General features: G+C 44.4%; 1 protein-coding gene across 3 annotated transcripts; it reads right to left on the bottom strand.

Annotated features, from left to right (window-relative positions):
• Positions 1-927: 927 nt before the first annotated feature.
• Positions 928-45,434, bottom strand: CASS4 (Cas scaffold protein family member 4). 3 transcript variants are annotated; one of them, XM_036824319.1, is made up of 7 exons: positions 45,239-45,434; positions 23,409-23,831; positions 19,014-19,115; positions 8,948-9,031; positions 7,594-7,713; positions 5,116-5,193; positions 928-2,101 (listed from the first exon to the last, which is right to left on the bottom strand). In XM_036824319.1, the coding sequence occupies exons 1-7, from the start codon at positions 45,272-45,274 to the stop codon at positions 1,691-1,693; spliced, it is 1,254 nt and encodes a 417-aa protein (XP_036680214.1). In that variant the 5' UTR covers positions 45,275-45,434; the 3' UTR covers positions 928-1,690. The 3 variants fall into 3 exon arrangements, with proteins under 3 accessions (XP_036680214.1, XP_036680212.1, XP_036680213.1); XM_036824317.1 differs by having other exon boundaries at positions 6,406-7,713; XM_036824318.1 differs by lacking the exon at positions 19,014-19,115 and having other exon boundaries at positions 6,406-7,713.
• Positions 45,435-51,367: the final 5,933 nt, after the last annotated feature.

Raw genomic sequence — 51,367 nt, forward strand, 5'->3', positions numbered from 1 at the left:
CGTTTAGGTTGCTTCCATGACCTGGCTATTGTAAATAGGGCTCCAATGAACATTGCGGTGGATGTGTCTTTTTGAATTATGGTTTTCTCTGGGTATATGCCCAGTAGTGGGATTGCTAAAACCAGCTGTTCTTGAAGCCAGCTTGCCCCTGGATTATTTTAATATACTTGAGTCAATAAATTCCCTTTATTGCTTAAGAGAGTGTGGATATGGTTTTTGATCCCTTGTAACAGAAGGAGTCCTAGCTGATGCAGATCACAGCTGCTCCCAGAATGTGGATCTCTCCATTCTAGTGTAGGCAACCAAGCCTCACAAAGATGGGATCCTTCTTTAGGGACCCTGAGACTAACTCAATGAAAATAATTAGTCTTTTGGCAGTCAACAATTTAACAGCGCTTACTAAGTAGCAGATAGGAACCGGAGCTGGTACCATTTCAGGTGATTTCCAGCCTGGAGACGCTTAGTGGCTTAGGTGCACGTAGGAGACTTGAAGACTTGAAGTGATGATGTAACCATAGCAATGTAAGCTAAAGCCCCAGCTGCAAGGAGAGGAAGAGGAGGTGGTTTGACTTGCAGGGGTGGCGGGGGGAGCTCTGGGCCACTCTCAGATCTGTGCCCGGTGATAGGGATCCTGTTTATACCACACTTCCTGGCTTTGTTTTTCCTGAGCTAGCCTTGCGCATGCAAACTTGGCCTCTTCTGTAGCTCCTTGAACACTTTGGGGAGAAGCGTTTAAATGACACAAGTAAACATGTTGCTTTGGTACCAGAACCCAAGTGACACGGATCAAAGACTTTTCCAAAGAAAAGATTGCTACAAAGGATGTTGCAATTCATGACTGTATTTACATAATATTATAAATGATAACACATTTGAGACCGCTGAGGTATAAACCTTTTATGATCCAACATACTGAATTTATCAACACAGAACCTATAATGTACAAAATAAATTAATAGGGAACCCAACAGAACATGTTATGTTGCAAATTTACTGCTACTTATAACATGCCTGTTTTACTAGGTTCAGATAAAATAGCGCTATATATATTTTTTTTTTTTTTTTTGGTGTAAGATGCAGATACATAATTTGTACCAATCTCACAGAATTAGTTTAATCCAAAATGAAAAACTTATTACATTTTCTAGCAGATGCAACAGAAATTAATTGTTTGAAAATAATCTCTCGCCGCTTCTCCTACTTATTTTCTCCCTAGCACCTAATACATTGTGTATGTATTTCTTCATCATTTGTCTGTCTCCCCATTCGATTGTAAGCTCCTTGAGGGCAAAGCCTCAGTCTGATTCAGTGCTATATGCCCAGCACCTAGAATTTGACATATAATAGGTACCCAATAAGTAAGTACTGAATGAATGAGTTTAAAACAGGCACACATTTAGCCCATATAAAAATTGATTTCTATAACTTCATTTCACACACTGGCCCTACATGATAGGCTAAAAACTTTGGTCCTTAGTTCACACCTGATTCTCTTCCCTGACTCTCTGTGGGATAAGCCAATGTCCTGGGGTTGCTCAGCCACTTGGTAATACCGGGTTTGGGCACCACGGCTGTTGCCACCCCTTGGTGTATCCCCAGGCTGGCTTTTCCCAGAGCACAGACTTGCACAGGCTGTGGGTGTGAAGCTGAAGCGAAGAGGTTAACAGGGAGAAGGAGGGAGGAAGGAGGCTCATTCCAACGTCCCCCTGAATTGCTGCGTGTGCCGCTCCAGCTTCTTGGCCTCGGCCTGGAGGTGCCCCAGGGCGGTGGGGCTGGGATGCTGGAGTACGGCGTGCTTGGTGGCCAGCGCCAGGTCCTTGAGCAGGCTGCAGAGGCGGCTGCTGCCACGCAAGATCTCGTTGCGCACGTCCCTCTCCTGGGTCTCCTGGCACAGCGTGTCCACCAGCTTCTGCCCGACCATGATGACCAGCTTGCTCTGCGTGATGAAGATCTCGGGGGGCTGGCTGTTGCCGAGACTGCTGTTCAACACGCCGATGGCTTTGAAGAGCGCCCCGAAATAGAGGCGGCCATGTTCAGAAAGGCGGATTTTCTTCTCAGGGTTCTGCTGACTCAAAGGTCGGGTGCTAAGGGAGCTAGGATTCTAGAGAAGGTAAAGGAAACGATGGATGAGAGAGAGATTCGATCGACAGGCTGTGGTTGTCTCTCTTTTCCTGTTTTTGCTCAATTTGCTAGACGTTTTGTAAGAAAAAGGACAGTTTTGTTTGGGAAGCCCCACAGTATAACATTTGCCTAATAAATTAATGTTAAGGTTTTCAAAGCACTGTTACATATAAATTATCTCTCAGGTATATAATTTTATATATTGCATTATATATATAAAATCATTCATATTAGATACATATAAAATCGTATTCAATCCTCTCAACAAACTGTTAGAAACCCATTCTAAGAAACTCGTTGACAATGACTAAATTTATAACCTTAAAAAAAAATGCAGAAAACTTGATGGTGAGATTTAAAAACTTACTTAAAGAACAGGTTTTAAAGCATTTTAAAAACCCTTCCTAGTTCCAGTATCAGAGGTAAATCTGAATCCCCCAAATTTCCAGAAGAAATAAAAATATACTGACTTATCTGCTTTAAGATTAAAATATTTATCTTACTTGCTAATTAAAGTTTTATTTAGAATTTTACTTTCGTGAACTTTATTTTCTGGAATGTGGAACCAAAGCCTATTCACTGCTGAAAGATTCTCAGCATCAAACTTAGTGGAAATCCTATTCCAGGTAACAATCAAACACACTGCTATATTTAAATTGGATAACCAACAAGGACCTACTGTACAGCACGGGGAACTCTGCTCAATATTATATAACAACCTAAACGGGAAAAGAATTTGAAAAAGAATAGATACATGTATATGTCTAACTGAATCACTCTGTGTACACCTGAAACTAACACAACATTGTTAATCAACTATACTCTAATATAAAATAAAAAGTTTAAAAAACAAAAGCCCCTTTGTTAGGTTATAGGTGAGGAGACTGAGGCTTCCAGAAGAGAAGAGGCTGCCTAGGGTCACTATATTAGCAAAATAAAGATCTGAAGCTCTTAGCCTAGTCAGCAAGCCTGAAACTCTCATTCTTTCTATTAAACTGTGCACTTTTATCAACCTATGATCTTAAAACGCCCAGCTCAGAAGCACTCAGACAGTGTTATAGTCTGACTGTGTCTCCCCAAAATTCATATCATGAAACTCTACCCCTCAGTGTGAAGTTATTGGGAGATGGGACCTTTGGGAGGTGACCAGCATTAGATAAGGTCATGTGGATGGGGCCCCCAGGAATGGGGTTAGTGCTCTTACAAGAGTTGCCCGAGAGCTTGCTTCCACCCTCTGCTCTCTGCCAGGTGAGGATACAATGAGAAGTGGGCAGTCTGCAGCCTGGAAGAGGGCCCTCACCAGAATCTGACCCTGCTAGCACCCTGATCTTGGATTCCTAGCCTCTAGGACTGTGAGAAATAAATTTCTGTTGTTTATAAGCCACCCAGCCTATGGTACTTTGTTGTAGCAGCACAAACAGATTAAGATAGACAGGTAAAGGGAAGAAAAGACTGGAGTGTTGGTTGAGATGGACTCTCGGGGGGCAGGGAGCATGAGAAGAATGCATCAGAGGCTAGAAATGAGGAGCAATCTTCTGGACATTGGAATGCTGGCATCTTAGCTTGGGAGTATTACCTGTAGGTAAACAAAAATGTACTATGATTTTTATTCTGGGCTGTTGGAAATCTCTGGAGGTATTTTTGGTTGTCACGTTGACCAGGGAACACTACAGGCTACCAGTGGACAGGGGGCTAGGGATGCTGAACAGTCCATCGCACGCAATGAAGAACTGTCCACCTGACGGTCAGTGGTCCTCCTGCCACCCCCACTGAGAAGCAGTCAGTCTAAAGCAGGGTTTTTCCAAGGGTGATCCTTGGACCTCCAGCACCTGGGAACTTGTTAGAAAAGAAAATTCTCAGGCCCTTCCCTAGACCCACTGAATCAGAAACGCTGGGGTGGGGTCCAGCCCTCTGGGTTTTATCAAGCCCTATAGGAAACTATGACACACTCTCAGGTTTTAGAACCACTGGTCCAAGGCATACTTCATGTTGAACAAAATAGCATGACTTTTAGCCATCTGACAGGCCCCAAGTTTTGGGTTTGGGGTTTGCAGAACGAAGCATCAGGACGCCTGGGTTATTACCTTAGTTGGCCTCTGAGAAGGCAAACAATCTTTTCCACATCATTGGATATCTCTGTCCCTTCTCTCCCACGCTGCTCTCCCCACCCCCACATCAGCCAGGAAGTTGAATGGGTTCACTGGTTCCCAGGCTTCAGTTATTCAAAGAAAACCTTCACACATTATGCCCTTTCTACCTTCCTCTTAACTTCAATCAGCTTCATCTTTGTCTTTAAGTGATCAGCTGTTTTTACTTAAGTTAAAACTTTTAAAATTTGTAAATGGAAAACTACTATCATTTGCCAATAATAGGAGGTAACCAATGAAAAATAAGTACGATGATAACATTTTTGATTTTAAAAAAAAAAGGAAGAATATCAAATGTCTAAGAGGTGTTGAAGATACACAGGTCCCAAACCAAAATGGTTTTTCTGTTGTAATCAGAAATATTAAAAGGGAATGTCAAACAGATACACGCACAGAGGGAAGATCAAGTGAAGACACAGGGAGAAGACAACCATGTACAAGCCAAGGAAAGACACGTCAGAAGAAACGAACCCTGATCTTGGATTTCTAGCCTCCAGAATTGTGAGAAAATAAATTTCTATTGTTTAAGCCAAAGGGGGAAAAATGTCAACAAGAATGTGAGTCCGTGTGACTTCATGCCATATCAGTATCTCCTGTGATAAACTTGCAGAGCACCTAGAATTATTTCACTGATGGTTAAAGGACCATGATCCACATTTTGGGGCTCATTGGACTTGCTCATCTCCAGGGTTCCTTCTACTGCAAAAAAGGAAGAACTGTCACAAAACCAAGTCTCCTCCCATGTGGGTCAGGGCTGTAATGCTGAATTATTCACAGCAGGAAACATCTCTGGGGATAAAGCCTATCCGTCAATCAGAAGTATTGGAGAGTCAGCATCATCACTTACCTGTGTTTCTAAGTCTTTGTTTTCATCCAACCTTTGTTCCAAGATGGGTTTTTCTTTCTCTTCTAGGCTAGGCAACTCCTGAAACATAAAATCCCTTCAAGTTACCAACTAGAATGGTCTTTATACTATTATATAGCTGTTTAAGTCCACTTTAAAACTTGAGCATTCCTCTTTATGTTTTTGTTGATGGTTCTACCTAGTGATGACTTTTTCCAACAAAGGAGACTTCAGCAGCCTGAGGGCTGAATTTTGCCTACCAACATGGCCTAATATAATGACACACAATTTTATTGGGAAATGAAAAATATCCAAATTTCCAGCTTCTCTAGAGTGTGTTAAAGCTCTTGCACCTCCAGGCATGTCAGCAGAAAACCAAGACTGGGGCTGAAAGCACTGAGTTATCTCCCTGACACAGGCCCCAGGTTACCTGCTGCATTTCTTGCAACTTGCAATTCTTTTTTTTTTTTGGCTGCGTTGGGTCTTCCTTGCCACACGTGGGCTTTCTCTAGTTGCGGCGAGTGGGGGGCTACTCTTCGCTGCAGTGCACAGGCTTCTCATTGCAGTGGCTTGTTGCGGAGCATGGGCTCTTGGTGCGTGGGCTCTAGAGGGCAGGCTCAGTAGTTGTGGCTCGTGGGCTCTAGAGCGCAGGTTCAGTAGTTGTGGCGCACGGACTTAGTTGCTCTGAGGCATGTGGGATCTTCCCGGATCAGGGCTCGAACCCGTGTCTCCTGCACTGGCAGGCTGATTCTTAACCGCTGCGCCACCAGGGAAGCCCTGCAACTTGCAATTCTTGAACTAAAGGTCTCTTTCTATAGTGTCTAGACTCATGGAGCAAAGTACTCCTAAGAGTAACTAGAGTCTGGAGGCTGCTAGGACCATGCACAATTTGGAAGAGTGTTTACAGTTCCTCTTCTGTTTCTAAGAAACACACTGACAATGACTAAATTTATAACTTTCAAAAATGCAAAGAAACTTGATGGTGAGATGAAAAATTTTGTTCAAAGAACAGGTTTCACAAGGTTTTCAAAATCCTTTCTAATCCTAGCATCAGAGGTAAGCCCGAAACCCCCAAATTTCCAGAAGACATCCTGTCTGCCTTAATATTAAGATACGTATCTTACTTCTTACTAAGAGCTCATCTAGAATTTTACTTCCATGAATTTTATTTTCTGGAAAACGGAACCCTTGTCTCCCCAAAGACGATAAAACAGATTCTCATCATCTAACTTACTGGTGACCACTCCAGATAAAAATAGAAAGTCCCCTTATAGTATACCACTCTGAACTCACCTGTTCACAAACATTTGTCCTATTTTTCTTTAATAGTTCAGGAGGGTGTTCGCTTTCCCTTTGTTTCTGAAAAGGAGCATTCCTTTGGTATGATTCAATATCCTTTTGGGGAAGCTGGACGGATTTTGCAAGCTTAAATTCTGCATTTAGGGTCAATTGCACGGGGTCGTCCTTTTCACAGTTCGGCTTGAAAAGGAGCCTCCCATTGGCAATGACGAGGGAGGCGAACCTCTTGATGTCTTCTGGAACCATCCGCGCCGTCAGGACAAATCTCTCCAGGTCATCCAGGCTGTTCTGGACTTTGTTGGTCACAAGGACTTCCAGGGACCAATCGCAGCTCTCCAGACTTTCCTTTGTTTCAAGCAGGATTTGGTAGGAGTTGGAGATTGTCTGTAGCTGATCCCTAATTTTGGCCTGAAGTTTACTGTCGGTGAGGTTACAGGCAGTCGCACGGACGCCGCAGGCGAAATCCAGAAATTCTCTCAAGGATTCTTCTATGCAGTCGGCAGCCCTGCGGATCGCGTGGATATTGGCCTCCAGGTAGTCTCTGAACCTCCACCGCCTGCTGACGAAGAGCATCAGGCCCGCGACAGAGCAGTCCACCTTGTGCTGCAGAGCTGTGGCTGTCTCTTTGGCCGAGTCCGGGTCCAAGGGGAGCTCTCTGGCTGACTCCTCCGAGAAGGAGCTAGAAGAGTGGCTGGACGTGGAGGAGGAGGAGGAAAGGACGCTGGCTCTGCTGCCAGAGCTGGAAACGGATAAGCCGTCGGGTTCGGGAGACAGAGACGCTGCCCGTCCGGAGAACCACGAGGAATTACGGTCCATGGAATTCTCTGAAGGCCCATCGGCTTTTGCCAGCTCTTTCCCAGCCTGGGGGACACTTGGCATCACTTTAGGGACGTCGTAAATGTTCAGCTTGGTGTTCTGCTCTTCCACTCGGGAGATCAGAAAGCTTGAAGGGACCTGGTAGCTGGCACCTTCATCCAAAGGGAATGCAACCCTGGGTAGTGGAAAGCTATAAGAAGGAATCTCTGGAAGGCTGAGTTTTTTCTGCATGGGCACATTTTTCCGCGGGTGTGGACTGAGGGTCGTTGCTCTGCTGTTCTGAGGGCTGTGAAAACCGGACATGTACCTGGGGAGAGTACGGTGCCCCGAGTTTTCCACAAAGCTGCTTAGAGATGCGTTTCTTACATCAGCCTTTTCCGGAGACACTGGCGTGTCATAAATCCATTCGGATTTCTGAGGGCTTGGGAGCGTGTTGCAGCTGCCTCTCCTTAAGGCAATGCTTGACATCAGAGGAACACTCTGCCCCTGTGAAAAACCACACAAAGTCACCCAGTTTAGGAGCAATAAAAAGACAGTATGAGCGACGCAGGTGACACATGTGTATTATACTGAGGACCCACCAAGTGCTGGGCACTGTGCTTCTTAAAAATCGGATCGACACTCCCCTACTCAAGCTTCTTCTGTGGCTCCCCGCTGCTGTTATCACTCAAGCCCTTCACAGTCGGGCTCCAAGCTCCTTTTGAGCCTCCTTGCTCTCTGCTTCTGCCACCACCCTCCTTAAAGGTCCAGCTACTCTTGCTGTTTACCTTCCCCTGAACACAGAATGCTCTCTTGAACCACTATATTTAACTTTGCCCAAACTGGTTCCTCTGCTCTAAATGTCCTCCCAAGCCCTTGCTTTCCGTCTAACAAACTCCTATGCATCCCTCGTGACACTGCTGAGTTGCCACCTTGGGCACAGGTATATTTACTTCTACATGTGACAGAATCCAATGATGAACATGGATTACAGATTTCAAATTAAGGCACCTCCCCTTTATACAAATAAAAACCTACCTTGATGCAACATGTCTCCAAGGTATACAATAAGAAGAAGCATTTATCTAAAGTCTACTGAGCTCATGGGACTTCCCTGGTGGCGCAGTGGTTAAGGATTCGCCTGCCAATGCAGGGGACACAGGTTTGAGCCCTGGTCCGGGAAGATCCCACATGCCGCGGAGCAACTAAGCCCGTGCGCCACAACTACTGAGCCTGCGCTCTAGAGCCCGCGAGCCACAACTACTGAGCCCGCACGCCTAGAGCCCGTGCTCCACAACAAGAGAAGCCACCGCAGTGAGAAGCCCGCTCACCGCAGCGAAGAGTAGCCCCCGCTCAGCACAATTAGAGAAAGCCCGCCTGCAGCAATAACGACCCAACGTAGCCATTAATTAATTAATTAATTAAAATAAATAAATAAAATAAAATAAAGTCTACTGAGCTCTTGCTCTGTGCCAAGCACTGTACTAGGCCCTTTGCAGGGATTATGTCAATTCTCACATAAGTTTGTGATAAGAAACGGAGGCATATGGAAGTCAAAGGATGTATCTAAACCACATAGCTTGTTCTGTTCCTGAACACCATTGCAGTTACAAGTTTTGCCTCCAGTAAAGTAAGTTCTGCTATGAGGGATTTGTATTCCTAATTTTGACCAAGCAAACAACATTTCCCAGAGGCCGTTCAGGTTTGCATAGCATCGGATCTCAGCGCCCATCATACTTACGTTTGGTTGGCTGGCAGGGGGACCAAGTGCTGCTTTTTGGGGTCTGGGGGGGATGTCATATAGCTGTTGCTGCTTCCCTGGCTCCTGGGGAAAGACCACAAAGAAGGACAACTTGAATTTTTCCCTCCTGATGGCTGCACATCACAAACTCTCTCCACTCCAGTGTTTTTTTTTTTTCCAAATGAAAACACAAATCACTGAAGACCTGGGGGATTTCAGTCATGATGCTTTTATGGTGGAAGTGTGTGCTCTACTGGGTATATTTTCAACAATGGACTCTGTGCTTTAGAAAAGGCGACTTCTCAATTGAAAGTGGGGACAAACTACAGAGAGAATTAGCTGCCGTTGCAGTTAAAAACGGTAGTTCATTTCCTCCTGTTAGTTCACCTTAAGATTGAATTGAAGAAGAATAAATATAAGATTGGGACTTACTATGTCTTTTACCTTTCTTGTTTTTCTCAGTAGAAATTTTCCTGTGCTTGTAACTCATGTATTCATCCTGCAAATATTTACTGAGTGCCTACTAACGACTAGACACTGAACTGTATGACATATATACACCCAGTAATGAGCAAAAGACATGGCGCCTCTACAGATAATAGGCTTTTTTTTGGTGCAACAATTAGGAAATACATATTTTAGGATAAGAAAAATAGGTTCCATATTCCAAAGCGAGGTGAGAGAGCACCAAAACAGGTTTTGCAAAGAAAGAGAGAAAAAGCTGGAATTTGGGGAGGGGGTTTCTTTGGAGCGAGTTGGGCTGTGAGTGTCCTGCTGTCCCCTTCTCAGTGGGGGGAGGAAAGCATGCTTTTCACTCTCTTCAAGCAAAGTGGAAAGTACCTCACGGGACCTTCCGAGATTTGACCTGTGCCACCTGAGCTTGGGGTCATAGTGCACAGTGTCTAACTCTGCTTGAGAAAAGTTAAAGGTGAGAATCTTCTGACAAAGCACAGGGTGGTGGCTGGGCTGAGGGGGTCTGTTCTCAGGGCAGGGACCAGGGGGAGCAAAGGGAAGCCCCTGCCTTGGCATAACATTTAAAGGTGCACCAACAAACTCAGTGTCTAAGGTAAATAATATTTTAATGCAATATACTTTAAAATCGCAATTGATGTGAAAAAAATCGTGATGAACAAAATATCAACATTTTGAATAAAGAAATGATCCACAGGGCCGGGACGAGGGTGAGGCAAGTGAAGTGAGTCTTGCGAATGTGTCTTTGTTTAAAACTTTAGGGGAGAAAGTGCCCCATTCTCCATTCCCCGCCTGCCCCCCTGTCCTGGCCCTGGGGTCCATTGCGGCTGAGGGAGCCCGTGCGTTCTCTGTGGACCAGACGTGGGCTGCATGGGAACTGGAGCAGGGTCCAGGCCGAGAGAGTGAGCGCATCTCAGGAGGGTGAGGCTGGAGACGGCCGGCTGCCTGGAGCTCAGGGAGGAACCTTCAGCCACCAGTCGGAGGAGAAGCATCTGCCCACCTTGTGCAACTTGCAGGTAAGAGATACCCAGCATGGGACTTCCCTGGTGGTCCAGTGATTAGGACTCCAGACTCTCACTGCTGAGAGCCCAGGTTCAATCCCTGGTTGGGAACTAAGATCTCACAAGCCACGCAAAAAAAAAAAAAAAAGTGAGAGAGAGAGAGAGAGAGATATACCCGGCAATCGGGGGAGGCGGGGAGGGGTTGGCACTTGTGGAAATGTCCCCGAAGAGAAAGAATCAGCCTGCAGTGCTCACTACCTCCATGGGGTAACACTGCGACATCCCTCCCACATAACCAGGCATGCGGGACCTTTCCACCTCTGCCCTCCCCCGCTGCTTCCCCTCAGCCCCGCAGGAGCCTGAGGTCACCCAGTGAGAAGGAACCCGAGGTAGGGAACTAGCAGAGAATCCAGCCAGCCCTCCGTCCCTGCAGCAGGAGCCCAGGCCCTGCAAACATGCTGAGAGAGCAGGAGCTTTCGCTTTAAATATAGTAGGAACTTTGGGTATTGCCTGCACTGAACATTAAATTTCTCCATTGAGACTTCTTATTACCTGTCAGTGACCAGGAAGTTACAGAGCAGGCCTGAATTTTTATTTAGACTAGAGCTGTGGCCTTTAGCCCTGGCTGTGCTCCAGAACCATCTCGGAGCTCTAACATTACTGCTGCCCAGGGCCCACCCAGACCTCAAACATCAGCGCCTCTGGGTGTGGTTCCAGGAAACCCACGCCATTCCATGTGCATTGATGGTTAGGGGAGAACACAGCCACGGGGCAATTTTGATGGGCTAAGAAGTGAGTGAATTTGTTTTCTGATTACACGAAGCATGGCTTACAGAAGTGATGTACCAGTAACATTCAAATAAGTTTAAAAACACCCCAAAACCTAAAATTTCCTCCCCCAGAGATAATCAATGTTAAGATAACCAATGATAATGTTAAGACTGTGATGTGGGACTTCCCTGATGGCACAATGGCTAAGAATCCACCTGCCAGTGCAGGGGACACGGGTTCGAGCCCTGGTCCAAGAAGATCCCACATGCCACGGAGCAGCTAAGCCCCTGTGCCACAACTACTGAAGCCCACACACTCTAGGGCACGTGTGCCGCAACTAATGAGCCCGCGTGCTGCAACTACTGAAGTCCACATGCCTGGAGCCCGTGCTCCGCAACAAGAGAAGCCCCTGCTCACCGCAATTAGAGAAGGCCTGTGCGCAGCAACGAAGACCCAATGCAGCCAAAAAACAAAAAAAAAGATGCATATCCTTCATGATATTATTACTTTTAAAAAGTGCAGGGGGGCGGAGTCAAGATGGCAGTGCGGGAAGACACCAAGTTAGCGTCTCCCCACAACTAGGGCGCCTGCCGGCTGCTGGTGTGGGACCCTGACGCCCAAGGAGACGGGAGGAACCGCCAAGTGAACTGGTAGGACATGGGGGGACTGAGGTGGGAGAAGAAATGGGGGCCAGACAGGATTGGTGCCCCTGAGGCCGGGAAGATCAGGAGAGGCAGGCGGGAGGGACTCTCCAGGAAGAGCGGGAGGGGAGTGAACGGCGATTGCCCCGCCCACTGGGGCTGGGGAGCCTGCTGAGCTCCCAGGCTGGTAGCCCCCCACCAAAGCCCCCTCCAGGCCACATGGGTCCTGGGGGCAGAGGAGGGAGGCCGGGGAGATCAGGAGAGGCAGGCAGGAGGGGCCCTCCAGGAGGAGAGGGAGAGGAGCGGAGGGCGATTGTCCCGCCTACTCGAGCCCAGGAAGCCTGCTGGGCTCCCAGGTGAGGTCCCATGCCCTCTGAGACCAGGGATGGGGGGCACGCCTGGGCCCCTTCTGTTCCTTGAGCCTAAGCCCCACCCCCCACAGCCCTCAGGGCCTTTTCCAGACCTGTGGGTCCTGAGCATAGGCCCCGTCCACCACCCAAAACCACCCTTGCTTAGGCCCCACCCTCCACAGCCAAGGCCTTCTCCCCCCTTTTTTTTCTTTTTTCCTTTCCTTTTTTTTCTTTTTTCTTTTCCCTCCTCCTCTTTTTTACTATTGTGGTACTGATGTACCTTCCAGTTGCTGATTCATGTATATTTTTATTTTTATGTTCTTTCTAACACATCTGTTAGTTTCCTAGTCTAATTTTATTTTTTACTATGTTATTGTTCTTTTTTTTTTTTGTCACCCCATGTGGCTTGTGGGATCTTGATTCACGAACTGGGGGTGGGGCAGAGCTCCTGTGGTGGCAGCTCCAAGTCCGAACCACTGGACTAACAGAGAACCTCAGACCCCAGGAAATATTCATCGGAGTAAAGTCTCACGGAGGTCCTCATCTCAGCACCAAGACCCAGCTCTACCCAACAGCCTACAAACTCCAGTGTTGGAAGCCTCAGGCCAAACAACCAGTAAGAAAGGAACACAATCCCACTCCTAAAAAATAAAAAAAACATTTTTTTAAATGAGACGGCAAAAAAATATGTCACAGATGAAGGAACAATGTAAAAACCTACAAGACCAAATAAATGAAGAGAAAATAGGCAATCTACCTGAAAAAGAATTCAGAGTAATGATAGTAAAGATGATTCAGAATCTTGGAAATAGAATGGAGGCATGGATTGAGAAAATACAAGAAATGTTTAACAAAGATCTAGAAGAACTAAAGAACAAACAGAGATGAACAACACAATAACTGAAATGAAAAATACACTAGAAGGAATCAATAACAGAATAACGGAGGCAGAAGAACAAATAAGTGAGCTGGAAGACAAAATGGTGGAAATAACTTCCGAGGAGCGGCATAAAGAAAAAAGAATGAAAAGAATTGAAGACAATCCCAGAGACCTCTGGGACGACACTAAACACACCAACATTCAAATTATAGGGGTCCCAGAAAAAGAAGAGAAAAAGAAAAAGGCTGAGAAAATATTTGAAGAGATTATAGTGGAAAACTTCCCTAACATGGGAAATGAAATAGTCACCCAAGTCCAGGAAGCACAGAGAGTCCCATACAGGATAAACCCTAGGAGAAACAGACCAAGACACATATTAATCAAACTAACAAATGTTAAATTCAAAGAAAAAACATTAAAAGCAGCAAGGGAAAAACAAAAAATAACACACAAAGGAATCCCCATAAGGTTATCAGCTGATTTTTCAGCAGAAACTCTGCAGGTCAGAAGCGAGTGGCAGGATATACTTAAAGTAATGAAAGAGAAAAACCTACAACCAAGATTACTCTACCCAGCAAGGATCTCATTCAGATTCGATGGAGAAATCAAAAGCTTTTCAGACAAGCAGAAGCTAAGAGAATTCAGCACCACAGAAACAGCTTTACAACAAATGCTAAAGAAACTTCTCTAGGCAGGAAACACAAGAGAAGAAAAAGACCCACAAAAACAAACCCAAAACAATTAAGAAAATGGTAATAGGAACATACATATTGATAATAACCTTGAATGTAAATGGATTAAATGCTCCAACCAAAAGACACAGACTGGCTGAATGGATACCAAAACAAGACCCATCTATACGCTGTCTACAAGAGACTCACTTCAGACCTAGGGACACATACAGACTGAAAGTGAAGGAATGGAAAAAGATATTCCATGCAAATGGAAATCAAAAGAAACCTGGAGTAGCAATAATCATATCAGATAAAATAGACTTTAAAATAAAGACTGTTACAAGAGATAAGGAGAGACACTACATCAAGGGATCAATCCAAGAAGAAGATATAACAATTATAAATGTTTATGCACCCAACAAAGGAGCACCTCAGTACATAAGGCAAATGCTAACAACCATGAAGGGAGAATTTGACAGTAACACAATAAGAGTAGGAAACTTTAACACCCCACTTACACCAATGGACCGATCATCCAAACAGAAAGTAAATAACAAAACACAAGCTTTAAATGACACAATAGACCTGATAGATTTAATTGATATTTATAGAACACCCAAAAGTGGCAGAATACACTTTCTTCTCAAGTGCACATGCAACATTCTCCAGGATAGATCACATATTGGGTCACAAATCAAGCCTCGGAAAATTTAAGAAAATTGAAATTGTATCAAGCATCTTTTCTGAACACAACGCTATGACATTGGAAATCAATTACAGGAAAAAAAACTATAAAAAACACAAATACATGGAGGCTAAACAGTGTACTACTAAATAACCAAGAGGTCACTGAAGAAATCAAAGAAGAAATTAAAAAATACATAGAAACAAATGACAACAAAAACACAATGACCCAAAACCTATGGGATGCAGCAAAAGCAGTTCTAAGAGGGAAGTTTATAGCAATTCAACCTCACCTCAAGAAACAAGAAAAATCTCAAATAAACAATCTAACCCTACACTTAAAACAACTAGAGAAAGAAGAACAAAGAAAACCCAAAGTCAGTAGAAGGAAAGAAATCGTAAAGCTCAGAGAGGAAATAAATGAAATAGAAATGAAGAAAACACTAGCAAAGATCAATAAAACTAAAAGCTTGTTCTTTGAGAAGATAAACAAAATTGATAAACCCTTAGCCAGACTCATCAAGAAAAAAAGGGAGAGGACGCAAATCGATAAAATTAGAAATGAAAAAGGAGAAGTTACAACGGACACCGCAGAAATACAAAGTATCCTAAGAGACTACTACAATCAACTCTTTGCCAATAAAATGGACAACCTGGAAGAAATGGACAAATTCTTAGAAAGGTATAACCTTCCAAGACCGAACCAGGAAGAAACAAAAAATATGAACAGACCAATCACAAGCAATGAAATTGGAACCATAATTAAAAATCTTCCAACAAACAAAAGTCCTGGACCAGATGGCTTCACAAGTGAATTCTATCAACCATTTAGAGAAGAGCTAATACCGATCCTTCTCAAACTCTTCCAAAAAATTGCAGAGAGAGAAACACTCCCAAATTCATTCTATGAAGCCAACATCACCCTGATACCAAAACCAGAAAATGATATCACAAAAAAAGAAAATTATAGACCAATATCACTGATGAACATAGATGCAAAAATCCTGAACAAAATACTAGCAAACAGAATCCAACAAAACAGTAAAAGGATCACACACCATGATCAAGTGGGATTTATCCCAAGGATGCAAGGATTCTTCAGTAACGCAAATCAATCGATGTGATACACCACATTAACAAATTAAGGAATAGAAACCATATGATCATCTCAATAGATGCAGAAAAAGCTTTTGAAAAAAATTCAACACCCATTCATGATAAAAACTCTCCAGAAAATGGGCATAGAGGGAACCTATCTCAACATAATAAAGGCCATATATGACAAACCCACAGCAAGCATCATACTCAAAGGTGAAAAACTGAAAGCATTTCCACTAAGATCAGGAAAAAGACAAGGATGTCCACTCTTGCCACTCTTATTCAACATAGTTTTGGAAGTCCTAGCCACAGCAATCAGAGAAGAAAAAGAAATAAAAGGAATACAAATTGGAAAAGAAGAAGTAAAATTGTCACTATTTGCAGATGACATGACACTATACATAGAAAATCCTAAAGATGCCACCAGAAAACTACTAGAACTAATCAATGAATTTGGTAAGGTTGCAGGATACAAAATTAATGCACAGAAATCTCTGGCATTCCTATACACCAACAATGAAAAATCAGAAAGAGAAATTAAAGAAACACTCCCATTTACCATTGCAACAAAAAGAATAAAATACCTAGGAATAAACCTGCCTAAGGAGGCGAAAGACTTGTACTCAGAAACCTATAAAACACTGATGAGGGGCTTCCCTGGTGGCACAGTGGTTAAGAATCCGCCTGCCAGTGCAGGGGACCCGGGTTCAATCCTTGGTCTGGGAAGATCCCACATGCCGTGGAGCAACTAAGCCCGTGCGCCACAACTACTGAGTCTGTGCTCTAGAGCCTGCGAGCCACAACTACTGAGCCCGCATGCCACAATTACTGAAGCCCGCGCACTCTAGGGCCCGTGCTACGCAACAAGAAAAGCCACCGCAATGAGAAGCCCGCGTGCAGCAACGAAGACCCAACACAGCCAAAAATAAATAAATTTAAAAAAAAAAAACACTGATGAATGAAATCAAAGATGACATAAACAGATAGAGAAATATACTATGTTCTTGGATTGGAGGAATCAATATTGTGAAAATGACTATACTACCCAAAGCAATCTACAGGTTCAATGCAATCCCTATCAAACTACCAATGGCATTCTTCACAGAATTAGAACAAAAAATTTTACAATTCGTGTGGAAACACAAAAGACCCCAAATAGCCAAGGCCATCTTGAGAAAGAAAAACGTAGTTGGAGGGATCAGGCTCCCCGACCTCAAACTATACCACAAAGCTACAGTAATCAAGACAGTATGGTACTGGCACAAAACAGAAATATAGATCAATGGTACAAGATAGAATGCCCAGAGATAAACCCATGCACATATGGGCACCTAATTTATGACAAAGGAGGCAAGAACATACCATGGAGAAAAGACAGCCTCTTCAATAAGTGGTGTTGGGAAAACTGGATAGCTATGTGTAAAAGAATGAAATTAGAACACTACCTAACACCACACACAAAAATAAACTCCAAATGGATTAAAGACTTAAATGTAAGACCAGACACTATAAAACTCTCAGAGGAAAACATAGGAAAAACACTCTTTGACATAAATCATAGCAAGATCTTTTTTGACCCACCTCCTACAGAAAGAAAAACAGAAATAAACAAATGGGACTTAATTAAACTTAAAAACTTTTTCACAGCAAAGGAAACCATAAACAAGACGAAAAGACAACCCTCAGAATGGGAGAAAATATTTGCAAATGAAACAACAGACAAAGGATTAATCTCCAAAATATACAAACAGCTCATGGAGCTCAATATCAAAAACACAAACAATCCAGTTAAAAAATGGGTGGAAGGGCTTCCCTGGTGGTGCAGTGGTTGAGAGTCTGCCTGCTGATGCAGGGGACACAGGTTCGAGCCCTGGTCTGGGAAGATTCCGCATGCCGCGGAGCAACTGGACCCATGGGCCACAACTGCTGAGCCTGCGCGTCTGGAGCCTGTGCTCTGCAGCAAGAGAGGCCGTGATAGTGAGGGGGCCCACGCACCGCGATGAAGAGTGGCCCCCGCTTGCCGCAACTAGAGGAAGCCCTCGCGCAGAAACGAAGACCCAATAGAGCCAGAAATAAATATAAAAATAAATAAATAAATAAAAGAGCCTTCCCTAAAAATTAAAAAAAAAAAAAAAAATGGGTGGAAGACCTAAATAGACTTTTCACCAAGGAAGACATACAGATGGCCAAGAGACACATGGAAAGATTCTCAACATCACTAATTATTAGAGAAATGCAAATCAAAACTACAATGAGGTATCACCTCACACCGGTCAAAATGGTCATTATCAAAAAATCTAGAAACAGTAAATGCTGGAAAGAGTGTGGTGAAAAGGGTACCCTCCTGCACTGTTGGTGGGAATGTAAATTGATACAGCCACTATGGAAAACAGTATGGAGGTTCCTTACAAAACTAAAAATAGAACTACCATACGACCCAGCAATCCCACTACTGGGCATATACCCTCAGAAAACCATAGTTCAAAAAGAGACACGTACCACAATGTTCATTGCAGCATTATTTACAATAGCCAGGACATGGAACCAACCTAAATGTCCATTGACAGATGAATGGATAAAGAAGATGTGGCACATATATACAATGGAATATTACTCAGCCATAAAAGGAAACGAAATTGAGTTATTTGTAGTGAGGTGGATGGACCTAGAGTCTGTCATACAGAGTGAAGTAAGTCAGAAAGAGAAAAGCAAATACCGTATGCTAACACATATATGTGGAATCTAAAAAAAAAAAAAATGGTACTGATGAACCTAGTTACAGGGCAGGAATAAAGATGTAGATATAGAGGATGGACTTGAGGACACGGAGTGGGAGGGCAAAGCTGGGGTGAAGTGAGAGTAGCATCGACATATATACACTACCGAATGTAAAATAGTTAGGTAGTGGGAAGCAGCAGCATAGCACAGGGAGATCGGCTTGGTGCTTTGCAATGACCTAGAGGGGTGGGATAGGGAGGGTGGGAGGGAGGCTCTAGAAGGAGGGGATATGGGGACATATGTATGCATATGTCTGATTCACTTTGTTGTACAACAGAACTAACACAGTATTGTGAAGCAATTATACTCCAATAAAGATGTATTTAAAAAAAAAAAAAAAAGACTCCGCACTCCCACTGCAGGGGAACTAAGATCGCACCTGCCAAAATAAAAGTGCTTTGGAAACTGAAAAAAAAAACAAAAAGTGCAGATATGTGTATGTGTATGTTTGTGTGTGTGGATATAAAGTATCTATTACAAATGAAAAGTAAAAGAATTTTAAATATTCAGAATTCAAATAGTAGTAATGTTCTCCTGAGCAGGTCTGGGTTCCCTGGGCACACAGCTGGTTTCTGAGTGGTGATATGTCCTTTGGAATCAGGACTGATGCTCCAGGAGATATCTCAGTGGTAAAGCTGAAACGCAGGGTCTGCGTGACCCTGAGACCTCACGATGGATGGAGAGGTGTGGGAAGATCAGGGCCACGGCTGAGGCTCACCTTTAGGGCTGGGAGGCACCGGCTCTGGGCAGGCACATCATACACCTGGCAAGGCAGAGCTGGCAACGAGGTCCGAGCAGGTCTGGGAATTGTGAAGAGGGCCTTGGGGAGAAAAAGAAGAGTGGAGGGAAAGAAACGTCACCGCTGAGTCCACGGGTCATGAGACAGCAAAGGCAGCTCTGACACACTGGGACGTTCTCTGGGCACCTCTAACTGGAGGCCCTTCGTTCTGAGACTGGGAACAGCGGGACGCTGTTGGGGAGGTCCATGGTGGAGGGCAGTCTTCCTCACGTGCTGGCCCATAGCTGCTTGCATCAGCCTCACCTGGGAAGCAGGTTGGAATGCAGATTCCTGGGCTCCGAGTCCGTTGTACGGAATTTCTGAGTCTTGACGGAGAAACTGAAAAACTGCAGTATCATCAAGTTTCCCGGGTGATTCTGATGTTCTCTAGGGATCCCAGGCTGTGATTCGAATGCTGGGTTATTAATGTTTGTCTAATGATGCTGAGGATGCAGCCGTGAATGAGGCAGGCGGGGGGGGCTTTACAGGTGCTGCCTGATCCTCCGTTCTGTGATCCCTTCACTGCTGCAGGTTAGTAAACCGGACTTGGTCCCTGCTGGTCTTCGGTTGCTCTGTCTAGGACCAACTCAGGACTGGTTCCCCATTACGCTCTGGGTTAATTCCAAGCTCCTTGCAGCCCTTGCCCTGCCCAACCCCAGGGACTATGCATGGTGTGTCCCCAGTTGTCAGCCATCACCGTCCTTCCTCCCGGCCCACCCCCCTCCTTACTGGAACACACCAAGCTCTCTCCCACCGCAGAGCCTGTCCAAATGCGGTTCCACTGCCTACCACTCTCCAATCACCACAGGTCCATTTTATTTATGCAGCTGACTTTGTGGGTCACACTTGCCCAAGAGACAACCTACAGACTACAAGGGGACTTTCCTGTGTTTGGAATTTTAGGTGGAAAGACGTCAGTTCAAAAATACCCAGTGTTTCTTGGAAAATGTAGATGGCAATCAGTTAAGGAACCTGTTTTGAGAAACGTGGTTTTGAAAGGTTTGGAGGACAGAAAGTAACTCCAGTTCAAGAACTAGAGGGTCTAAAAGCAATTTCATCAGGAAATCTAACCTTTTTACTTGAAATACAAAAGATTACCCTCTCTGAATTTAAACCAAAATCAAATACCTTCTTTGTATGGCCATTTTATTTTATTATTTTTTTAAGAGAGGCTGGCATGTTATATTAAGGAAGTTGGAATAAAAAGTAAAACAAAGCTCAAGATAGTGGTTACCCTGGGGGGAAGTGGCTGGGAGAGGTGGGAGGGGGCTTCTGGGATGCTAGTTTTGTTCTTTTTCTAGATTCGGATACTAGCGACTGAACTCTGTACCCTTAGGATCTATAGGTTAAACTTCAATAAGACAAAATAGATAGCGTCAGCCACAGAGCCAGGTGAACAAGATCAAGGGCAGGCCAAGGGCTCTGCCTTGGGTGTTGGCAGCCCAGGGGTGTAGACAGAGACAGACACAACAAAGAAACTTCGGTCTCTGGTATTCATCAGGGTGTGACCCTGGATGGCCCTTTCACCTCCCTGGGAATCAACTTCCTCATTTGTAAAGCGAAGAGTTGTTCTAATCTACACGGGTCTCTTCCAGCTAGAAAGACGGAGAATCTCTTATTAGGACAACTTGAGACAAGTGACATATTTCCACCTTCTTGGTTTTTAATTTTTGGCCAACCTTAATCTAGAGATACTCAACCCGGGGAATCTCTGAAATGGGTCCCCCGGGCCATGTGCCAACCCTGTGAACTGCCCGTCGGAAAACAGCTCAAAGCTAGTGGCGGGCCGTGCTCGGTTTTACCAATGTCCGCTTCTGCTTAGAATGTAATATTTTCTCGGCGGTCTCAGACTCAAGGCTCACCGCTAGGTTACCCGAACGGGGAGAAGATGTCTGCCTTTTCTGTGAATCAGAAGATTCTTAACTGATTATCATCTTGCATTCTTCCAGCTCCTTCCTTCTTGTAGTAGAGGAAGAAGCAAAATTATTCAGAATCACCAAAAGATACAACTTGAGGTGAACTTAGAAACGATGGAGCCCCACCCTCTCTTGATACAGAGCAAGAAGGAGAAGTACAGAGCGGTGCTGGGATGTCTCCAATCACCCAGCATAGCTGTGGCTGCCCCAAAAGCCAAGTGAACCTGGACTCCTGATTTCTAAGCCACAGATGGCATCTCTTGCTTTAAAAGACCCCACAGCACAGAGAAGGCAAGAAAAAAGGGAGGCGGGAGGGAGCAAAAATATAGACAGGGCAGCGATGGAGGGAACTTAAGCAGGAATGAGAGGCAGGAAAGTGCCCCAGGTGTTTCACTGGGGCCACAGCAAGACCTGCTTGAGTGGTGAGGGGTCCCTCACCTCTAAATTCCCCTTTGGCAGCCGTGGCTTCTGTCCACGGCCGCAGCCTGCACCGGCGAGAGCTCCACGCTTCATGTCAAGGACAAATGTTACAGCTAATGCCCTGGCCCTTTTCTGAGTTAGGATGGTAAACTCATCTCTCCTTTCATACCACTGTCAGTCTAGAAGTTGACAGTGAGTCCACGGTTGTGAAGCCTTAGGTTGGATCTGGTCGTTTCATTCATTCCGTAAATGTTTACGGAGCACCTTGCAGGAGCCTGGCACTGTGCTGGGGGTTTGGGACCCCCGGGGAACAGTGGACATTGCAGCTGCTGTCCTTTTAGGGGGTCTTTGATTCTTTTTGTTTCTTTTAGTGGCTTTGAAAAGCAACTTAGTTAACTTCAGCCCAGGCCACTTGTTGCTCTCAGAGAAGCCAGCACCGAGTCAGCTGCTCAGATGACAGCTGAGTGTGCCAGGCCTAGATCTGGGCCAGTTGTTCCCGAAAAGTGACTTGGGGTCCACCTCACGGATGGCTGCTGGAGACTCAGCTGCCTCCTTCTGGTGTTTGCAGCCAGTGCCTACGAGTGGCAGCTGTTCTGTGTAACAGCTGGTTCTCTGCCTGGCAGCCCCGGGGAGCTAGGAAATCTGAAGTACTCAAAATCTCTTAAGGAATCAACACCTTCTTGTTTGTTTGAAGAAGCTAGTGTGGAGGAGGCCTGCATGGTAGGTGGGATGTTGCTCGGGGGGCTGGGGGGTGGGGGCCCGCACATACATGGGAGGAGTGGCCTTTCCTGGACACGGACCTCGCTGGGACTTCCATGCAGAGCTGGGGCCGGGTGGGATGTGTCATCTGAGCTGAAAGCAAAGTGTGTGATGGCAGGAAATGCCTGCAGTGACTGAAGACCATGCAAATCTGTTCTACATTCATAACACTCCATGAAGGCCAGGGCTTGGGGAAAAACAGTACATTATTTTTCTCTTCTTTTAATTCCTTTCCTTCTTTTTTTTTAAAAAAAAGTTTCATTCTGCATTTACTGAGCGCTTCTTTTCTGCTGTTTTTTAAAAATTGTTATTTGAAAAAATTACAGATGTAACACATGCTCTACATAACGCACAAATCAACTTCCTAGTCTCTTTGTTCATCAAATATTTATCAAGTACCCACCCCATGCCAGGCATGGTCCCAGATGCTGGGGACACAGCAGCGAATAAAATAAAGGTCCCTGCTTAATGCCTTCTTTCACTTTCTCCTTAACCAGTTCCACTTCCTAAGGGTAACCACTGTTGGTGTGTATTCATTTCAATGCACACATACACGCACAATTTTTTTTTTGAGTTTTTCTTTGTTAGGTTGGTTTTTGTTTAAATGGTTCTTTCTCCCCACTTATAAATACTTTATAGGACTGCTTCATCTTTTTTTCACAACTGCATAGTAGCTTATCATAGGGTTATGCCAAAATTTATGTAACAAATACCCCATGAATACACATTTAGGCATCTTGGATTTTTCCCTATAACAAATAATGCTATAGTGGCTATGGCCTCCTCATCCAGATCTATTTCTGCCTTCTTGTATATTTCTGCAGCAATTCTGAAAGTAAAGTTTCTGGATTGAAAGGAATACATATTTTAAATCTGATGAGTGATTTCTTGCCTTTGACCCATGGAAATTCAACCCCTCCATTTACCACTAGCCATCCTAGTGTTCCTAGTATAAAAAAAGACCACCATGAATGTTGAGATGCTTTCACACACAGCTTGACTAAGCATTTAGTTTCCTGCAAAGTGTGGGTGTCTTGGCGAGCCAGGAACCGCCAAGGTACCCAGAGTGTTAATAACAACCAAAGTGGGTGCCAAACACAAGCTCACCCACTCACCCCAACCATCTGCTTCCCATCTTGTACGTCTGATCTCCTGATGGACACCCACGATTCAAGGGTAGTTAAGCCCCTGGGTGCTACCTACCCCTTGACCTATTCTTTCTGTCTGGAAACAGGCTTACCTGTTTTGGAAAGCATAGAGTCTTTTCACAGACGATTCTGGCGCTGGCAGGTGGGTCAGGGACTTCATAGACTTGGACTGTGGGAGGCGGAGGCCCCTCCACCCAGCTCTTCATCTGCTCGTACACAGGGCCTGGAGATGAGGGGTTGAGCAGGGTGGGCACTTCATAGGTCTCCTGGGAGCTGGTGGAAGCATCTTCCGGGCCTCTCAGGAAAGGGGGACAGGGCTTGTCGGCGGGGGCCTCCACGAGGATTTCAAGGCGGTTGGCAGGGGCCAGGCCTTGCCTCCCGTGAAGCAAACACTTCCACCAGCCCTCGCTTTCCGGCACATTTTGTTCCAGAATGGTCAGGATGTCTCCCCGGCAGAAAGCCAGCTCGTCGGCACAGTCGGGGTGGTTGTCATAAAGTGCCCTGGCCAAGAACATCTGGGGGCGGGGGAGAAAGAATTCACGGTCATTCTCATCGCCAATGACCACTGCAGCCATACTGCTCGCTTAGCACCCAGTCACAGCTGCTCATTTATCTTGTTTCCTCGACCCCAGAGGTCCTTGTCCCTGATGTCTGCCTGATTTATTTCCACCATCCTTGGGGAGTGTGGGGCGTGGTCTCAGGTGAAATGTCAGATCCTCCGGGAAGTATTACTTCCACCCTGAGACCAGGTCCAGTCTCTCCCCTCTCATGGTCCTCATTTAATTTATGACCCCCCTAGTTATATGGTAGAGGGCAGCCTAGCACAGAGTTGGGTTGAAATCCTGACTCTGTGACTTCCTAGCTGTGTGCCCTCGAGTAAATTAGTTACTCTCTTTGGGCCTCAGTTTCCTTGTCTGTAAAATGGGAATAATAGTACTATCTACCTGATGGAGTTATTGTGAGAATTAAATGGGTTGGTAAGTGTAGAAAGCTCATTGAGCAGTGCCTGGCATTTGCTAAGTGCTCAGTAAAACTTGGCTGTAAGGTGTCAAAATGATTCTACTGCTCTTTGCCTGGTTGTTATTTTTCTCCTGACTGGACCTGGAAATTCCAGGACTTCTGGGACCAGATCTCGCTCGATTTGCTGCTCTCTCCCCAGCATCAAGCATGGACCCAGGCGCATAGGCGAGGCTCCATCAATGTTCATTTATTCACGTGCAATGAAACAAAGACGCAGTGGGTGAGTGACTAGTCTATACAGCCAGGATCAAAACACGGGCAGTCGGGCTTCCCTGGTGGCGCAGTGGTTGAGAATCTGCCTGCCAATGCAGGGGACACGGGTTCGAGCCCTGGTCTGGGAAGATCCCACATGCCGCGGAGCAACTGGGCCTGTGAGCCACAACTACTGAGCCTGCGCGTCTGGAGCCTGTGCTCCGCAACAAGAGAAGCCGCGACAGTGAGAGGCCTGCGTGCCGCCATGAAGAGTGGCCCCCGCTCGCCGCAGATGGAGAGAGCCCGCGCACAGAAACGAGGACCCAACGCAGCCATAAATAAATTAATTAATTAAAAAAACAAACAAAACAGAACAAAAAAAAACCACGGGCAGTCTCCTAATTCTCAGACCCATGCTCTTTCTGTAAGCTACACAGTCCTCCAAAAAAAGAAAAACCACCTGTTGTAACGAGAGCAATGGTAAAACCCCTTCTTACTGGAATTTTCTGCTGTAAACAAATGAATGCAACTTGTTTCTGTGGGTTTTAAAGTAATCGCCTCCTTCCCTTATTATATCAATGCATTACAGAAAAATTAGGAAATGTAGAGAAGCAAAAAGAAGAAAATGAAAATTACCTACAATCCCACCACTCAGAGGTAACTATTTACATCATTTTGGTATTCATCCTTCCTGCTGCCTTTTTAAAAAAATCAAATTTAGTTAATTATACTTTTTATACCCACTAGTCCCTAATACATACAGTTTATAAATAAAGCAAAAACGACCAACCCTCCCATTACATTGGTTGAGAACTGATGCGGTTTTTTTTTTTGCATAATAATATTTTTTTTTCTGTCACAAAAATGGAATTGGATGGCCAACTGCTGAAAAATACCATCTTAAACCCACAATCAGGTCTGTGGATTTGGGGAAACACATGCATGTATATCTGAGAAGACTAAGTAGAATCAAATCCTCCTTGCAGGCAAATAGGCACTGAAAATCCTCCATAAAATCTACAGCAGCTGAGATCCTAGGAGATCATGCATATTTTTGTACATGAACCTTTTCTTCCTTGCTACAAAAGCGATAAAAGTTCATAAACGAAAGAATACAAAATAATGATAAGAAAACAGAAAAAACCAAAAACACCTACAGTGCCACCAACCATAGGTCACTACTGTTACTTCTTTGGTTGTGTCTTTCCAGACCTTTTCTTGAACCTACATGTTCACATACATACCTAGAGTAACAATTATATTTTAACCTAGGGGCAGGACAGGAATAAAGACGCAGACATAGAGAATGGATTTAAGGACATGGGGAGGGGCAAGGGTAAGCTGGGACAAAGTGAGAGAGTGGCATGGACATATATACACTACCGAATGTAAAATAGATAGCTAGGGGGAAGCAGCCGCGTAGCACAGGGAGATCAGCTCGGTGCTTTGTGTCCACCTAGAGGGGTGGGATAGGGAGGGTGGGAGGGAGATGCAAGAGGGAAGAGATATGGGGATATATGTATACATATAGCTGATTCACTTTGTTATACACCAGCAACTAACACATCACTGTAAAGCAATTATACTCCAATAAAGATGTTTAAAAAAAACATAATAAGAATCTATGATACATACAGTTTTATAATCTGCTCTTCCCCACTTAAAAATAGATTGTGAACATCTTCCTTGGCCTATAAACAGTTTTCTTCACTATCCTTTTAAATAGCAGAATGGTTTTCCATTGTATGAATGACCCATATTCGAACTTCCTGATTTGGGGACATTTTAGCTAATTCCAGTTTTTAGCGATTACAAACAATGCTGAAATGATTACCTTGATAGCCAACTATCTGCAACTCCCCCTGTTATTTCGACAGACACATTTGTGGGAGGGGAGTTGCAGGTGGAAATCATTAGGGCTCCCCCTTCTGTGCTGCTCACGGCCCTCCAGCGAGGTCTGACTCATTTCCACATCTGCCCACCCTGACCCTTGAATGAAACTGCCCATTTCCTTGCACCCTAACATACCCTGTGCATTAGCTCTTTGTTGGATGGCGCATTCGTTTTAAAATCTTTGTCAAGAAAACTTGAAATGTTTTTGCAATTTGGGAAGGGCGTTACCTCCCTGGGGCATCTCCACTGTTAACTCATTTTTCAAAGAAGGAAGAAGGCCCTGAAGAGTTACGGGCTGGTGTACAGTGAGGGTCATTGCTGCCTGTGGAGATTTTCTCTTTCATCCATGGTGAACCACAGATCCTCAACTAGAGGGATGGTATGAAGCCTTACTTGTCTGAGGTTGAGTGAGTTTATGAGATTAAATTGGAAAGCAAAGAGTTGAGTTAGAGCTAACAGCCAGAGATCCTGAGAAGCATCCCCTCGGGTCAGTCCTGTGTTCCTTCACGAATTCAGCCAACGTTTACTGAGTGTTTACCAGCACTGTTCCCAGTGCTGGACTTTCCAGGAACACAAATTTTGATCGTGTCATTCCTCACCCTACGGCCCTTCGATGGCTCCCCAGCGCCCTTCGGATGAAGCCCCAACTCTGCCAAACCTTCCAGGCCCCTGCTCTCCTGTCCAGCCTCAGGGCCTCACTTCCTCACCAGCCACTCAGGAGCGCCACCCTTTTGGGGTCCTCGAATCCTTCACACAAGCTGTTCCCTCTACCCAAAACAGTTAGCACCTTCCCCCCCTGCTCCCCATGAAATCCCACTCATCCTTCCAGATTGATTTAAAGTGTCCTTTCCTTGAAAGATGATGCCCTGTTACCCATATTCCTCCAGACTAAGCTAGTTCTCCCCATTTTTTTTTCTTAACACCTTTCCATATCAGGATTTATGACCTTTGTATTTAATTCATTAAGTGGGCGATCATCTATTTGGTATCTGTCTCCCTGCAGAGCATAAGGTCCAGGAGAGCAGGGGCCACACTTTCCTGCTCTTACTGTACCCCCAGATTCCAGCACACAGTAGGTGCTCACTGGCTACTTGGTGAGTAAGTGGGTGGATAAGGATGAGTGATGCGATGCCTTATGTTCAAGTCTTTGGAAGGTAAAGAGACGCACAGCACCAAGGTGAGAGTTCCTATTTCTGTCTAAGAAGAAGGAAGCTCTCTGACTCTCTGGCCACTCTTTTTGATGCCTTTCAGTAAGAATGACCCCTGAGATGTCCAGAAGATGGACCTCGAGGCCTGCCTAGTCTGCCCACTCTAGTGCTGTCCCTTCAATGTGCTGTCAGCTGGTTCCACATGAACATGGGTGCTCAGCTTTGGAGAATTGAGCAGAGCTGAAGCATTTAGAGGGAAGAGAGGTTTAAAATCTTATAAAGGGTATTGATGAAAGGTCCAGACTTAGTAAAGTTACTTGCTACTTTGTGGATTTTTTTTTCCAGTTAAAGAAGACAGTAACTTCTGTTCAGTAAGAAAAGATAACCTGAAATGTTAATGGTTTATTATCTTGTTGGTTGGATTTTAACCAGATTTGTGTCTAGCCCGGCAATCCTAGCCTAATATTCCTGTATTGAATTGCCTCCAGATACCTAGATCCCCAAATGCTCTTTGACCTGATTTTAACTTTTTTTCTGGTTCCTTCATTAATTACCCAGTTTAATAAAATCCTTGACGTGAGTTCATTTTATATTCACATGAGAGTCATGATTTTACCTTTATGAAAATGATACTTTAACTGTCCACACTGGGAAGAAATGGGAAAACAAAACACAATCTCCAACCCATCATCACAATTCCCACGAAATACATCTAACATAGTCTGAAAAGAAAAAGCCCATCATCTGAAACGTGCTTGCACTTGTCTAGAAATAAGATAGTGTGTATCTTTAGACAGAGCAGTTGCTTCAACATGGCAGTTGCTTTGAAGTGCCCAGATTGACATCAGCTTAGCTGGTGGCTTTTCCTGTTGCAAAAGGTGGGGATGCTTGTCCAGAGAACAATGGGCTTGTGTGATCACCCACCCCATCGGGCACCCACATCTGTCCAAAATGGAGACACAGTTTACTTTGCACTTACAGCCTGAAGACTTCAGAGCAGCAGCCAACATCTTAAAGGATGTAAAGTCCCAGTGAAGGAAAATCCTAAATATGTTGCTATAACATGATTCCCTTCAGAATAGTATTTCATTATAATTGGTCCAGAGACATCTCCTGCAGTCAATTAATGTCTTAGAGTTTTAATAACAAAGACTATCAAAATTTGTGTCATAAAAGAATTTTTAAAATGTGAGAAATCTTGGGGAGTTCCTCTCCCAGAAAAGGTAGGTAACAGTGGACTATATTGAATGGGGACTTGTTTTGTGTTGGGGGTACTGAAGCCATTATATCACTTAATTTTCAACTGCCTCAGAGGTAGGTTTTCTTATTCCCATCTTACAGATGAGGAAATGGAGGGTCAGAGAGATCAAATGACTTGTCCGAGGTCACGTGAACTCTAAGACTTCTCCTCACATCCGTTATTGCACGCTTCCCCTTACAGTTCAGTCTCTAGACACCAGCCAGAATGATATTTTGTATGATATTTGTCTTTCTCTGTCTGGCTTACTTCACTTGGTATGATCATCTCTAGGTCCATCCGTGGTGCTGCAAATGGCATTATTTCATTCTTTTTATGGCTCTGAGTAATATTCCACTGTATAATATATATGTACCACATCTTCTTTATCCATTCCTCTGTCAATGGACATTTAGGGTGCTTCCATGTCTTGGCTATTGTAAATAGTGCTGCAGTGAGTATTGTGGTGCCTGTATCTTTTCAAAGTATGGTTTTCTCCAGATATATGCCCAGGAGTGGGATTGGTGGATCACATGGTAGCACTATTTTTAGTTTTTTGAGGAACCTACATACTGTTTTCCATAGTGACTACATCAATCTACATTCCCACCAACAGCGTAGGAAGGTTCCCTTTTCTCCACACCCTCTCCAGCATTTATTAATTATAGACTTTTTGATGATGGCCATTCGGACCAGTGTGAAGTGATACCTCATTGTAGTTTTGATTTGCATAGAATGGTATTTTATACACATAAATCAGACTTTTGGTCTCTTGTTTAAAAATGTCCAGTTGCTTAGAACCCCATTTAGAACAAAACGTAAGCTCCCTACCAGATTGCCCTGCCTGATCGGGCAGTAGTGCCTGGGCCGCTACTACTGCCGTTAATTTCCCTCCAGCTGCATCGTTTTCTTACTCTTCTCTGATGCGCTAAGCTTGCTTCCACCTCAGGACCTTTGCCCTTGCTAGTCCTCCTGCCCTGAACACTCTTCTGCCAGATCTCTGCATGAATGACTCATCCTCTTTCAGATCTCAGCTCGAGTCACCTCCTGAAGAGAATGTCCCTGACCACACGCTGGAGGCTGGGCTCCTACGCCGCATGCATCCACGGGACTTGGAGATGATGACCCTCTAGGCATGTTCAAGAAACAATCCAGTCGGGGCAACCCAGGCTTTTACGGACAGGCTGGCAGTGTGGGGAGAACAAGAAATAGCAACTGCAGCAAACAGTCATCGTGAACCCATGCCCCGGCACTACGCTCAACGCTTTACAGACAACAGATGGAAGGGACTGACAAGGGCTGCAAAGCAGCCTGATAACAACTGCAGTTGCGCTGAGGCCACTCCCAAGTTATTTTTTAACAGGGTGATAATTTGGAAACATTCGTGTAGATATTTAAGAGATGAAAGAGGGCATATGTTTATATTTTTATTCTCTTTGGGCACAAAGACAGTTAGGTTCTAGGTACAACGGAAGAAACCTTCTTAACCAATTTCCAAAAAGGACATTTCCCCCAAATGCCCATCTTCATACAACAGTTGGGAGAAGGGAAAGGAGACTGGGGAAACGAAGGCAAATAAGAGATTCCCTCTCTGGGGAGACGTTCACACAATGGCCAGATGCAATGTGCTAATCTATACTGAATCTGCAATGAGACGTGGGAGTAATTAGCTAGCTTCATTCATTCATTCATTCAATCAATCATGCATCAAGATTGTATTGAGCGTCGATTATATGCCCAGCACTCTGCTAGAGATAGAGCAGTGAACAAAACAGTTCCTGATCTCATGCCGGTGTACGTCCTAGCAGAGGAGACACATTCCAGTCACATCAGAAATAAACGTAGGGTTTCTACTTCTCTTAAGTGCAATGAAGGAAGATACAGAAATTTATGAGGAATTACGAGTGCAGTTGGGAAGTGGGGATGGATGAGGGCTTAGGGAACATTCCCTTGAGAAACGGGCCATGGAAGTTGCAATCTGGGAGTGAGTAGAAGTTAGTCAGATCAAGAAAGGGGGACAAATCATCCAGGCAGAGGAAGAGAAGTGGGTGAGGGAGGGAGGGAGTGAATTTGTGTGTCTATGCGAAATGCATTGTGAGTCGGGGAAACTGAAAGATGACCAGGTTGTCTGGAGAGAAGTAAACAAAAACCTGGGGCTTGGTTTCCATATTGGTTGATGTTTATCTCTGATTGCTGGGTGGAAAGGGGATTCCACGGAGCCAGTGTGAAGCCAAAGAGGCTCATCAAAGCCAGTGGTCCAGTCCAGGCGGGAGATGCCTGAGGCTCAGATGAGGGTGGCAGTTGGCTCTAGCAGTGCTGCCAGGAGGAGTTGGCGAGGGATTGCGGGCAACCCTGAGGTGAGTCTTGGAAGAAGGGCAGGATTGTAACTGCCAGAGAAGGGAAGAGAGGCGCGCTGTGGACCAGGGGAAGTAAGATGCAGAGAGACAGATTTGGTTCTCATACTTTGTCTTCTGCAGTGATGTGAAGAGCCAGCAGCTACAGTTCTAAGCAGAACCACATTAGATGAGCCTGTAGAAATGCCACCTGCTGAAGCTTCTTTTTGGGCTTCTGCATCACTCCCACTGCCAGGATGGTCATCCCCTCTCTGGGCCAGGAGGGTGGGCACAGCTCCCCAGTGACTGCCCCATGCTGGCTCTCCAAGAGCCTGGCTTGCCTTCCTGCTTTATTTTCCACTTTTTTTCAGTTCACTTGAAAGAGCAAAGCTGCAGAAACTCAGAGTGTTGGAGCTGGATGGGGTTGGCGGTGGGGGGGCTCATTTGCTGTGTTGGCCTCATTTTAGAGCTTTACGGTGCCCGAGACTAGGAGAGGTTAAGGTCACACAGCAGCAGCCAGTAGAGTGGGGATTCAAACTCGAGTCCGTTGGACTCTGAAGCCTGCTATTGCCAATTCAGTGCACAGCCTCCCCGAGTCCAAGTCAATTTCCTACTCTAATCTGCTAAAGTCTAGATGCACGTAAGCTTAGAAGGAGCTGGGTTAATGACATCTATAGGCAGCAGCGGCAAACTCAAATGGTTGTAGGAGCCGGGCAAGCAGTATACGTCAGGGAGGCAGGCCAGGTGTCAGACGTTTGGGAGTGGTGGAGACTGCGGCATGCCCAGGCAGATTTCAAAAGATGACTACTTGGGCCAAATGAAGTACTCTGCAGCTGAGCCCAGCCCACTGCTGGGCTCTTAGAGGCCCCACACTGGTTTCCTTTGCAAACTGGAAGTTAACAAGCAGGGGCTGGAGCATTTCTGCCCAGTGCAGGACTCCTCTAATGGGCAATCTGTTCTGAAGCCCCCCGTCACCACCACCCCCCATTATGTTATCTAAGACTATGTGCAAAATGCTCACAGTCTGAGGTTCTCTCTACCCTCCCCTGCTTGCTCCCCTCTTTCCCTTCACAAGGGTCAGATCAGCATCACAACCCAATCCTGCTTTCTCCTCGCTTTATCCTTCACAAGTGCTTCCCCCACCCCCAGACTCTTGTATTCTTGAAATTACAGAGTTAGTGGCCAGGGGATAGGAGAGTAGAGATCCTGGAATGTTTTCCATTAAAGTAGCCAGAAAATCTTCATTTCCTTGGGAAGGTAAATCATAGCACAGGGTCACCAGCTCACGGCAGGAAGTAGTAAATAAATAAGTGTCCCAGACAGGAAGAGATAGAGATCATAAATGTGGAAGGAACCCTGAGCAGCAAGCTGTTGCTGGGTCCCTGCTCTGTACGACATCATGGAACCCCATTAACAAGACGGGCGTTTTTCTTCTACTAAAATCCTTCTTTGAAAAGCATCCATGTTTAGCATTTTAGCTTCCTTTTCACAGATTCCATGACTTACTTCCAAGAATTCTTAGTTAGTTTTAGGGGAAGGTGATGGAATGATTGATCCTCCCCCTCTGAGGGCCATGAGAGAGAATAGTTATACATAAGCCACAACTTTTTTTAAATGCATGCACTGTAAATATTTCAAATCCTGTGATGTATGGGAAATGTGAACCCCTGAAGTTCATGAAGGTTTTCCCTGGATGTAGGAACTTTTTCTTTGAGATCAATGAGATATTCTCTTATACATCTTTTATGAGGCTGCTGAGCCCAGACTCAGAACATCAGGAGTAAATGCAGAACGGAGAAAGCTCTTTGATCATCTTTAAAGACAAAGGTCTCCCCTTCAATGTACTTGGAAGTATTTCATATTATATAAATACATAGATAGGCTTAGAAAGATCAAAGCAGAGAGAATGGTGCTATCTGTTGGCTCGTGAATGTTTATTTTCCATCATATTTTAAAGCGCATTAAACAAAATAGAGAGAGGAGAGAGAGAAAAGTTTCCAGGAGCATAAGAAAAATCCCCTCACCACCTCCATTTTCCCTTTCCCACCCACATTCTCCAAAAAGGGAAGAAAGACAGAGGAAGGAGGACAACCCTGAGGAAGAAACAAAGTATCCACATGACACTTTTTTAATGAGAGATGTGGATGGGTGACAGCATTCTGCAAGGCAATCTCGGGAGAGATAAGGGAGGGGTCAATAGGCGTTTAAGGAATCACAGCAAGGACTATCTGGGAAGGCTCCCCACTTTGCAAACCCCACATAACAACGCAGACTTCTTACACACTGTATGTGTCAACTAATATTAAGTTCCCATAATTAATCAAAGAGAAAAAAAATCCTCTCTAATCTTTCGGATGCATATTGAGTCACGTTTGTATTGTTGTTCACTACGTAGCCAATGCCTCATTAATAAGGATTGCTCACAGCTTTTCAACTCTGTTCCAGGCACTGGGATAAGTAATTAGCATTGATTATCTCACTTGATAGTAACAATCCCATAAAACAGGGACTGTTACTAATGTCCCATTTAAGAGATGAAAAGTTAAGGCACAGAGAGGGTGAGTGAGTTAGCCTAAGGTTGCTTGGAGGGCAACGAATAGAACCAAGATTGGCACACAGGCAGTTCTGACCCTGGAGTCTGCCCTTTTAGCCTACAAACCATAGTGCTTAGCATGTTATCCTTCATGAGATGGCATGTGCATTTCGATGGATGAGCAGATGACAAAGTGTGCCTCTGGAGAGAGGCATGGTAAGCTGATAAAAACATTTTTAACTCAGTTGGGTAAGTTGTATGGTTAGAGGATCAGAATTAGATTCCCCATTAAGAATTTGGGAAATGGCTTCAATGTAATTACTGGCAAATAATGACACATTTGTATAATGGAATACTATACAGCCATTAGAAAGAATGAGGTAGAGTTTAAATGAGCCGAAATGGAACATTCTCTAAAATAGAGTATTAATTTTTTTTTTTTTTTTTTGGCCGCATCACGTGGCTTGTGGGATCTTAGTTCCCCGACCAGGGATTGAACCTGGGCCCTGGACAGTGAAAGTGTAGAGTCCTAACCACTGGACCACCAGGGAATTCCCAAGGATTAATATTTTAAAAAGCAAGATGAGAAACTGTGCAGACAGTATGTCCCCATGTATGCTTTTATGAGTACAGCATCTTTCTGGAAGATGACATAAGTCATTGGGGCTCCCCCCTCTGGCTAGCTGAACCAGAGACCAGGAAACTATAGAGCTCTGGGATTAAAAGAAAACATGCTTTCAGTCCATGTTCATTGGTACAGTTTGAATTTTTAAAGCCATATGTACACGTTTTGCTTTTTCAGTATAAAAATCTAGTGTTTAAAGAAGATTCTATTCTGTTGGAAGAGAATTGCTTCTGCATTGGTGAACCTGAACTCCTGCTTGCCACGATTACTTAAGCTTGTTCTACTCCCAGATTTGATAGACGGGAACCTTGACCCAGTCAGTCTTCATCTCAGCCAAAAGCATTTTGCCACACAAAAGCATCTGGCATCTGGGGAAACCCTCTGTGTACTTCCGGGATAACTCACACCATCGATGGAACTCTCATTGCCCATCCATCAGAGGGCCCTTTACAGCATGAAAAATGCTGAGAAGTGCTTGGACAGTTGTTGAGAACCAGCTGATTTTGTGAGTGTTTCTTTCTCCCCAGCTCCTTGAGAGTAGGGCCACAGAAGACACCCAGAGAAGGCAACAAAAACCTACCACTTAAATGCAACAGGGTCTAACCGCAGGTGTGTTAAGAATCACACAAGTTTAGGCGGGGCGAAGCTTTAAGGGTTTTTCTCGCCTCGCCCAGGCAAAGTTAGAGAGGCATCGAATAAGTCTCCAGGTAAACGGGGGAGGCTGGGTGCCTTTGCCACCACTACGCCCCCTCCCCGGTGGTCAGCTGCAGAATGACATGGTCCTGGGCTCAAACACCTGGGCCAGGTGGGAGGGCCCCCCATGAGGGGACTGTCCCCAAGACCAGAAATTAGGACCAGCAGCCACAGGACACTGTAGCTGTGCCTTGCACTCGCCTAACACTGGGGAAGGCATTGGCATAACCATTTGCTGCTTTCCTTCCACATGGAGTTGTATTATGAGGTCTGCAGCTGAGATGGGCCACCAGGCCATCAGGCCTCCTCCTCTTTCTCTTCTCTAAGTTAACTTTTCTTTCCTTTCATGAATTTCAGTAGCTTTCCATTGCCACATTTACATTGAAAAGTAAAATTCCACAAGTTACAGGGAACTGAGAGTCACTTAACATAGCAAAATGGTATATTTCACAACCAGAACTTGCCTTGCGATTTGCAACTATATTAAATTATTTCCTTTTAATGTGTCATGCCTAACATGGTGCTGTAGAGCTTGACACAGCTCGGCTGCAATGATCTGCATTTCATTTTCAGAAATACTTAGAATTTTTTTTTAAATGAGGTGACAGCTAAGTAATTTCTTGCATCATCCCACAGCATAAAGAAGAGTTGCTTCTCTTGGAGCTATCTTTTTTTAAAAACTTAGCAAAGCAGTTAAATGAGAGAGGCTGAGGGAAAACTGCTGTCTTTCTTGTGGTTAATATTAATTTGCCAGATAGGCTAGAAAATAACTGAGTTTTAGCTTCAGCTCCGCTTTTGAAAAAGTTGAAAAGTTCTGGACTAAAAGGCTCCAGAATGTGTAGAAAGTGATCTGAAGTCATTTAACTGAGATACTGAAATGCCCTTTTCCAGATTACTTTTATATCTAGAGTTACCTTTAAGCTTAAAAAAAAAAAAACTTAACTGAGTAGAATAGAGCTTTCTAAACAAAATTTGATTTCTCCCTTTTTTGCTTCAAAACGTGGGACATGAAACAACTTTTGATAATTTCCACTGATGGGATAGTTGCTTGGGAAACATCATTACCTACTTCCTTAACTTAGTGGAAAAAATGCAGAATAACAAGTAATGGATGCATTTACACAGTTCACTCTGAGCCCTAAGCAATTGAACTCTTGCAGGAAATGGATTCCAGAAGAGAGAAACTCAGATACTCACATTCACCTTCGTCTTGATCCTTTAAAGAAATTATTTTTAAAGGTGATTAGTCCATACCCTGGAAAACACTGGCAGAAATCACTTCAGAAGGGAACTCCTTCTGTAGTAGTTGGTGCTGGCATGCTGTGAGGTTTGGGGTCTAGAACACTTGTGCCTGAGTACTGCTCTTTCTGCAACTGTCCCTATTGGGGGTGGGGTGGGAGATCTGGGCTGAAACCAACAGCCATGGGTGGGAAAGGTTGGGGCCGGTTACATAACACATCTAACACATCAGTTCCCTTCCACCCATCTGGATGCAAATAGCCATTGTCTCCGGCTTAGCTGTGGGCACTGGGGACTAAGAAGGGAATAAACCTGGTGAACTTGGAAATGAGAAGGGATATAAGAGAAAAAGAAAAACTTCAATAAAAGAAGGATTCCTTGTTTTCCCAACACCTCTAAAATGATCCTGACCATGGCTTAGTCTGTGAACACGCACAAACCTTAACTGATTTCTCCATGATAACGTTGAACTCTGATCCTTCCAGCTTTGAATTCTTCCTAATGGTTCAGATGAAAAGGCCTCTCGCCACGGGGACTTGGGTAGCCGCAGAAGGCACTGCCGACTAATGAGACTTTGAGGAAGAGGCTGTGGTCAGAAAAAAATTCCAAAGCCACCCAGTGGAAATGAAACATTTTCTTCCCTGATGCCTGAATACTGTGGTTTCCAATAGGTTTGGGTCCTACTGGAAGGTATATTGTTTGAATATACTTCCCCTATTCATGGGACTCTTGCTAAAACGCACTTTTCGTGCTTCACTGATTTGGCAGTTCTTTATTAAGCACCTACTGTATGTCTGACAACATGTGCTGGGGGGAGGAAGGTGAACAAGGTTCTGTTAGTCTAAGCTCAGGGTTGAAAACATGCAACAATAAAGATCTCCCAGGTCTTCTAAGTAATTGATATTTTTGGATGTGGCCCAAGACAGGTCCATGTTATACCAAACTGTTTCTGTAGCTTGTAGTGCCCTAGAGATCCAGCATATTTATTCATCCATCCCCCAAACCCCCTCCCCACCTCCAAGTTCACTCCTTGCTAGACAAGTCTCTGGATTCTTGTTTAAGATACTTGCTTTGGGGAAAAGAGGAGTTGAGAGCAATTTTGGGCCAAGGTAAGTGGTTGAGAATTCAGCCCTCTCCTGTGAGAAACACATGGAGGGAGGAGGGCAAGTAGCTGAGAATTTTCCTGGGCCTCAGTATCCTCATCTGAAAGTGTAGGGTCCCCAACCAGCTGCAACCCCCTGCATTTTGCATGGTTTCTTGTCTTGCTCTTATCTCCTACTTCATGAAAGCCATCAGAGGGATTAAAGAAAATGACAGGTGGGATCTTTTCCTTTCTCATCTTTTCCTTCCTTCCCTTTTTCTTGTTTTGAAGCGTAAAGGGGACCAAAGGCATGGAGACGAAAGAAGGTGTTTCGTGTCCTTTGATTGGTCTTAAGCAATTATACCACCGCCAATTAGGTGAAAGCTTTGTCTAAGACTGTGTTTCTTAAACTTCGTGTGTCTATTAACTGCATGCTTCCTGTCATATCCATGTGCTGTCTGTACATTTCTAACTTCAAGGAAAACATTAAATTAAGCCAATTTAAAAAAAAAAGTCTCCCAAAGCAATATGACCTATGAAATTACAAGTTTGTTGAGCTAGTTTTAGTTTTCTCCAATGCACATTAAAATACAGAGCTAACATTAAAAAATGTTCTACCTGTGTACCACACCTAAAATCATCTTGTATGAATGAGGTCAAAGTCCCTGCAGGGTGTGATTATTTTCCATTTGATTGATCAGGAAGAATTCAAAACTGGTCCAAGCTGTTTAATGGATCACAGAGAAATGAGTGAAAGTTCATACTTGTTCACCGAATTCTCCATTTGCTAGGGTCACTTTTAGGGGTGTTAGGAAAGCAACGAGCCACCTGTTGTTTAAGTTCTTCTCTCAGTCTGTTGGTGGGCATTTATTCCAGTTCACTGGGTTTATTCATTTTGTTGTCAATAATGAGCCACAGATAAACCCATCGCTAGCCTTACACGAGATACCACAAGGAAGGTTATAGAGAGTGTGCTCTGTAACTGTCCCTGTTGATTTCCCCAGGGCTGTTGATCCCCTCCATGTTGGGAAACATCCCTGTAGGACAGAAGCAACTTGATGTTCTCGCTGTTAGTGATTGACTCTCGTGCCCTTTCAGCCTCCTCTGAGTTAAAATTGTGAACCCAAGAGAACATTCCACAGGCACTTTTTACTTTTTGTTAACCAGATGGCAAGCGTCTCCAAGGGAGAGGCACCCTACTGCTTTCTTACCCCAATTCTCACCCCCTCCAAGCCCCAAAAGACAAGCTGCCTGTAACAAATGTGTAACAAACAAAACTGCTCTTGATTCTAAGGAGAAGCAACGGGTTTAAAGAAAAAGAACAATCGATTCACCCTGGAGTGAGTGGGCCGACGCAGAGCCCAGACTTGACCAGGAATAACATTTCCTAGAGGAGTTTTAAGAGCTGGCAAAGCCTTCCCGCAAAGAGCCAGGAGATGCCGCCCCAGGCGCAGGCGTGCACCCTGCCTTCTTGTTCCTATCTCTGTCCTTGCCATGTGCATACAGGAGCCCTCTTCCATTCCAACAAACACATGGTTTATGGGCAATACGTTTGGAAATGGTTCCTAAAATACTTATTCCCCCTTTTTGCAACTCATGTTGGAGTCTTCGAATATCACTTGTAGTGGTATCTTTTTTTTTTCTTTGTTACCAGCCTCCCACCTTCCTCCTTTGAAGTTATTTCCCCTCCAGGCTCTTGTCATTTCCCCCCTGAGTCATCACAGTTCCAATATGACCACACACGTTTCTACGGTCGCTTCCTCATTCCATTATCATGCAGGCCACTCTCCTTTGAAAAGTCTCCTGGCAACTTTTTTAACTTGTAGTATAAGCAGTTGGTGTTTTGTCTGGCCTTTTTTCCTCCCCACCCCCAAAGTGAGCTCTATAGCAAATACAATGTTAAGAGAATAAAGGTTATGGACTTCCCTGGTGGCACAGTGGTTAAGAATCCACCTGCCAATGCAGGGGACACCGGTTCGAACCCTGGTCCGGGAAGATCCCACATGCCGCGGAGCAACTGAGTCTGTGCGTCACAACTACTGAGCCTACGCTCTAGAGCCCACGAGCCACAACTACTGAGCCCGTGCGCCTAGAGTCCGTGCTCTGCAACAAGAGAAGCCACTGCAATGAGAAGCCCGTGCACCGCAACGAAGAGTAGCCCCTGCTCGCTGCAACTAGAGAAAGCCCGCATGCAGCAATGAAGACCCAACACAGCCAAAAATAAATAAATAAAAATAAAATAAATTTATTAAAAAAAAAGAGAATAAAGGTTATCGAACAGGGGAAAGAATAATAGAATGTAATGGATTTTTAACGCTAATGACAGTTTATTAAATATTGAGAAAAGGGACTAGACTTTTGTCTTCTGTGGCATTTAGAGCAGCGTCTGGCTCAATATATTTGTGGAATGAATGAGAGAAAATGGAAATAAAGTTGGTGGAAAATAAACATCCGTTTCTTAAAAAAATAAAGCATATAGCACATGTAGCTCAATAAAAGCTATTTATACCTTTATTTACTCTTCTTTCTGCTCACATCTCCTGACACTCTCAAACACCAAACGTTTTATTTTTTTTCAAAAGACAGAGCAAACGGTTCTTCTCCATGTGCGTTGAGAACAGCACGGTACCATCCAAAATGGAAAACGAAGCCCTGGCCCTGTCTCCTGACTTACCTCCCCGCTTCTGCTCTTTCCTACTGACTGTCTGCGTGTGCACAGCAGCCTTAAGATGTCTTAAAAGACGTAAATCAGCCCGTGTTATCTCCTACTTTACACAGGCCAGTGGCTTGTGTAAAGTAGCAGTCTGAATGCAGTTAGAGCGCGTTCTGCAGTTAGAATGCACGTCAAGGTTCTTACAGCGTCGACGAGGCCCTATGTGAACAGACCCTGCTTACCCTTCAAATCTTGTTTCTGACACTTTCTCCCCTTGTTAACTCTGCTCTGACAACACTGGCGTTTTCATGGATGCTCTGCTCTGCTGAATTCATTCCTGCCCTTGCATTTGCTGTTCCCTCTGCCTGGAAAGCTTTTCCCATCATTCTGGTTTCCAGAGAGGCCCTTTCTGTGGATCACCTCTATCAGGTCACCCTGTTTTCTTTTTTTTTTTTTCATTTTTATACTAATTTTTTTTTAAATAAATTTATTTATTTATTTATTTATTTATTTTTGGCAGCGTTGGGTCTTTGTTGCTGCACGCGGGCTTTCTCTAGTTGCGGCGAGCGGGGGCTACTCTTTGTTGCGGTGCACGGGCTGTTCTCATTGCTGTGGATTCTCTTGTTGCAGAGCACGGGCTCTAGGCGCACAGGCTTCAGTAGTTGTGGCATACGGGCTCAGTAGTTGTGGCTCACGGGCTCTAGAGCGCAGGCTCAGTAGTTGTGGAGCATGGGCTTAGTTGCTCCGCGGCATGTGGGATCTTCCCGGACCAGGGATCGAACCCATGTCCCCTGCATTGGCAGGCGGATTCTTAACCACTGTGCCACCGGGAAACCCTGTTTTCTTTGCTTTAGGGCAGTTGTCAGCACCCGAGATCACTGTGTCCATTTACTCATTTACCGACTGTCTGATCCCACGGGAATGTCGGCTCTGTGTTGATCGCCCAAACCCCCAGAGCTCAATGACTCTGTCTTGCGTTAGAGGCTAAACAGTGGACCATGAGTTGTGTTTTCAAGCTGGGTGCTGTGGCTACTTGTTTTGCTCTGGGAGGCAGGTGAAGGGATGAGGCTGCTGGATGAGGTCAGAGGGAGACCACAGGTCCTTGTGGCCGTGACTTCAATTGCACAGGCTCAGATCTAAGGCAACATCTGACCATGGGAGAAGGAGGGGGGTAATTCTCAAGCATCTAGGTTGAGAGGCGGGTCAGGATGGGGCCAGGTAGGGGTTAGAAGAGCTGAGAGTCAGGGGTGACCTCTGTTCCCAGACATCTGGTAAGCAGGAAGTACCATTCCTGTCCTCGTGGCCATGTTGCAAGGGCTCTATCTGCACTCCCGGTAACCTCCCATTCATTCACACACGCACACCGACCAAAGTGTTTCTTGAACACCTACTATGTCCAGGCATTGCTGTAGGCACTAAAGATGCAGCACTGAATAAGAAAGGCCAGATCTGTCCCTCATGGAGCCGACTTTCCAGAGGGCGAAACAAAGGCAAGACAATTTCCAATCTTGATAAGTCAGGCTGAGATGGAGGATGAGAATGATGGGATGGGTGTGGAAAGGGAGGTGGTTTAGATAGGGTGGTCCAGAGAGGCCTCTGGATGGGGAGATGCTTGAGAGGAGGACCCAGTGGTCAAGCCACAGGGAGAGAGGAGCATTCGCAGGTCGGGAACAGCAGGGGAGAAGGGGAAGGAACTGAGGTGGTGGGAGCTGGTGGGAGTGGGATGCGGCAGGGCCTGGTGGGTGATGGTGAGTTCCCTGCCGTGATCGCACTTGCCCTTCTTCGACAAAGGCTGAGTTTAAATGTCTTGCTTACCATCTGAGAGCTTCTGAAGGTACAAGGAGAGCCTGAAATTGTTCCTCACTCACAAACGAAGCCTCACCAAGCACTCTTGCCCAGCAGCAGCAGAGCAGAAGAGTCTTGGCTAGCGGCAGATTCATCCGATGCCACTGCAGCCTGTCAGGGTCTAAACTGACCCTGGGAGTGTTGGTGATTTTTTTTTTTTTTATTCTAAGTCTCTACCTAGACCCTCCTTGAGTGAATCTAGAACCATCCCACTCACAGTTGAGATGGAAGGGGACCACAGGATATTTGCTTTTTAACTGAAGCTGAGTCTGAAATGTTGAGAACATTTCAGGACATTTAAACGTTCTTAAAACATAAATATTACTTTGATCAGTTCTCTGGAACATCCACCCTTCAGTAACATGACAAAGACACTTGGTTTGAAAACTCCCTTCAGAAAACCAAGTGAGCAAACAGCCTATGGCTCTATTTAGAAAAGACAGAAAATATAGATTGTAGAGAAAATACTATGGACACTAAGTTTTCAAATTTTAGAAGTTCTCAGAAAGTGATGGAAAACAAATACCATGCTTATTTGACCCAGGATTCCTCTTTCAATTCCTGGCCATTCACTCCAGGGAGACAAAGATGCCTGTACACAAAGATGCTATTTTCAGCATCACCTCTAATGGTGTGGACATGTGCACGCACACACAGACACATATGCTCAGAAGTAAACACAATGTGCAACAAACAGGACCGAATCACTAAAATACAGGCAGACTCTGTTTTCATAAATAAGGCACTTTTGAAACAACCAAAAATCCAAAGCAAGGACTTACATATAGTAAAACCAGTTATTCACCTTGTCTTGCAGACCTAATTTTCCAGCATCTCATGAATGGAGTTGAACATGGAGTCAATCAGCTACAGTCCAATGAGATGTTGGATTTACCACCTTGGCAACACACAACGGTCTCTACCTTTTGCAATTACACTCTTTGAGACCAGCGTTTCCTAGTTCTAATATCATCATGTTTATTTTTCAGTTTTCTCTTCATTTTATAAGACAGTTTGTGGAAACCTAATAAAAGTCAGACAATTACACAAAATCTGCTGTGCACAAAGGTGAAATTCTACTGACGAGGAACTCTTGGTTGTTTGTCAAGCAGCAACACTGGGGAACAGCCTGAAAGGACAGGCACAGTTCACCACCTGACGTACACAGGCTGACCTCAGGGCATGAAAGGAGTCTGGGTGCCCCTAAGTGAAAGTCAGGGTTGCTTTAAAGTCAGATGCACCAATGCTGAGAACCACTCACATGGTATGACTCCTTCAAGCACTGTGTTACCATTTAATCAAAAGCACCTAAATGACAACGTAGGCATTGAAAATACTGAGGTAGGTCAGTGGTGCTAAAACAGATGGAGCTCTAATATGTACTGTTCACTGTAAAAGACAAGAAGCTCAACAGTTGTTCAGTTACTGCTCCTGTTCTTGAAAAACCTTTAAAAAAAAATCATTATCTTACATGTGCATTGGCAGTTCTGTAGGGATACCCAAGAAAGAATGAACTGAGGTTGCCTCTGGGCTAGGAATGGAAGATTTGGGTTCTTGCCCTGGTGCTGCTGTTACTGGGTAGGGCGGACATCCGTACGAGCTGAGACATCATTCATCTAAGACTTGGGTCGGCAAACTAGGGCCTGTGGGCCAAATCCACATGACCAGTCCAAGAGTTAAGAATGATTTCATATTTTTAAAGGGTTGTAAAAACAAAAAAGAATATGCACCAGAGGGACTTCCCTGGCAGTCCAGTGGTTAGGACTTTGATCTTCCACAGCAGGGGGCACAGGTTTGATCCCTGGTCCAGGAACTAAGATCCCGAAACCTGAGGTGTGGCCAGAAATAAAAAATAAAAACAAGACTATGCACCAGAGATCAGAGGTGGACCACAGAGCATAAAATACTAGCTGGCTCTTTATGAAAAAAAGACTGCGGACCTCTGGCCTAAGGGTCAGCATATAGTGATCTGGTTAAGTCTGGGTCTGCGTCAGTCTGTCTGGGTTTGGTTCCTGGCATTCCACTTACTAGCAAATGACCTTGGCAAGTCAATGAACCCTACTTTCCTCATCTGTCAAATGGGGATAAGAGTAACACGTCTACCTTATGGAGATGTCAAGAGGATGTAATGAGAAAAAGCAAGAAGAGCACTCAGCACCAGGCCTGACAGATGGACAGTCAGTAAGGGTCATCTGTTATTATCTGTATAATATCGATAATAGAAATTCATGGGGATGCTGGGACTATCAAATATATGTTATATGTATATATACATGTTAATTACACATATACATGTTACAATTACACATTGTAAAGTGCTATAGAAATTGGGCAGAATAAGTGGCCCATTAAAAAAAAAGTATAAATTATAAAAAAATCTGGATATTCGTAGAGAATGTCAGTGTTATGAAAGAAATAAAAAAGTAGTGGACTGTTCTAGATTAAGGATGACAGAGACCTAACAAACAAAATGTGTGATCCTGGAATGAGTCCTGGGTTGGGAAAAAAAACCAAATAAACATGCAAAGAAATAATAACAGCCAAAAAAGCTAGAAAGGATGTTTTTGGATTTTTGGAAAATGTGAATGTAGCCTGTGTCTAAATATATACAAATAGATGCACACAAATGTGACAAAGTGCCAGGAATCGGTGAATCTAGGTAAAGGATATGCACAGGTTGATGAATTTTTTTTTTCTATTTTCCCAAAGGTTTAAAATTTTTCAAAGAAAATAGTCGGGTACAAAATTCTAGGATAGCAATCTACATAAGAGAGACTGTCATGGGTTATTCAGCTGTACATTCCACCAGTGACACCTATTGTTATTATTATAATAATAAATAACACATATTTAATCATATAAGAAAGCTCCCCATTTCATAATTGTTTCATTTTTTTTCCTGTTCTACTTAAAATTTTAAAAGGATGTAGCAAAATAACCCTGACCTTCACTTTTCCTTGTGTCCAAGCAGTTTTCTTTTAGCAGCCATTTCAACATTCTAAACAGCAAATCCTTTTTGATTCCTGTCACAGACTTGAGCTCCACTCATGCATGTCAGTACAGAAGGTAACGTGAAAACAGCACGAGGAAGGCCCGCTGAGGACTCAGGGCTGGGGCAGAGACCCATGTCTCGCTCAGAAGTTTGTTAGAAGGTGAATGGACACAAAGGGATGGGTTGTGTTATCAACCGCGTAAACTAGGTTTTGCTAGAAAGTAATTTGCAACCATCTCTGAGTCAGACTGGTCAGGAGCTTTACGGCACATATAGTTTCTATACTTAAAACTCACGTGAAACTTTCTCCTCTCAAACTTAGATGTTAGTGGTATTCATCTTTGACTTCATCAGAAACTCAGCCCTGAAATCGGCCGCTGCCCTTAACCCAAACAGGCAGCTCCATCTCCTGCCCCTGCAGACAGCCCCGCCACTCACCTTGGGCGCCCCGTCCGTGATGCTAGCTCCTTTCATGTTGCTGGTGTGAAACGGCTCCTTTGAGCTCCACGGCTGATATCTCTGACTTCAGAGGTGGTTACGCAATGTCACTGCATGCCTCTGGCTGGTTCTCAGAAACTGAATTCTATGGAGCTGACAGCACAGGAAATTGTCAGAATGATTCTCCCAGCAGGCAAACTTTCTGGAAAGGAGGAGAAGAAAAGAGGTGAAGGAAGGGAGACCAGAAATCCAGGCCACACTCACTCCTCAATGTGTGATGTCTATAAGTATAGATTGTCACACATTTGCTACAAGAAACCACAAAAGGAAAAAAAAAAAAAGTCTTCTGCTTTACAGGGTGAAGTTCCTACTTATGAACGCACGGCATTCTCACCCCTTGAACGTTTGTGGAACAACTCCCCCTGGACAGACCAAGCATATTTCTCTGATTAGAGGCCGCCAGGACAAATTTGTGATAGCGGTCAGTGTTTCTTCCTTCCTGCCCCCTAAAATTTACCCTGCAACAGCCGGAGAAAACGAGTTCAGCGGGGGCGGGGGGGGCGTGCCCAAGGGATCTCGTCCCACATCTTTCCCCATCAGGTGCACTCTTCCACTTCCACCTGCTCTGACACCCATACTCAGCCCTGGTCTTTGAGTGCTGGCTCTGCAGCAGGGCTATGCTGAGCACTTACCAATACATTATCTCTCAAATCTCACCGACCCACCCACTTGATGCCACACAGTTCAGGACGACTTGCTAAGTCTTTCCACTTTCCTTAAATTCAGACTAAACATCCAGAGAGGACCTACAGGAGAGCAGATTCCTTGCTAGGCATGTTCGCACTTTTATTTCACATCAACAAACTGGTACCCATCCTTCCCAGCGGGGCTCAGCTTCCACCTCCAATGGGCTGTCGCTCTCATCGCTCTCCTGTGATTACAGCACTTGCTGTCTTGTCTGCTGGCTGTCCCGCATGTAGCCCCTACAAGTCTGAGCACCAGGAAGGATTTACAGGTGGAAACAGCTGACTGATTTCTGGCTGAGACAACCTATATTTTATTTTATTTATTTATTTTTAAAAATATTTATTTAGCTGTGTCAGGTCTTAGTTGCAGCATGCAGGATCTTTTAGTTGCAGCATGCGAACTTTTAGTTGTGGCATGTGGGATCTAGTCCCCTGACCAGGGATTGAACCTGGGCCCCCTGCATCGGGAGTGTAGAGTCTTAGCCACCTGACCACTAGGGAAGTCCCCATGATTTAAATTTTAAATTGTTACCAGTGTTGCAAGTTAACTTGCCAAGTAATTGACATGTTGTTGATGGGAGCAGATAACAGGGAGGGAACAGTGACCGCACAGAATGATCACAAACTGACTTGGCAACAAGTTCAAGGTGGAGATCCATAGGGAGGAGGACAGAGATGGGAGAGTGGGGGAGTAATTTAGGGAAGGCTTCAGGAGGAAGGCAAGGTACGAGAAGCAGGGGCAGAGCAGTATAGAGCCTGGACTAACAGAAGTATTTTATCCTGTTAGTCTTTACAGATGAGACAAATCATTAAGTAGTACCACTGCAAAAATGCATATAACAGGTGATATTTGTGAGGCAAAGGCCGCTGCAAAATAGCAGGTGATTTCCATGTTGTTAAATGTGAATCTGGGTGTTTCTCTTGGGTGCACCTCTTCCCTCCTGCTTTTTCTTCTGGCTCTAGCAGCTCCTCTGTGTCAGTGGCCATGGGCCGTGTAGCACCTCAGATGAGGAAGAGGCAAGCCCTGTCCAGCTAAGGCTGAAGTTCATGTTTCCAGAATGGGAATTTATTAAACCAAGATTCAATGTTTCCACATATATATTGAGTCGGAACAATGTTATGACTGCATTTTAAAAAGTTCTTATCTCTCAGAGATATATACTGAAATATTTACAGATAAAATTTGAAAATTCAAAATAATTCAAGGGGAGAGTAGATAGAGGTATAGGTAGAACAATACTGGGCATGAGTTGAAAACTGGGGAGTCTGAGTGATGATTCCATGGGGATTCATTGTACTGTACTGCTGATAGTGAATTTAAAAAAAACAGCTTTATTAAGATATAATTCACATACCACAAAAGTACGATTCAGGGTTTTTTAGTATATTCAGAGTTGTGCAACCATCACCACTAATTCCAGAACGTTTTCGTCACCCCAGTGAGAAAGCCCGCACCCATCAGCTGTCATTCCTTGTTCTCCTCTCCCCCCGCCCCTGGGAACCCTTGTTTCTACTGTATTATTGACTTTCGTATATATTTGAAAAAAAGTAAAAAGAAAGGATGGACATACTCGCTCAAGGTCACACAGTGACGAACAAAAAAAAGACAACAGACAGATTTCACACCAATTCAAGTTTGGACGGTTCCTATCACCTTCTCAAACTCCAGAGAGTAATTCTTCCCTGTACTGAAGGGCTGACCTCAAAGGTCCCTATACAGATTAGAATGCTGTAATTTGCATGTCTTTTAAAAAATTTTATTTCATTTATTTATTTATTTTTGGCTGTGTTGGGTCTTCGTTGCTGTGCATGGGCTTTCTCTAGTGCGGTGCACGGGCTTCTCATCGCAGTGGCTTTGTTTTGCAGCACGGGCTCTAGGCACGCGGGCTTCAGTAATTGTGGCACAGGCTTCAGTAGTTGTGGCGCACGGGCTTAGTTGCTCTGCGGCATGTGGGATCTTCCCAGATCAGGGATCGAACCCATGTCCCCTGCATTGGCAGGCGGATTCTTGATCACTGCGCCACCAGGGAAGTCCGTGCATGTCTTTTTAAGGAAAAACAATCAGAACCAAAATCCAAGACACAAAAGTAATAGGATTTGGCCCTGAAATTAAATACTCACCCCTACATAGATATTTAGTGTAGTATTTTGTGAACAAGGGGCTTGAGTTCTCAGACTCCTATTTGACCCTGCTATGATTTTTCTGAATGAAAGCCTGTAGACATTTTGCTGCAATCCATTCATATTTACATCTTAAGGCAAATGAGTCTCTTACGTGCACAAATATTGTGAGAGTTGATCATTCTAGAAAATTGGGTGGTTTTCGCAATATACTGCAGGCAGAAGTTTGAAACAGAATTCAAAAGAACCAAGTGAGACAGCTTCTAATAAGGTAATTCCCACCCCTCCTCTTTTAACTAATGTACCACTGAGAACAGTATTTTTTTTTTTTTTTTGGTTGCGCGGCACACGGGATCTTAGTTCCCCAACCAGGGATTGAACCTAGGCCCTCGGCAGTGAAAGCGCAGAGTTCTGTCTTAACCACTGGACCGCCAGGGAATTCCCGAGAACAGTATCTTTGAATTGATTTTCTTTTCAGAACCTAGGGAGTCAGATCACCTTCACAGCTCCCAATAAATGTGCAAGAAGGCAGGGACTTCCCTGGTGGTCCAGTGGCTAAAACGCCATGCTCCCAATGCAGGGGGCCTGGGTTTGATACCTGGTCAGGGAACTAGATCCCATGTGCCGCAACTAAAGATCCCGCTTGCCTCAACTAAGACCCGGCACTGCCAAATAAATAAATTAAAAATAAATAAACAAATAAATGTGCAAGAAGGCAGATGGCTTTTGCGTACTGCTCTTTATATGCTTTTACACTGTTTTCGTGTGGACTTTCAGCCACTCAGCTCCATGAGTGGTAGTTCAATACCTGACTTATTAAAGTCCAGCCAAACACCACTCAGAATGTCCAAAGCCTTAAAGGCCTGGCAGGACATTTCAGACTGTGCTGCTTTAAAATCACCTTATTATCTGGCAGATTTTTAACCTCATGAACATAACTCAAAACAGCTCCTTTGGTCAAAGTAGGATTTCATAAATTGCCAACAAATTCATCTAAATACCCTGGTATAGGGATAATACAGGGAGGAGTGGGATTCTACGCTACTATAATTATTAGTGAGAACTCAGCTTAAGAGCCTGAATTTTGATCCCGAGGTTGAGAGGGAAAAAGAATCAGAGCAAGACTTGGAAAAAAGGATGCAAAGGAAACACTGCAGGTGGAGAGGGGGTGTAAAGCTGGAGGAAAAGGCTGAATGCAGACAGGGAGATCAAGAAAAACCGGGGCAGAAAATGACACCACAGGCCAGTAGTCATTGTGGGTGAGCAGGAAGAGAAGAGAAAATTGGCCAGAAAACGACTGGGAAAGAGGCTTTATAGATGAAAACACCCACTAAAGGAGTAGGAAGGCAAAGGCAAAGGCTCCAGAAAAAGGGCAAAAACATGAGGTACGAAAGCTACGGACGTGTTGAATGTTTTATAGTTTTTGTTGTTCAGACCCACTTGGTTACTTTTGACGTCTCTTTATCCTTGGCCCCATTTTAGTTATTGTTTTAGTTCTTCAAACTTATTCTACATATATATTGTGCATCTGCTAATTCCACTAAGTCTGACTCGTTTCTGATTTTCATCACAGTGGCTGTTTCCTACGTTCACTTGTGAACACGTGATTCTTAGCGCTTTCTCTGGGAGAAGGAATAATTGAGGCCTGGTGTTAAGATGTGCTCATCCATAGAGAACTGGTGCTGGCCTGTCTGGCACTCATGGCCACTACCAGCTGGAGTTGCTTCAAATTCTCAGCTTGCTTTTCTCCAAACCACATAGGTAGTGTGGATTGGTTCAACCTTGCTTGTGGATGGGATTCTCGAAGACCCTCCCCTGTGCCAACACCCCAGACCCTTCCTTGCAAACCTGAGCCTGCAGTGTCAGGCCGGATTCCTCTTTCTCTGAGGTGGGGATTTTGTCCAGTTCACCCTTTTGCTGAGGGGGCCACCTTTTGGGTTCTGGGTTTTCTTTCTGGGTCTTGATCAAAGTTCCTAACCCCGTGAAGACTCAGAGCCCAGAAATCTTTAGGCTACAAGGGACTGACAAATGTCCTTGGTGCAACCGGCAGCTCTGTCACTGTTAATCCACTGGATTGGTGCTTTGTGTGGGGTCTGCCTCAGAAACCCCCTTTCTTGCTAGCTCAGCTATCTACTTAGTGATTAAAAACAAATTCTATCCAGGTTCATACTGAAAGGGTTCTCAGAGTGTCTGGCCTGCTGTTTTTTTCAGTAGCAGAAGTGTCCCCCAAGAAGTAAATATTTCCCCCCCAATTCTGTTTATATCATGTGTTCTTTAAAAAGGAGGTTCAGTGATTGAAGTGCATGTTGGGGATGATTTTGATAAAGTTCTTCAATCACAGAAAAGGAAGCTATCGCCTGGAAATGACTTGCCTCAACAGAGCTGAGACTTAGATAACCGCAACATCTCCTTTCCTAAGAGAAACCAAAGCTTAAGGGAAAACCCAGATTTCTCTGAATGATCTAAAGAAATAGATTATACTAGGGCTTCTCTGGTGGCGCAGTGGTTGAGAATCTGCCTGCCAATTCAGGGGACACGGGTTCGAGCCCTGGTCTGGGAAGATCCCACATGCCGCGGAGCAACTAGGCCTGTGAGCCACAACTACTGAGCCTGCACGTCTGGAGCCTGTGCTCCGCAACAAGAGAGGCCGCGATAGTGAGAGGCCCGCGCACCGCGATGAAGAGTGGCCCCCACTTGCTGCAACTAGAGAAAGCCCTCACACAGAAACGAAGACCCAACACAGCCAAAAATAAATAATAAATAAATAATAATAAATTTTAAAAAATTTAAAAAAAGCAAAAACACTTCCATTAAAAAAAAAAAGAAACAATTATACTAAAAATTTTACATTCGTAGAAGAGCAAAGATATACAGCTAAAGGTGATTAAGCTACAAAAATCTGGCTTCTAGAACAAAGCACTAAAGAAACAGTGTGAAAAGTGTCAGTCCAAAGTCACAACTGCTGTTCGAGAGCTTATGTTCAAATACAGAAACATTCATGGCAAGCTCCAAAAAAAAAAAAAAAAAAAACACCAGCTTTAAATTACCATTATATACAAAAAGTTTATTTTAGAAATCACGTCTTTAAAAAATAACATAGAAGTTATAAGTTCTTATCTTAACTGGATATCACTCACCATCTGAATGTCAGGGTGTTATGTGGGATAATTAAGTGGTACAATTAATGATGTGATGAAACCAAGTCCATGTAATATCCCTGGCATTTACACCAGTTTCAAACATTAATGTGATTTTTAAAAGA

Source organism: Balaenoptera musculus, chromosome 15 (genome assembly GCF_009873245.2).
Source record: "Balaenoptera musculus isolate JJ_BM4_2016_0621 chromosome 15, mBalMus1.pri.v3, whole genome shotgun sequence".
NCBI lineage: Eukaryota > Metazoa > Chordata > Mammalia > Artiodactyla > Balaenopteridae > Balaenoptera > Balaenoptera musculus.

Excerpts from the sequence above, each read along its gene's own strand:
- CASS4 (XM_036824317.1), bottom strand. The coding sequence starts at position 45,274 with ATGAAAGGAGCTAGCATCACGGACGGGGCGCCCAAG. Across the intron at positions 23,832-45,238 it reads TCACGGACGGGGCGCCCAAG|ATGTTCTTGGCCAGGGCACT; the intron begins GTGAGTGGCGGG and ends CCCCGCCCCCAG. Across the intron at positions 2,102-5,115 it reads ACAAAGACTTAGAAACACAG|AATCCTAGCTCCCTTAGCAC; the intron begins GTAAGTGATGAT and ends TACCTTCTCTAG.